General features: G+C 36.3%; 3 protein-coding genes and 1 pseudogene across 3 annotated transcripts; all 4 read left to right on the top strand.

The window, feature by feature from the left end:
* Positions 1-15,386: 15,386 nt before the first annotated feature.
* On the top strand, positions 15,387-16,902 carry LOC142627319 (stemmadenine O-acetyltransferase-like). Its single transcript, XM_075801157.1, has one exon. It carries the CDS (start codon positions 15,482-15,484, stop codon positions 16,775-16,777), a length of 1,296 nt encoding a protein of 431 aa, XP_075657272.1. The 5' UTR covers positions 15,387-15,481; the 3' UTR covers positions 16,778-16,902.
* Positions 16,903-27,184: 10,282 nt separating this feature from the next.
* Positions 27,185-28,617, top strand: LOC142629000 (stemmadenine O-acetyltransferase-like; annotated as a pseudogene).
* A 2,548-nt stretch (positions 28,618-31,165) lies between these two features.
* On the top strand, positions 31,166-35,040 carry LOC142628999 (uncharacterized). The gene is made up of 5 exons (XM_075803005.1): positions 31,166-32,036; positions 32,247-32,664; positions 32,861-32,933; positions 33,184-33,363; positions 34,342-35,040. The coding sequence occupies exons 1-5, from the start codon at positions 31,166-31,168 to the stop codon at positions 35,038-35,040; spliced, it is 2,241 nt and encodes a 746-aa protein (XP_075659120.1).
* Positions 35,041-52,498: 17,458 nt separating this feature from the next.
* On the top strand, positions 52,499-54,144 carry LOC142628998 (uncharacterized). Its single transcript, XM_075803004.1, has 5 exons — positions 52,499-52,823; positions 52,914-53,218; positions 53,333-53,473; positions 53,566-53,961; positions 54,013-54,144. The coding sequence occupies exons 1-5, from the start codon at positions 52,499-52,501 to the stop codon at positions 54,142-54,144; spliced, it is 1,299 nt and encodes a 432-aa protein (XP_075659119.1).
* Positions 54,145-72,089: the final 17,945 nt, after the last annotated feature.

Here is a 72,089-nt window from a genome sequence, read left to right as displayed (position 1 = left end):
AGATGCTTAGAGGTTCCTAAGGATTTTCCTGGTGATCTTGCCGGAAAAATGATGGTAGAGATGGTGGTAGGGAGTGAGGTTTTGGTGGGGAAGCGTGAGGGAGTAAGAGAGGAGTGTTAGTGTGTTTGTGAAAAAATGAAAAATAAGTGGAAAGGACCACTAAGTCAACTGGCCAAGAGAAAGGAAAAGATGTTTGTGTAGTTGAGGGGAGTGGGGTAGGTGGGTTCACACATGTGGCTCTCCAAGAAATCTAATCCTATTTCCTTTTTTTTTTTTTTTGGTATTGGGCTAGGGAGTTACTGTTAGGATTATTGCCCTTAAATCCTATTATATGATGCTATGTATGTTACTATGTATGACTTAATGTTGTGTTTAATAAAGTTGTTTTGTTATTATCTAAAAATAATGGTAACATGAATATTGGAACATTATCATATAGTCCACGAGATGCATAGTATGTGATTTATGTGGAAAGTCACAGAAGATATAAATCACAAGTTCTTTGTAAACTTAGAATTGTAGTTCGTAGTCAGTGATGAAATTGGGCATTTCATTTGCGAAGACTATAACATATTAATTAAGATGATTTGGCTTGATCATGGAAATAGAGATTTCTAGTTGGTATGTTGATATGTTTTAAGAGTTAAAACATATTGAACTAGACTGCTGTGAAATTTATTATTCTTTTAATGACTGTCAAATGAATAATAAACTCATGATTTATATTTACATAAACTTTTAATCCTGAAAGAATAATGGACCTGATCATAAGGTGTAGGTTGCTTTGATATATCAGGCGTGAAGTCTAAAGAAATGATCAAAACCTTAGTATGTTGGGCAATCACATTTAGTGTTGATGGAACATTTATTCTCAAGATGAAATTCATAGTCTCTTAACGGAGATACAAAATATTCCTTTGAGATAAGTTTAATGGGTTTGGTTATTTAGAGAGTTAGGCCTAACCCCGATAGTAAGGAGTTACTAAATTATATATTCATGGAATTGGATTTCATAAATATATGATGAATAACTTAAAGGATTAAACTGGGTAGTCAAGGAACTAAGGTGTAGTAATCTACGAAGTGGCAGTTTACTTTCATGACTTTGTATTACTACGAATATTTTATGAAGGTGTTGCATGTACAATGAAGTCTTGAGATGTAATTTGTAAATAAGGCTTAGAGTGCAACTATATTTATATAGTGGTATTAAATTTAGTTAATGGTAACTTTGCACTTGTCAAGAGTTGACAGAAAAGCCTGAGACCCATTGGAGCTAGTGTCTTATTGGTCCCTTTTGGTCTCACTCCAAGCCACACACTTAAGCCCAATTGCAAAGGCCCAAAAGGCCAGCCCAATTAGGTAATCAGTTAGATACAAAAAGGAGAAACATACAAAATTTTTCTATAGGGAATTGTAAGAACACTATCGTGAAGTGGTATGTAAGAAGTGTTAAACACTTTGACATTCTCCCTTTGAAAACTGATTGAGAGACCACACATCTTGGGTGTTAGTGGAATTGGAGTGAAGATTAAAAGTATTCTCAAGTTCTTCTAATTTTCGGTTTTGAACTGCTCCAAGATACACTCTCTTGTTCTCAAATTTTGAAACTTACATAGTACATGATAACTTTTATGAATGAAGTAGATCCGTAATTTTTCCACTGCGTACATGCATATTTCCATCAGTTAGTTACACCTAGTTAGACCCTCATTTCCCTCATCCCCCTATAAATACCCTCTCATTTTTGTGAAGAAATATAGAAAAAATATTGGAAAAAAAACTTTTGGAGAAAGAAAATAGGGAGTTACTAAAGTATATATTTATGGAATTGGATTTCATAAATATATGATGAATAACTTAAAGGATTAAACTGGGTAGTCAAGGAACTAAGGTGTAGTAATCTACGAAGTGGCAGTTTACTTTCATGACTTTGTATTACTACGAATATTTTATGAAGGTGTTGCATGTACAATGAAGTCTTGAGATATAATTTGTAAATAAGGCCTAGAGTGCAACTATATTTATATAGTGGTATTAAATATAGTTAATGGTAACTTTGCACTTGTCAAGAGTTGACAGAAAAGCCCGAGACCCATTGTAGCTAGTGTCTTATTGGTCCCTTTTGGTCTCATTCCAAGCCACACACTTAAGCCCAATTGGAAAGGCCCAAAAGGCCAGCCCAATTAGGTAATCAATTAGATACAAAGGGAGAAACATACAAAATTTTCTATAGGGAATTGTAAGAACACTATCGTGAAGTGGTATGTAAGAAGTGTTAAACACTTTGACATTCTCCCTTTGAAAACTGATTGAGAGACCACACATCTTGGGTGTTAGTGGAATTGGAGTGAAGATTAAAAGTATTCCCAAGTTCTTCTAATCTTCGGTTTTGAAATTCACTGCTCCAAGATACACTCTCTTGTTCTCAAATTTTGAAACTTACATAGTACATGATAACTTTTATGAATGAAGTAGATCCGTAATTTTTCCACTGCGTACATGCATATTTCCATCAGTTAATTACACCTAGCTAGACCCTCATTTCCCTCATCCCCCTGTAAATACCCTCTCATATTTGTGAAGAAATATAGAAAAAAAATATTGGAAAAAAAACTTTTGGAGAAAGAAAATAGGGAGAAAAATAGAACAAAGTTAGGAAGTTCTAAAATTATGCCTTAGAAATTCTGAAAATTTTCTCTCTCTCTCTCTCTCTCTCTCTCTCTCTCTCTCTCTCTCTCTCTCTCTCTCTCTCTCTCTCTCTCTCTCTCTCTCTCTCTCTCTCTCTCTCTCTAGGAAACCCATTACAAAAAACCTTCTCTACTCTTACTTGTAATTTGTTCTTGGGTAAGCTTCCATGTAGCTACACCCATCTCTCTTAAATGATTCTCAAACCTCAAAGTAGGGCACAATATGGTTATGTCACCTTAAGGATGGTTGATGGTATATTACTCCCATCTCTTTTTTGTGAAGAATCCATAGTGCTTGAAAAGAGATTAAGGTTTATATAAGAAAGACTTAAAAAAAATCATTTTCCAATGAACCTTTACAATAATTTCTGTCATTTAATTTTCTACCCTTTATTTTTCTGTCATTTAATATTCTGCCCTTTAATTTTCTGTCATTTAATTTTTTTCCCTCTAAATTTCTGTCATTTAATTTTCTGCCCTTTCATTTTTATTTTTTTTAAATTTCTGCACTTTATTTTCTTGCCCTTTTATGTTTCTGCACATTAAATTCCAGCTTTTACTTTCCTTGCTATTTATTTTTCTGCACTATATTATTGTTGTTCCTTTGGCTTCCTCATTTATAATGCTGCCATAAAATAAAATTGCTTGGGTAAAACATTTCTTTACACACCTTTCTAAGGAAATGCTTAAAAAAATGTGTCTTCTTATAAAAAGTCCGAAAATCTCATGTCAAAAAATGTTTTTACCACCTTAGAAAATGCTCTAAATGTTTTTTTTGATTCCTTTAACCAAATCTGAAAATTTGTTTTTTCAAATAATAAGAATTGTTTGGTTAAGATAGCTTGACCCTAGTTAACTAATTCAATTACCCAAATTGATTAATTAGGTTCAATTGCATGCAAAATGTGAAGGCACCGACAAATCACCAAAATTGATCTTGTAGTAGCATTCTTTCCTTTGATGTACAAACCACCAATCTATGACTAACTCCTTTACATAGATCCCAGTACGTGACTAACTCCAGCAATTTGAACAGATGTTGTTGGCTGCAAAGATCTTCACTTCATCAACAATGAAGATCAAGAATCACTTGGTTACAAAACCTATGGCATACAAACGCAGTAGCTTCACACAGAAAATAAGTCTCTTGGTCTCTGAATCCGTATGTGATTGCTTTTAAAATAAGCCTTATATATGTCTAGAGTTGTGAGAAAAGAAACCCTTAACAAATACTCAAGACTAGGCCAAAATTCAAATCTGAAAATTTTAAAATCATAATTCTTGATAGATTGAGCTTCGATAGAGCTATCTATCGAGCTTCACATTAAGTCTCGATAGTAAACATCTATTGAGTTATCTGTCGAGACTTAATGAACAATTTTTTTTTCACTTGTTTCTTGGACCAATCTTCATGTCTTTAACACTTGACTTGAACAACATATTTCTTGAAGTACTAAACTCATTTTAGATCTACCCAATTACATGTAAAGTACATTTTTTCAAAGGATTAGCCAATTACAATAAAATATGACCCTAACAATCTCCCCCTTTGGTAATCCGTTACAAAACCACAAAAAGCAATTATGAGAGAAGTCTAACATAACTATCCCATAATTTACAAAAGTACATAAGTCAAACCCTACAATGAACTCTTGAAAACTTTGCAAAAAGAGAGATCACGGCATGATAGACTTGCAATCTATCTTATCTGAAACACTTAAACAAGATTCATCAAAGCATCAAGTGTGAAACATAGACAAGTTATACAATAAGAAACATGTGTATAAAGATAGAAAATAAACAACACATGTGAGATAAAGGTGAAGAAAAAAATCATTATCTCATATATATATATATATATATATATATATATATATATATCAAATAATACAATGTATGTACAAAGAAAGAGGTCACAAGATCATCATACATGTAATGAGAAATGAATACATCAAAACCTCACTACATCCTTTAAAACACTCAAAACACTCTCCCCCTAACTAGTGTATCCTATACTCTCCACCTAACAACAAGACAACTCTCATCTATACAAAACCACTTCCCCTTTTCGTCACGAGTGACAATGGGTGTATCACTGAGAGGTTGTCATCTCATCATCTTACTCAGACCTAGAAGCATCATCATTGTCATGGGTAGAGGACAATCTCTTATTATACTTCCTTTATTTGATGGCACTAACTATGCATACTAGAAAATACGCATGAGAGCTTTCTTGCAGTCCTTGGATAAGAAATTGTGGCAAGCTGTGGAGATTGACTGGACTAAGCCAAAGGAAGTGCCTGTTGATTGGGACTATTCTAAGATCAAAGTGGCAAACTTCAACAGCAGAGCATTGAATGCCTTATTCAGTGCGGTCACCAATGAGGAGTTTAAGAAGATATCCTCTACTAAAACTGCTAAGGAAGCATGGCTTCCAGACAACCTATGAAGGGACTAAGGCCGTCAAGGATTCAAAACTTCAAAGGCTTACTACGAGCTTTGAAGAAATTAAAATGGAGGAGGATAAGTCGTTTGATGAGTTATATGCCAAGCTGAAGGACATGGTATCTTTGCCTTTAATCTTGGGGAAACTATTCCCAAACCCAAGGTTGTAAGAAAGGTGCTTAGATATCTACCTGAGAGATTTGATGCCAAGATCACCGCTATTGAGAAATCAAAGGAACATTGACAAAATTCCTTTAATAGAGTTGGTTGGCAACTTACAAACCTATGAATTGGGTTTGACTAGGATCGGGAAATCGAGCAAGGGAAAGAGCATGGCGCTGAAGGCCAAAAGTAGTGATACAGATGAGTCCTCTAATGATGAAGATTCCATGATGAAGTCCTACATCATAAGGCCATTCAAAAAGTTCATGAAGAATGCCAATGTGAAAGGCTTCGACAAGGATTGTAGGCAATCTAGTTCCTCTTAATTCAAGAGTCAAGATAGAAGAAAGAAGGATGCTAAATATGGCGGTCAGTACACTGTTCCCTCCGGACCAAAGTGCTTCGGATGTCAACGTTTTGGACATATGAAACAAGAATGTCCAACTTATCTCAAGACTATTGGGAAAAGCAAGGCCCTTGCTGCTATCTTAAGTGACACCGAGCTTGATGATGAGTCAAAAGACAATGAGGACGAGGGAATTTTGAATGCCTTCTGTTAAGAACATATGTCATTCTATTATGTAATTGGCTAATCCTTTGACAAACTGCACTCTACTTGTAATTGGGTAGATCTAGGATGTTTTTGATACTTCAAGAAATAAGGTTTCAAGATCAAGTGTTAAATCCATGCAAGACTGTTCAAGAAACAAGCTGAGAAGTGCTCTTCATTAAAGCTCGATAGCTGGCTTGACAGTTGTATCTGTCGAGCTTTAAGAAGCTGTTCTAGCCCCATGGCTTGACAGCACCTCGACACCTCTAGCTGTCGAGATTTAAGAAAAACAGTTTTTCAGTACTGCTTTGATTCTAATCCGTGGACATGTCCTTTGGGCCTTCTTTTCTCATAACCCTAGACATATAAAAGGATTATTTTAAGGGCCGTTAAAGTAAGCACAAGTTGTACAAGCATTGAGCAAAGTCTGTTCAAGCAATTTGTGACCGGAGACAAAATCTGCCCTAGTTCATCTCTTCGTGAAAAAGCTGTTGTGTCTTTGCACCATAAGGTTTTGTAACCAAGAATCTTCTCGTTCTTCATTGTGAGGATGAACTGAAGAACTTTGTAGCCAACATCTTTCTTAAGTTGGTGATTGAAGTCGCGTACTGGGATCCGCTCAATTGGTTAATCACGTACTGGGAGCTGTGCATTAAAAAAGAGAGATTGTCACTATAGAACAAGTCCAATTGGGTATTGGGGTAAGGGTTAAACTGAATATTGGTATAATGTACTGGGATTCCTTTACTTGTAACCGCTTGTTGTGATAATAGTGGATTCTCGAGAGTGGTGACCTTAAAATCACCCGATGGGGTTTTTACATTGGAGGTTTTCCCCATTCATAAACAAATCACCGTGTCAATTTATTTTTTCCGCTACACTTTAGTTTATTGGTGATTTGTTTATGCTACCACGCGTTTGCATGTTAATTTGTTTAATTAATAAACTTAGCTAATTAATCAACTTAATCCCTCACAAGGAGTCAATACGTTTTTGGCCTATCACCTTCATTGTCATAGTCAATCCTACTGAGGGGATTGTTGAAAAAGTGAATGAAGAAGAGGACTTGGTGGAATCTAACTGTGAGAAAATGGATGAACAAGATGACATCCATGCAGCCTATGCTAAGTTGTACAAGGTTACCAAGAAGCAAGAGAAACTATGTAGGCTGGCCACCAAAAAGCTTAGTGATGTGGAACTAGACCGAGAAGAGCTCTCTACAAAGGTTGATGAAGCAAATCAAACCATTAAAGTGTTGCGGTTTGAGAATATTTTCTTGGCTGAAAGGACCAAGAAGCTTGAAGAGGAGTTGTTCCAGGTTAGAGCTCAATTGGAGAGGACTTCCAGTGCAAAGCTCGATGAGATGCTAAGTTCCTAGAAATTTGATTATGATAGAACCGGTTTGGGGTATGATTTCTCTTCTCCTAATATTGCTTCTTCTAGTAGAACTATTTTTGTCTCACTTGCTAATAATGTTAATTCTGAGAACAATGAACTTAAATCTGAAATAGCTAGTGAGAACTTAGACAAAGGCAAATCTATTCTAGGAGCAGCCACTAAGATAGAGAAGAAAGAGACTAGAAACCCTAGGACTAATAAGGTTAACAACAAAAAGTCTCAACTGAAGAAGCAGCATCTCTGTCATCACTGTGGAGCTTTAGGGCATACTCGACCTAATTGCTACAAGTGGTTAGCCACTCAACAAAGCAATAGTATGATCTCATCTGGAAACCAGAATTAATTCCCATCCTCTTTTGCCCCTCTTAGAGATCTTCTAAAGGCCCTCATGTTCCTTTCGAACTTGAATGGTTTCTCCCCCCTCACCTCTGGTTCAAGGGTTTGTACAAAGGAAATGTTCTTCCAAGGTGTGGAATGAAAAAGGCTCAAAGTGATTTAGTAATTTTTTTTCTCTCTCTCCCTCTTTTTGTTTTTATGCATTACTTGTGTGTTTTGCTTTCTTATTTTTGAATCAGTTTAGTTTTATGCTATGCTTTGTTTAACATGTTTTTGTTTGTTCGTTGCGAGTTTTGCTTTATTTTGTTTTTCATAAAATAAAAAAAATACAAAAATAGTGTGTGTTTTGTGTACTTTGGTACTTGTGTACCTTGGATGGCCTTTGAAACAAAGTTTTCTAAACTTTGTATCTTTTGTAGCTTATATAAGCATTTTAATGCACAGCTAAGCAAGGAAGCTTTGTGATTTGTGTTTGTGACGAGTACAATTAAGTAATCTCTTGTACTTAACACTCATATTACTCTTTTTGACGAGAAGGACTAGAGAATCCTAAGAGAAAGGCATAAATAACTATCTCACCACTAAAGCTAGCCAATCATGTAATAACATATGTATGCTTTGGCATAGCAAAATTGTGATGTTTTTAGCTTAACATAATTGGGTATTTCTCTTCTCTCTATATATGCCCATGCATGATATGCACAAAAGAAAAAAAATATATGCAAAGAAAAATCAAACACAAAAAAAAGAAAGAAAAAAGAATCAAAATGCTTTTAAATATGGTTGCAAGCGTGTTTCTAGGAGAAGTGGGAGTTATAGGATGTACCTCGAAAGTGATAGTCCCCATCAAGCAATTATGATTGTGTGTGAGTTAAATATTTTCTCATATCTCAAATTGTCACAACATGAGAAACTTGTGCAATCTTGCGATGTTTTCACACACAACATGCAAATTCTTTGCTACTTTTGACACATGTGTAGGTACAATATGATTTGGCCATCACAAGGGATACATGTGTTGATATATGCTCACTGATGATGCAAAAAATCAACAGTTGAGCTCCTCATCATAGCGGATGGACGATACTGTGAATGGTGTTGTTTCTGTTGGAGAGAAACCTGCAAAATGAACTGAGTGGAAGAGTAACACGCCGGTGTGGTGTTAGCCAAATTGCCCCCAATGCTTAAGTTAGTAAGGGAGTAAGATTTTAGGGAGAAAATGACTAGAGAGTGATTTCGTAAAGTTTTTTTTGTGTGTACCTTTAACTTCTATTACCTTCTCTTTTATAGTTGTGTTCCTCATTAATGGGCAATGATGTGTTCTATTTATGCTCAACGGCTAGTGCGTTACGAAATCTTTTTTTGAAATTCACAGCTCATATTGTGACCGTTGCTCCGTCTATTTCATTTGGTCATCAATGAGCGTAATAAATGTGTAACGTTTTCTCTGGGTCAATGACAATCTCTGCTTAGTGACGACTATAAATTTCTGACTCATCAACTGCCCCTTGTTCGAATTCTCGTCTGTTAGACGAGATAAGAACAAATTCGTTTAACGCTTCGTATTCCCTGTACTGTGCATTTATGAAAATTTGATGTTTGAGCAGTTGAATGCCACATGTACGGCCAGGATGCGTTCAACGTGTGGACATGTCTCGATTTTCCCGCGTATGTTTTGGCCACTTGTTTTGCATTTTTCCCTCCTCTTTCCTTTCTTCTGAATTTTTTCCTTATGCAATTTTTGTTTTAGGGTTTGTTTCTCCTCCGAGAGTCCTTTCTCTGTCCTGCATTTCTTGGTAAGTTCTTCGTGCTTCTTCTTTTCTGGTTCTTCCATGGTAGATTATTCTGCTGTTAGGGTGGATTGTCCTTCAATAGCTTTCTTTTTTGCTCATTTAGGTTGTTTACTCGAGTCTGTAAAGGGGGAGTGTCTTGAGAGGGCCAGTCTCTTCATAGGGGAAAACTGTCCATACACTTTTGTCCTTTCTTCACTATTCCCTCTAGTTTCCCATTCTGTTAAGGAAGCCAAGTTGTTAAAAATGTCTGAGGTAAGGTCTAGTGATCTGGAGACGAGGTTATCTGCGTTTGATGATTGCGTGATCTTGGAGGCTACCTCTATTTCCACCCCTTATAAAGCCTGGTACATCTTGTGTTCCCTTACGGGAAAGAACGAGTAGCAGATCAGTGATAGGTTTCAGTTCCCTGATTCGGTAAAAATTAGGATCCCGAGTGACGAAGAGAGGGCTTGTCACTCGTATGCTGACGTGGTTTGTTTTTACGAGGCCGACTTTACTAGTGGCCTTTGTTTCCCTGTTCATCCCTTTCTTAGGGAACTTTTTTCTTATTTGCATCTTGCTCTGGCACAATTGGTGCCTAACTCTTGGCGGATAATCATCTCTTGCATGGTGGTATGGATGTCTACCAATGATGGTGATGTCATTAGGAGGGACGAATTTCTTCATTTTTATCGTCTAAGGAAATCAAAGAACCCCAACTATTATGAGTTTAAGCCATGGGATAGGGCTTCTAGGTTAATCCTCAATTACCCATTGTCTTTTCGAAATTGGAAGCCAAATTTCTTTTTTATTTCTGTAAGTGGTTGGGAGTTCGTCCCTGGTAAGGACCTGGATGAAGCCCCCAAGTTTTTTCATAGTTGGGGAGTTCCCGTGTCTAGTGCGTCTTTCTCGTCTTTTAGTTGCTTTTCCCTTATTTTATGAGTGACGATGATAAGTAACTTATTTGTGTTTTTGTTTGTAGTTTCCCAACGTCCTCTTTTGAAGAAGAGCTATTAGCCTCGTGTTGAAAGAGTAAAGGAGTACTTGGAGTCCGTCAATGATTTTGACGAGCTCGTTTCTCCTCAATCTTTATTTCTTCACTTTTTGGGTCCAAAACCGTCTACTAAGGTTCAGAAGAATTTAGAAGTTGTAAAAAAAGAGTAAGTGCTTTTTTCTTTTTGTCTCTTTTTGTCTTTTTTTTTTTGATGTTTTCTTCGTCCTTTTAGGAATGACAACTAGGTTGAGTAAGCAGAAACTGGTTGAGGCCCAAGAGAAGAAGGCCAAGGGCGGCATCATCAGTGGCCTCTTGTCGAAGAAAAAGATAGGTAATGCCTCTAAGAAAGATCTTGTGGTGACACCTCCTCTTGCCTACTCGCCTACCAAGTGCCCTGCCTCTCCCACTTTGTCATTGGAGGTTATTGCCTTTGCTGGAGAGGAGGTTAGGAAGAAGAAGAAGGTTGGTGGTAAATCTTTCCTTCCTTCCTTTTGGGACGATGCTAATGCGGTAGCTTTGAAAGCTCATGAGGCGCTTTTTGTGGATGACCTCAGTCCTCTGATGACAAAGTCGTCTAGTGAGGTGATGTCGTCTCATATTAAGCTTGTGCAGGTTTGTGTTGTAGGTTGTCTTTACTTCTTCTTTTTCTTTTGCTTTACTTTTACTAAGGGATTTTTGTAGGCTTTGGGGGAGTCTCTGTTCATTTTTGGGAAGCTTTTGGACTTAGAAAAGAAGGTGGCCTAGTCCGAGCTTGTGGTCAAGTCCCTTTCCGTCGAGAACAAGACACTTAAGAAAAAGGTTGCCATCCTTACCACTGAAGCTGAGAATGATAAAGAACGGGTGGTGGTCTTAGAGAAAAGCCTATAAGTGGAAAAAGACTTCTACAAGCTGAAGGACAAGCAGATTGGTGACTTAGAGCTAAAACTGCAGAATGTTGGGGCCACGTTGGTGAAGGACTTCAAAGACCTTGACGAGTACTCTGATGAATTGTGCAAGTACTACATAGAGGCCTTTGATCTTCTCGTGAAGTGTATGGCAAAGCATCACCCTGGCTTGGACTTCTCTGGCTTAGCTGTGGATGATGTTGAGAAGGAACTTATGTCTGATCGTCCTTCTGAGGCTACAACAAAGAATGTGACGGAGGAAGCCTTCTAAAGTAATGGAGGAGGCTGCAATTACAACTCCTACAGACCCTGCCCCTGATGAGCAGTAATCTTTATTTTTTTCTTTTCAATTATTTATTTATTTATTTGCAAGGCAAGAACAATATTTTTCTTTGGGCCCATTGTTTTGGGTAGTTGAACAATTCCTTTGGGCTTGTTGTTTTGGGAAATTAAAAAATTTCTTTGACGATGATAGATAGGTTTATGGATTTCATACTTTTAGTTGTAGTATCGCTTGACGGTAGGCTCAAATGGGTGGCTTTGTTGCTTCTCCTTCTCATTCTTCAAAGGCTTCTAAGGATGAAGATGTTGATGCCAGTACTGCTGACGATGATGATGATGAGGAAGAGGATGCTAGCTCTTCCAGTGATGATGAGACGACCTCTCAATGATGACTTACCCTTTGTCATTCGTGACAAAAATGAGGAGTAGTTTTGGAATAAGTGTAGTCATGTATTTAGGGGGAGAGTTAGCATAGGACTCTTTTTGTTAGGGGGAGTGTTTTTTTTTTATGAGGGATGTAGTGAGGATTTATATGTACTTTTATTTTCTTTTCTTTATCTAGTTACATTATCCTCTTGTACATTGGTCTTGTGACCTTTCAATTACATACAGAAATAAAAAATTGCATACATAAAGAAATATGTGATGAACTCTCTTCTTGCAAAGTTTTTTAAGAGTTTGTATTAGGATTAGATTTTATTGTATTCAACAAGTGATTATGAGTTTAGTGATTTATGACTTCTCTCATACTTCATTTGTTTGTTGTGGTTTTGTCATGGATTGCCAAAGAGGGAGATTGTTAGGCATATGTGAAATTTGTTAGAAAATATGTTATGTAAATTGGCTAACCCTTTGACAAAACGCATTTTACTTGTAATTGAGTAGATCTAGGTGTGTTTAATACTTCATGGAACAAGAGTTCAAGTCTAGTATTGAAATCTTGCAAATCTGTCCAAGAAACAAGTGAAGAAGTGTTATTCATTAAGGTTTGACAAATAGCTCGAGAGAAAAATCTATCAAGAATTACGAAATTCAGATTTCCAGATTTGTTTTTCATGCATATCCAAGTTATTTGTATAGGATTTCTTTTCTCACAACCTTAGACATATATAAGGATTATTTTAAAGGCCGTCACAATGTTGTTGCACAAGGAATTAGAGCATCCCTTCATGCATTGTGCGACTGGAGACAAAAGTTGACCTAGTTCATTTTTTCATTGAAGAAGCTACTGCGTTTTTGCACCAAGGGTTTTGTAACCAAGGAGCTTCTTGATCTTTATCATTTGGATAAACTGAAGAACTTTGCAGCCAACATCTTTCTTAAGTTGGTGTGCTAGTCACGTACTTGGATCCGTTCAAAGGAGTAAGTCACATACTAGCATCCATGCATCAATTAATTAGTCACATACTTAGAGCCATGCTTTGAAAGGAGAGATTGTCATTATATTACAAGTCCAATTGTGTATTGGGATAAGAGTTCAACTATAAGTTGGTATAAGGTATTGAGATTCCTTTACTTGTAACCACTTGTTTTAATAATAATGGATTCTTGGGGGTGGTGATCTTAAATTCACTTTGTGGAGTTTTGCCTCGATAATTTTTGCTATTTGTAAACAAATCACTTATGTCAAATTTATTTTCTGTTGTATTTAGTTATTTGGTAATTTATTTGTGCTACCATGCTTATTACATGTAATTGAATCTAATTAATTTCATTTGACTAAATTAATTGATTAAATTATCAAATGAGTCGATACTTTCTTGGTCTATCAGTTTATTCTCAAATTTAAAAATTACATTATGTATATAGGTAATTATAAATAAACTTTGGCTTCCGCGTGCGTCATTATTTTGTTTACTGGCTCAACTGTGTCTTGCTGCATATTTTATAGATAATGATTGGAAACTACTCAAAAGGATTTTCAACTTTTGTTTACTGAAAAATCATAGGGCGAAACATTTAGAAAGGTGGTTGAGATGTATTTTTGCTTGATGGAGGGAGAGACAAGATTTTGACATTATTGTTAATATATAATGCAAGTTTGAATAGTGGGCTCACTCAATTTTTAAAGAAAAAGGGTACGCATATTAAGGGAACAATTTTGAATTATAGTTTATTGGGTGTGAGATGTTGTGCTCATACCGTGAACTTAATTATTTACGAGGGGTTGAAGAAATGGACGAGTCAATAGTAGTAGCAAATATAATAACAATGAAGATGACCGAATTTTATAGCAAGATAACGATGGCAGAAAAGTTATCTATGCTGTGTTCATCATCTCCAGAAGACTGAAAGCTTTAAGTTCAAGCTCTTCATTTCTTTAATTATTTCCCTCATAATTTTCCCTCACGTGTGTTCTTGACCCAAGCATCGGATGTAGACAGTGTACCTAAACCAATAAAATCGGTCAATATTAATTGTCGATTAATTGTAGAAGAAGTTAGGAGAATTAGATAAAGATAAATTTTAGAATGAAGGGTGGGGTTGATGTTTAAGAAAGAAAGCTTGAAGTTGCAGGGTCAGTATTACGAAAGTCAAATGATCTTACTACACTTTGGCATTTTGCACGAATAAAGATTCTACGAGTAGAGCAATTCAAACCTTAACTAGTTAGTGAAAGGGCCAATTCATCCTCCCTTCCACAAATGTCAATTTCCTTGCCAGACTTACCAATCCCCCCCCTGCCATAAAGAAGCCCTTTGTGGATATATTTTATCATATAACTAATTAATTTTAATCTCTTTTATATGTCAGATTTCATTAAAAGTAAAAATATATATTTTTTCTTATTTCACGTGGTGGTTTGAGATCTAAGCTGACAATTTTAATTGGGTTTTAATTATATATATATATATATATATATATATATATATAATTTTAGTTTAAAATTTATTATTATTAATTTTTAGATATGTTGTGCTAATATCTCATTTTCAATTAATAATAAGACTAATTTATTTGGATAATATTTAGGTACAGTACTTAAGTGCTGTTTTTTAGATTTTTTAGTTTTTTAAATTTCTGTCATATGACTTTTTTCTTATGTGATGTAAGTGTATTTTTTAGTTAAGTAACCACATGACAAAATTTTAAGAAGAAAATTTAAATATAAACACCTAAAGTAATGTTATGAGTTTTGTCTACTTAAAGTAAAGTGCTAATTCTATCTGGACAGGGTTTAACCTCTAATAACATATTGCATGTCAAGTTATGGTAATTTAAAAACTAAAACTTGACACATATAATAATCATGTTTCATTGGAGTCAAAAATGGAATCATATCATAATTATCCATCCAAGTAAGTTAATGTCAACCAAAACCAAAGAATCTAAAATTAATGAACATAAAAAAAATAAAAAATTTATATTTTTTACCTAATAATATCCTTATCGGACTTTTTAAAGAATTAATATATATATATATATATATATATATATAATATTTAAATTATACTATATGTCTTAATATACATCTTGTAAGCATATTCATACATATGCATGGTAGTTATTCTAATAATGTTTACTTCATGGTGGGATTTATATTATCTCAAGTATTATTTAAAAAGTAATTCAGACGTTGTTTATTTGTTGATAAACATTCAGACATTGTTTAATTTCTACTCATGAGTTGATAAAAATAATTTTAAGGTTGACCTGATAAAAGAATTTGTATAACCCTGATATAACTTATTTCATTCGATTCAGGTTGACTTTCAGGCACTACCTGGCCGTCTCCTTTTCTTGCGGCAGGTAATCCTCACGTATCGTGTACCCTTAATCAATGTTAAACAAAGAAAAACCAATAAACCCAGCTGTGAAATTTCGGACACTTTACCAACATTTTTGCTATATAACCATGAAGGCCATGGTGGCTTTTCATCACTGAATGCCAGCTGCTATTTCTGCCTAGCTAGCTCTAGATAACCATTGTTTTGCTGAACAGCTTCAGATTAATTTCTACTAAAACAATGAAGGTTGAAGTGGAAGTTATCTCCAAGGACACCATCAAACCTGATTTTCCAACCCCTGAACACCTCCGCCATTACAAACTCTCTTGCATTGACCAAATTACACCCGAAGTTTTCATGCCTTTCGTTCTCTTTTACCCGAAAGATGGCACTGCTAATTATAGCAATCTAGAGCGCCATGACGTGATTAAGAAATCATTGTCAGAGACCTTAACACGATTCTATCCTCTAGCAGGACGGGTTAAGGAAAATCTTTACGTTGATTGCAACGATGAGGGCGTTCACTATGTTGAAGCCGAGGCCAATTGCAAACTTTCTGAGTTTCTTGAGGATCCATCACCTGCTGAGGACAACAAATTCCTTCCATTTGAGCTGGATGATGTCAATGATCTTGCTTTAGCTGTTCAAGTCACCACCTTCAACTGTGGTGGCATGGTGCTCGGTCTGCTCTTTGCTCACAAGGTTTCCGATGCTTCCTCGTTCTTCTTGTTCCTCAACAGTTGGGCTGCTATTGCTCGTGGTTGTGGCGATGACATACCGCCTCCACAATTTGATTCTGCCAAGTTCTTTCCACCTGAGACATTACCTAGCTTTGGTGAAAGTAGAGGGACGGGAAAGGACAAGATTGTGATAAAAAGATTTGTCTTTGATGCAACAGCTATAGCGGCTTTTAGAGCCAAATACAACACAGACAACAAGAACATTGAATACCCACGTACCACCCGCGTGGAGGCCTTATCAACTTTCATATGGAGTCGTTTCCTTGCTGCAACTCAGCCAGAGAAAGACCCCAATAAGGTTTACGCAGTATTTCATATCGCGAACCTGCGCACGAGGATGGATCCCCCTCTTTCAGAATATAATTTTGGAAACATGGGCTTGCCTGCAGTCTCCGCAGTCCCCTGGGACAGTGAGGATGGGTTTTACACTGTGATTACTCCAGTAAGAGAAGCCATAAAGAAAGTTGACAAGAACTATGTGAAAAATCTCCTAGAGAATGGTGGGCATATGGATTTTGTGAAGGAGCACGGGCAAAAGTTCATGAGAGGGGAGGTGGTCTCCTTGGCCTTCACAAGTTTGTGCAGGTTTCCAATATATGAAGCTGATTTTGGGTGGGGGAAGCCTGCATGGGTTGGCTCGGCAAAATTGTTGTACAAGAATCTAGTTACTTTCTTCGACACCAAAGTAGGGAATGGAATAGAGGTGTGGATCAACTTAGAAGAGGAAGACATGGCTAAATTTGAAGTTGACAATGAGCTTCTGGCTTATGTTTCATCAGCAAAAGTTTCTGCATGAATGGATTGGGTGATAATCACCATCGTGGCCTAAATGGCTTATTAAGTTATTATCTCGTTGTCTTTAAAAGAAAGATGACTATTGAAATAAAGTGTTAAATATTATTTCCGCAGGTTTACTAATCATTTATATTTAAATGTAGTTATAACTTATATAGTTTCTTAGAAGTAGTGTAACTTAGTTTCAATCCCTATGTAGGACAAATGGTGGGATACATAAGATTCAAAATTTTAAAGAATGGTAACAAGAGGAGAAATACAAAATAAGGACATGTATAATACACATGGAAAAAAACTAAAACCTAGAAAAAACATAGACTAGAATATATATTTTTAATTATTAAAAATGTTCAAAATTATAATATGGGTTTCAAAGTTCATGCTCTCAAAAACTAATTCTTATATACTTTTGAATACGAAAAATGGTACTTCATTTTCTTACATTCATAGTGAGGTTCACTTGTTAAATTTATGATGAGGTCTACTATAAATGTAAGTAGAAGAAACACAATTATTTCGTGTTTGTAAAGTACCTAAGAAATTTCGCTCACAAAAGTAGAATGTGGAATTGATGCTCATCAAAACAGATATTGGTTAGGGATGGAGTATTGGAGTTGATCATTGAAACAGGTGGAGTGATTAATTAACTTTTGAGCAATAATCTCTTCTATGACATATCTTAACGTAATAGACTTAACGGTATGGTAGCTTGCCCCTTGATGATATTGGCAATGTACATTAGGGACTTGGTATAGACCTTGCCCCTAATAGGCTCCATTGAGCCTTAAGCTTATTAAAAGCCTGACTTTGATCAAAATCCAATAGAGATCTGGGATGGATAGTTAAAGAGTGTTGAGGATCAATGGCATTGACTTTGATCATCCCCATTAATGGTGATTCTCTTAGTTGTAAGGTTCTCTCTGTCCTTCAATATAATGATAATTATGATGACTATTATGTCTTTGTTACAACTTACGACTCTAACTTTATAATGACTTCGTCTTTGTGACGATTACGGTTTGTCATGTGACCTTTGATGAAGTTCTCCTATTTTTGAAATGATATTGGATGTTTGTTTATTATTGCTTACGAAAAAATTATGTAGATTTATGATGTTATTTTGAGAAGTTAATTTAGTGCTACATTTTTTCATCAATTCTTTCTATATTATCACAAAGAAAATGATGACTATAGAACTTTAATTATGACAATTGCCAAATTATACATGTTTGCAAAATGTTCATTTGTATGAATCTTGCATTTTTTTTAATCCTATTATTTATATTATTTACAGAGTTTTAACTCCTTTTATTTATTCAATTTTTTCAAATCAATTAGCTCCTCCTTCGACATATAGCTTCATTTATTAGTTGTGATTGGAGTACTACTCGCTCCTTTTACATTATATCATGAAAAGTGTATTTCTCTCACTCTTATTATTTATGCTACTTACTAAGGTATGTATCATATCTTTTTAACTAAAGTTTTTCAAAGTAGGCAACAACCCTCTTTTGAGACGACTTTTGTCGCTCACAGTGGTTAGACAACTATTCTCGGAGGTTGGACTTTTGCAGTTGTAAACCATAAGTGTGTGAGATATAGATTCTGCTGGTAGAGATTGCACATCCTAGAGGACATTGTTTTGTAAGTGACTTTTATCCCTTTTTTAGAAGAAGATGTTGATAGGAACTATTATACAGACCTCCGTGTTTTCTTTTTTATTAGAGCATTAGACTTTAGTTGTAGCCCGTGGTTCCTACAACTATACTCCCAAGAGGACATGTAGAAGAAGCAGATGTTGATAGTAACAATGTTAGGGTTGTAGCCCGTAGTCCCTAATATTGTTCATAGAGCTCTGATTTTTTTTTTTTTTTTTGTGTGTGGAATATTTGAGGGCTTAATCATTAATGTACAATCCTTGTGAATCAAAGTATACAATTGAATTTTTGGAAAATAAAAAAATTACATGGGCTTTTGGTTTTTGGTTACCTTATACACCAAACCTTCTTCCTTGGTCAATTAAATAGTCCCTACGGCCCACACTACATGATATATATTAAGTATCAGTAATTTCTTTGATCACAATCGTTAAAGTATATATACTATACACACATCACAAAACATGTTAAAACGTGTGGCTGAAATATATGGAAAATTTACAACAATAGGTGTTGACCCAAACTTGCATTTTAGTTTGAGCTGGCTTTTCCCTGTTGTTTTGCTAGCTTTGAATTCCATTTCAATATAACTGTACATTTTTAGACCCTTTAAACACAACTAGATTAACCTAGTTAATTAGCCAAGTGATTACTTAGTCAAATTAAACAGATCTAAGTTAACACAAATATATCATATCGTTGTAAAGTGCGGAAAATAAAGAATACAACAATATGATAACCTAGGAAAACCAAACCGGTAAAAAACCTGGGGAGGATTTAACCTAGCTATCCTCAAGGTAAAACGAATCCACTATGAAAGAATTGAAGTTTACACAAAAGTGACTTAGACTACTAACATCTTATTCCTACCTCGAGTAGAAAACTTACTACTATGACCATGTGACAGCTCTGAGTCCATGAACGACTTCTTTCTTGGATTCCCAGCAACCACAAGTACTCCCGCTTGTATATCTTTAAGCTCTTGAATCTGTAACTAAATTGATCACCTAGTTCTTGACACTAATCTAGATCTTGATAACCCTAAATGTATGTAAAGGCAAACACCTCTAGATCTCACAAAAGATTCACACATAGCATAAAGAGCAACCTCAAAATGTGGCTAGGATTTTCCCTTTTATACTTAAGACAAAACATAAAACCTTACATGTCAAATAGGCTTGGGCTGAGTTGAAAAATTCTACAGAAAAACAATCTGTACGAGCTTTGATCGATCGAGTCTAATTTTCGATCGATCGAGCCAAGCAGATTTACATAGTAAATCCTGCAGTACACTCGATTCCAACTTTACACTTAAACATAGTTTGAGCAAGTCTAATATAAGACTAAATATATTGATCATGGTTTGCTAACATTACAAATTGAAGTTCTAATATATTTAAACCAAAAGTTTTAGAACCCAACAATAACCAATATTTTTTAGATTTGCTAGGTGAATGAGATGAACATGTTTTGTCACTCATGCCAAAGGAAGCGGTCCCTTGCTCAAACCTTGATCATATAAAAATAAAATAAAATAAAATAAATCTGACTAAATAAATCACTGGTATTAGAAATACTGAATTGAATAGTATTGTATTTCTCAAGTAAAATAATATACATGAGTGCCTTTATATAAGAGGCATATGAGTGCTGTACAAGTAGTATAGTGTGCAGTACAAGTAAGTGATCTAAATGGGCCAAGCCCACATATGAGTGTACGTTAACAGCCCCCCTCAAACTCAAGGTGGATGTGAGACCAACTTGAGGTTGTCAACCAAATCACGAAGGCGTCCCTTAGGATGGGACTTAGTGAAGATGTCTACAAGTTGATCTTTGGAGGAGACAGAGAAGAGCTTGAGAGCACCATGAACAAGATGATAACGAATAAAATGACAATCAATCTCAATATGTTTAGTCCGTTCATGGAAGACATCATTATGAGCAATGTGAATGGCACTCTGATTATCACAATAAAGAGGTGTAGCAGAGGATGTAGACACACCTAAGTCTGTAAGAAGCCATCGTAACCAAAGAAGCTCAGATGTGGTATCAACAAGAGCACGATATTCTGCTTCAGTACTGGAGCGGGCCACAAAGGTTTGTTTCTTACTTCGCCAAGAAATAAAGGAAGAGCCAAGTAGAAAACAATAGCCAATGGTGGACCTACGATCAGTGGGATCTCCTGCCCAATCAGCATCAGAGAATGCACGAAGTACAAGAGGAGATTGAGCTGAGTAGAAAAGGCCATGGAAGAGAGTGCCCTTCAAGTAACGAAGAATGCGAGAACGAGGCATAGTGAGTCGACCGTGGAGCGACAAATGCGGCCGACCCGATGAACGGCATAAGAAATGTACGGACGAGTAACTGTGAGATAAACTAGGCTGCCAACTAATTGTCTGTAAAGAGAAGGATTAGACAATGGTTTCTCCCCCGAGGGAGTCAGATGCGCATTAAGTTCAACTGGGGTGTCAACAGTTTTGCTGTCAGTGAGTCCAACACGAGACAAAAGATCAGAAGCATACTTGGCTTAAGTAATATAAAGACCATCTGAGGAACGAGTGATTTAAAGCCCCAAGAAATAGCTAAGATGTCCAAGATCTTTCATCTCAAATTGCTGACTAAGAAAATCCTTGAGTTCTTGTATGCCACTAAGGTCATCACCAGTTATGATCATATCATCCACATAGAGGAGAAGTAGAATGGTGCCTTTATCAGTACGACGAAGAAATAAGGCAGCATCATAAGGACTGGCAGTATAACCCAAGCGAAAAATAGTAGAGCTAAATTTTGCAAACCAGGCTCGAGGAGCTTGTTTAAGACCATACAATGCTCAGCGAAGGCGGCAAACCTTGTTGGAGTCAATGGAGAGACCTGGAGAAGGTTGCATGTAAACTTCTTCACTCAAGTCCCCATTAAGGAATGCATTTTTAACATCCATCTGAAAAAGATCCCATTTTCTAGCAGTAGCAACAGCCAGGAGGGCACGAACAGATGAGATGCGGGCAACTGGTGCAAAGGTCACTTCATAATCAATCCCATACTCCTGTGTAAAACCTTTTGCAACAAGGCGAGCCTTATAGCGCTCAATGGACCCATCTGAGCGAGTCTTAATCTTGTAGATCCACTTACAACCAACCACAGATTGTCTAGGAGGGAGAGGAACTAAGTCCCAAGTATGGTTTTTGGTTAATGCATCAATTTCCTCTTTCATTGCAACTTGCCATAAAGGGTCAGTGGAGGCCTCACGATAGGTTTGAGGCTCGTGGAGTGTAGCAAGTGCAGTGTAACAATGGTAATCAAGTAAATGTGTAGGATGGATCTTACCCGGGTTGAGTGACGAGGTGGAATGTCTTGTGGAGGTGGAAGGTCTTGTGGAGGATCTTCAGGCGGAGCAGGAGCGGGGGACCCAGGCTCGAGTTGGGATAGCTCGTCATCAATCTGCTCATCTTCGACCTGGCCAGAAGAGACATTAAAAGGATCGGGTGTTTGTATAGAAAAGTCTAAAGGAGGATCAATTGAAGTTGGAGAAGGAACATGAGACTCCTCTGGAAAAACTTCAAGTACAGATGAGGTAGTGAGGGAAGAACGAAAATGAGAGAGTTCAACAAACAAGTGGTGTTCCCAGAAGACAACATTACGAGAAACACGAAGGCGATGAGAGACAGGATCATAACAGCGATACCCTTTTTGTGTTTCGCCATAACCAAGGAAACAGCAAAGTCTAGATCGAGGCTCAAGTTTGTTGTGCTCATGAGGGCGAAGAAGAACGAAACAAGCGAGATCCAAAAGAAGCGAAGGTGATGATAGTCGGGGGTGACCCAAAGAGGCGCTCATACGGAGTTTGATTATGGATGATAGTGCTTAGAATGCGGTTAATGGTGTGAACGACATGAAGAGCGGCTTCACCCCCGAGAATGGAGGAGGAACCTTGGCGAAAGAAGAAGAGTACAAACAAGTGTCAAGAATATGACGAAGTTTACGTTCAACTCGACCATTTTGCTAAGAGGTACCTGGACAAGTTAGATGATGTACAAGCCATAGGAGTGTAACGAGCTTGAAAAGCATATTGAGTGTATTCAAGAGCATTATCAGAACGAAATATTTTGATTCTTTTGGAGAATTGGGTTTCAACCATTTTTGCAAAGTTACTGTATATTGGCAAAATTTCAGAACGAGATTTCATAGGAAATATCCAACTGTAACGAGAATAATCATCGATGAAAACAACAAAATATCGAGATCCACCAATACTAGCAACAGGAGAAGGTCCCCAAACATCAAAATGAATTAACTCAAAAATACTATTAGAAATAGAATCACTATTATTAAAAGGTAAAGTCGGTACATTTCCTAACTGGCATGAAGTACAATCAAAATTGTCTTTGGACACAGAACCTAACAGACCCTTAGAAGCTAACTGTTGTACCCGAGAAGAGGGTGCATGACCAAGACGAGAGTGCCAAAGTGAGAGAGAAGGTAGGGAAGACACCGCAGCAGCAGTAGTAGCAACAGACATCGGAGCAACAGGTGGAAGATGAAGATTGTCCACTGGAAACATACGCCCAACTCTAGGGCTGGTCCCAAGCTCTTGCCCCGTCCTCGGATCCTGTACAATACACCCAGAATAGTAAAAAATAAGGCGATAACCTAGTTCAGCTAATTGTCCCACAGAACACAAATTATAGGATAGGTCAGGAACATGGTAGACCCTAGGAACATAGAGGTTGGAGGTTGAAACAAAACCAAGACTATTCCCATGCATGGTGGAACCATCAACTATGTGAATATTGAGGGGATATGGAGTAGGGTCAAGTTTGGAGAATAAGGACGAGTGAGGTGTCATGTGATTGCAACAGGCAGAATCAAAAAGCCAAGTTTGAGACTTACCGGGTAAAACTGAGAGAACAGTGGAAAGAGATGCATTACTAGCCATATGAACAGCTTGAGCTATGATCTCCTGTAGGTCAGTGGGTGAGAGGTTGATGGTGGATCCAAAAGACTGGGACTCAGCTGAAATGGGAGGCATTGGCGGAGTAGACTCAGTGTTAGCAACTACAGCAGTAGATTTGTTGCAACGGTAACAAGTCTCAATAGTGTGGCCAGGGCGCTTGCAATAGTTGCAGAACTTTTTATTGGTCTGTCTGCGACGATTGCTGGAGCCAGAAGAATCACCTGAGTGCTGAGGTTGCTCTATGGAAGGAGTAAGGGCCAGAACATTAAACTTATCCTGGGCTTGAAGAGTTGCAAGGCGAGCTTCTTCTCTGACTAACTTATTCACAGCAGTATCAAGAGAGGGAGGAGGACAACGATTCAGAAGCTAACCTCGAATGGGCTTATAGTCCTTGTGGAGTGACATCAGGAACTCATAGAGACGAAATTCATCTCTATAGCAGCATATTGTTGGGCATCTTTTGAGCATGCCCAAGTTGGATCAGAAATGTCAATTTGGTCCCAAATGAAGCGAAGCTGATCATAGTAGTCATTGATGGACTGCCCCGGTTCTTGCCTGAGTTGATGCAATTCAACCACTAATTGATATTTCATGGATCCGTGAGTGGTAGAGTATCTTTTGGCCAACATATCCCATGCTGATTTCGCATCATCCAAGCTGCCCAGCAAATTGGAGATAGAGGGAATGGAAGTATTTCGAATCCATGTGAGGATCATGTGATTGTGACTATCCCATTCAATCATACGATTGAGAAAAGCAGCATCTTCTTCACTTGCCCCCTTCACAGGAATAGTGATTGCACCAGTGCAATAATGCCAGAGCATGCGACCCTTAAGGAAACTACGCATAGCTTGAGACCAAGATAAGTAATTCCTAGTCCCCTCCAATACAGTATTGATGGGGCGAGGAAGAAAAACATCCTTTTTATCCATTTAGAGACACAATATGCAAAAACAGACTGCAAAAATGAAATCTATGCGAAAAACTGAGTAAGGAGAACCTGGCCTGAAAAAGTCAACGGTCAAAGTCAACGGTCAACGGTCAACAGTCAGAGGTGACGTTAGCAGCGCGCTGGAAGGTGACGTCAGCGATGACGTGGCAGATGACGTGGCTAGAGCTGACGTCAGCAGGATGAATTTGGCACGTGGCGGCTCGGTTCGGCGCGTGGAGGCGCGTGGGCGCGTGACCTGCAGTGCAGAACCTTTGGGCGGCGCGTGAGGGTGCGTGGAGACTTCGATAACTGTAAGGTTTTCACGAACAGGCAGATCGGAGCAAGACGATCTTCGTGGTACCTTCAGAAAAATTTTTGGAGCAATATTCACGGCGGTGCCGGAAAAGGCAGTGGTCTTTGCAGTGTTCGAACTCCCCAACGGCGACTGCTACAGGTCCAGAACCTGAGGATGATGTCTGGAAGACTCGAAGGTTCAACAGTGAAAGACTGTGGCAGTTGTTGTGACAGCAGAAGCAATATGAAGAATGAAGTTACACCAATAAAGACAAGACTGCGAAGAAAAGGTCAGAGCAGTGGCTCTGATACCATATTAGCAATATTGAATTGAATAGTGTTGTATTTCTCAAGTAAAATAATATACATGAGTGCCTTTATATAGGAGGCATATGAGTGCTATACAAGTAAATATGAGTGCAGTACAAGTAGTATAGTGTGCAGTACAAGTAAGTGATCTAAATGGGCCAAGCCCACATATGAGTGTACGTTAACAACTGGAAATTGATTATAAAAACAAAAAAAAATGCGAACACAAAAGTTCTAGGAAAGATAAAGACTGCAAATTTGTTATTATATACTGTTATGTTCATCACCCTCAGAAGACTAAGATCGAGCTTTAAGTGCAAGCCCTCCCTTTCTTGATTACTTCTCTCATAAGTTTTTCCTTGGTACTTTTCTTGCACCTAGATGTTGACTGCGTAGCAACCCTTTATATTGCAGAATATTAATAGTTTCTAGAAGCAGCAAGAGAAATATTTAAAGATGTTTTGCGCTAAAGGCTGGGATCGATGATAAGAAAGAGTAAGTGTGACATGGCAGTCTAAGTTTTGCTAAATTCATCACTGACTTTGTTGCTAAAAAATCGAGATTAATTCAAATAAGAATAATTACTAGTGTACACATGAGTCACAATTTACCCTAGAGTGTATACTATGTATGCATTTGGATTGGGCGTTTTGCCCAAATCCGTACTGCTTTTTTTTGGGTCCATGGATAGTGTTTATGGACCCACAAAAGTCAGCAAAACACAGTTTTCTCTCTCTCTTTGGGTCTCACAGCACTATTTACATATTTAAAAATTATTTTACTACAATATTTTCAGTAAATAAGCAGCATCTAAACACACCCTATGTGTGCACTAGAGTGTGTGTCAAGGGATAGAGGTGTCTAAAGAAATTTTTTAAAGAGTTGTCATTAAAAAACTTTAAATGATCAAAACTTAATAAAATAGAACTCCATATATTGACATTAAATTGTAAATAAAAAAAAATAAAAATAAAAACACAAAAATATATAAAGTTTTAAAATTTTCTTCTATGAATTTTCTTGTAAAGTTCTAGCTCAATAAATTTTTTATGAGCATTTTCTTATTGTTAAAAGGGACTAATATCTTGTTAAGGGGACCAAAATTTAATTTTTTAGGCTAAAAAAATTTAGAGGATCACCATATTTTTAGAAAAGCAAATTTTAAAATTTAGATGCTCGCTCTCAGGGTCATCATGGTCTTGAGACCACCCTAACTTCAATATGGAGTAACTCTTAGTGTGTGTAATAGACACCACTCTTCAAACAGTAAGTCAGAACAAAAATTTAATTCCATTGTTTATGTGTATGTGTGTATATATTTCATACTTTTGATATTTGATGTCTTCATTTGTGTTGATTCTACATGTTTGTATCAATGGGTTGCATGAAGATTCAAATTAATCTCATGCAATTTGGCGACCATCTCATACCATAATTGCCATGGATTAGGCAATCGGATTTATAAATGATGGGGGCTACAATTAAATTTTCACTTGCATTCCCAAACATTGCAATTCTCCAATCTCAGGGTAAATCCAATTCCTCATAGCACTGTTGGACCAGTTTGCTATCATTCATTTGGCAATACCCACGTACAGGGACGGAGCCAGGACTTGGAGTTAGGGGGGGCGACTTTGCTGCTAGCTGTGTGCGGTGGCTCCGACCCTTGAGTCTATTTTTTTACTACTAAGGATTTTTGTTAAAATTTTTTTAAATGGCCAAGTAGTTTGTTCTGGGTAAAATATATTGATTGGACTTAATTTTTTTAGTTTTATTATATTGGTAATTTTTGTTGTTGAGCTAATTTTTTTGAGTTTTTATATTTTGTTTTAGATTTAATCTATTAATTTTTTATGTCCTTTAAAAGGTGAAAAATGCTAAAACTACAAAATTTTTACAAATTGCTAATGTGATAAGTGGTTATTGATATATAAAAAGTTATGCAAGTGTACGAACTAATAAGAATTTGCTACCTTAATAGTTTGTATAAACATTGTAAAAACGTTTTTGGCTATAAGATTACTCTCAAAAGAATTAATGGCATTATTAAGGGGACAAAGTGTAATTTTATTGAACAAAATTGTTAAACTTAGTACCTATTAATATAATAATATTTTTATAAAAAAAATTAGGGGGGGCAATGGCCCCCCCTAGTCCAATAACAGCTCCGCCCATGCCCACGTATCGTTTACCCTAATATAATCATTGTAGAGACATCAGAAACATCAGCAACTTTTAAAATTATGCAGCAGGATGGATGTGAAATTAATATATTATAAGCTATGAATTCGTTGGCTCTTTCTCTGCAGGATCGGCATGTTGGATTTCCATCATCCAATGCCAATAGCCTCACTTAATTACTAGATAAACCTCGTTTAGTTAACAAGCTTGAAATTAATTTCCTATAAAAACAATGAAGGTTGATACTGAAATTATCTCACAGCAAACTATCAAACCAGCTTCTCCAACCCCTGACCACCTCCGTCATTACACAGTCTTTAATTGATCAGATTACACCTCAAATATTCATGCCATTTTGTGTCTTTTATCCACAAGATCGCCGTGCAAATATCAGCAACTTAGAATGCTGTGACCGGATTAAGAAATCCTTATCGGACGTTTTAATACTATTCTACCCGCTAGCAGGACGGGTTAAGGAAAATCTTTACATTGATTGCAATGATGAGGGCGTTCTCTATGCGGAATCCAAGGCCAATTGCCAACTTTCCGAATTCCTTGAGAATCCTATCCTAGCTGAGCTCGACAAATTCCTTCCATATGAACTGGTTGATGTGAATGAACTAGCTTTAGCCATTCAGGTAACCGTCTTCAACTGTGGGGGGATGGTGATTGGTTTGATCTTCAATCACAAGGTTTCGGATGCTTTCATTCTTCTTCTTTCTCAAAAGTTGGGCTGCAATTGCTCGCGGTATTATTGATATACAGATACCACGATTCGAGATTGCCACGTTATTCCCACCTGAAACTTCACCTATATTTGTTCCAACAAGGGGAAAGCACAAAATTGTGATAAAGAGATTTGTCTTTGATGCATCTTCCATAGTGGTTCTTCGAGCCAAATACAGCACAGATAACAACAGCATTGCTAACCCACGTCCTACTCGTGTGGAGGCGTTATCAGCTTTCATGTGGAGTCGCTACCTTTCTACAATACAATCAGAACAAGACCCCAATAAGATTTACGCAGTATTTCATGCAGCGAACCCACGTAAAAGGTTGGATCCTCCACTATCAGAGCAATATTTTGGCAACATGAGCCTGTCTACAGCCTCTGTAGTCTCATGGGACAGTGAGATAGGGTTTGACGGTATTATCATTCCAGCAAGAGATGCCTCATTGAAAGTTGACAAGAACTATGTGAAAGAATTCCAAAAGAATGGTGGGCAGATGAAGTTTTTGAAAGAGAACATGGAGAAATTGAAAAAAGGAGAGGGTATCACCTTGGCCTTCACTAGTCTGTGTAGGTTTCCTGTATATGAAGCGGATTTTAGGTGGGGAAAGCCTGTATGGTTAGGCTCAGCTAAATTGTTTAACAAGAAACGTAGTTACTTTCTTGGATACCAAATCAGGAAATGGAATAGAGGCATGGATTAACTTGGAGGAGGAAGAGATGGCTAAATTTGAAGTAAGACAAGGAGCTCTTATTGTTTGTTTCATCTGCAAAAGTTGATGTGTGACAGGCTTGGATGGATAATCGCAATCACAGCCAAAATGGGCTTATTTCCTCAAATTTTTCTTTCATTCATATCATGAAATTGTAGTAACTTGGTCTTTTGAAGTATTATATTTACAGTTTCTTATCCTTGTACTTTGATTGAAATTAATCTTGAATTTTAATATACTATATATACATGCTCTACACGAAATATACATGAGATTTGTTGTTATAAAAACCAAAACTCATCACTTTTTGTTTATATTGTTGATACATAAGCTTTCAAAAACCAATATATGAGCTAGTTATTATTGATACAGGAGCATAATTTTAGCTTATGTGTCAGCAATGTTGGTGATATTTGTCATTTATTTAATGTGTCCAAGTGTCTTTTATTTGTCAGTTTTATTTGAAATAATTATTTATATAGTCTTATTGGTAATTGTTAAACTCTATCATATGCAAATTGATAGATATAATGAATAAATTTTTACTTTTATTATTTTTTTATATAATAAAGAAATTTTATTCTAACTTAATCTAAGTGTATATGTGTGTGAAACTCCCTCCTAAAGACTTGAACCCCAACCCTTACCTCACATACTCTATAAGTACTTATACTTATAGAGTGACCATCGTACTAAAAGTGTGCGGTGGAATATAAAGAATACTTAATACATTATCTTTTGTCTTATTTTCATTCATTTATTGTAAGAATCAAATTCTTTTGCATTGTGTTCATTGTAAATATTAATGAGGAATGAAAAAAAGATAATAGATTGTATTTTGATACCAAAAATTGTTTTTAAGTATATCTTTCTTTTGAATTGAGTAATTAATCGTATTAAACAATCGTGTTACTTGGTTGTGTTGAGTGGTATCTGCTACCTTTGTTGAATGGCATTCTTAACTTTTAATTTGGTTGATCTTTTCACTTAACCAGCCTAGGTGGTGTATGGACCATGAAAGCTCAGATTTGTGCTAAAACCCAAGAGCTTGTTTAGACCCCAATTTTAAAATTACGGCTAAATTTCTTCAACTCTAACTTACCTAAATTCGGAACAAGAGTAAATGAAGTGCAATCATTAGATCTACTCTAGTACATACACATGAACAATAAAACAATAAAAGTAAAGCACAAGAGTAAGGGAAGAGAGATGCAAACAGAAGATAACACCAAGACGTATTATCAAAGAGGAAACCGAAGAACTCGGTGAAAAACCTCTCTACGACTCTTAAAGTCGAAATTGATCCACTAAAGAATAAAATTAGAGTACACGAATAACAAAAGACCCTCCAAACCTAGTCTATCCAATGTACTTTAGCCCTCCAAGCTCTTGCTACCAACGAACTTCTCAGAATCATGTCTTCTCTAGTTTTCCTGATTCCACAATACGCCCGATTGCATTCGCCAAGTCTCAGCGACTTCTTTTGGCAAATTCCCAAAGCTTCCCAAGCTCCAAAACACTCCCTATACTCTGAATAGGTGTGGGTTATGTTTGGGTACAAATCTCCTCTCATGGTATGATAATGGGAGAGGGAAGGAGAAGAGGCTACAATGATTTCTCACTAAGGATGGGTAGCTTTCTCTAAAAGATGTGAATGTTGTGTTGTAGAAAACCTATCTAGAGTTTTTCTCTCTGAATGACCTCTCATACTTGTTAGGATCCTAATTGTATGGTGCTTAGTTGTAATGTGTTGTGATTAGCTGGAATATAACCTTGGTGTTGTATCTCAAGTTAGCTGTAAAGACTGTTGGGTAGTTAAGTCTGTTAGTTAGTTAGATGGTATTAATGACGTGGAGTTAGTTAAGGGAGGAGGTAGTTAGTTACTAACAGCTGATGAGAATTGATTGTAATTGTATATATCTGAGTTGATGAATAAGAAAGGGTAAGAAAGAACATTTCAGCTAACTTCTCCTTATTTTCCCTAACCCTTGTGTTTTGGAGGTAGTTCCCTCGATGCAAAACTCTCTCTTTTCTCTAGTCTCCATATCCATGATCTTCTTCCTTCCTTCTATTTTATGATTTAGCTAAGCTCTTAACAATTGGTATCAGAGCTCTCTTTCTTGCGACCATGACTGAAACACGATCCACTTCATACATCAATGAATCCATTGCTTCCTTAAGAACTACCATTGACCACTATGCCCATTCTCTTCAAGAAATCACCCAACAATTGAATGTCAATACCTAGCAATTGAATGCCATTAGCCTCGCCTTGCAGAAGCTAACTGAAGCTGAAGAAAAGAGATAACAACCACCATCTCCAAAGTCATTCCCAATGTCTCACACTATTACTCTGCCATTACCAAGTTTGTCAAAGAGTGTGAGGCTTAAATTTCCTAAGTTTAGAGGAGATGACCCTGCAGCCTGGATGTACAAAGCTAATCAGTACTTCAATTTCTATCAAACTCCACTTAATGAGAGGCTTGTGATGGCTTCTTTCCATATGGATGGTAATGCTTTAATTTGGTTTCAAGACTGTGAATCAACAAGTGTGTTCATGGCTTGGGAGAGCTTTGTTCAAGCATTATTGATAAGGTTTGGTTATCTACTTATGAGGATCCAATGGAGGCTCTGACCAGGTTGCGACAAAAAAGTAATGCGGTTCATTACAAGGGGCGATTTGAAGCTCTCTCTAACGGAATTAGGGATTTGTCAGAGAACCATAAACTGAGTTGTTTCCTCAATGGTCTTAAAGATGAAGTCAAGTTGCTTGTGAAAATGCTTAATCCAAAGAATCTCAATGAGGCTTTTGGTTTGGCAAAAATTCAAGAAGAGTATTTGATGAGTAGAAAGAAGTCCCAAAGACCTTCTTCATTGGAATTGTCTAAACCTTCAATTCTTGGACCAAAACCTGATGTCAAGCTAGGCTCAAAGTTTAAGTTGCCCTTACAGAGGTTGTCACCAGCACAAATGGAGGAGAGAAGAAAGAAGGGACTTTGTTTTAATTGTGATGAGAACTTCCAGCCTGGGCATCCCTATAAGTCTGCTAAACTTTTCTTGCTTGAAGGTCTTTATCCATTCCAAGGTCCCAATTCTAATGTGCAACTGATAGAACTTAATGATAATGAGATGCCCTTGTGTCTTGAATCTGATATGCTTCCTTTCGAATCTATTGAGTCTGAATCTAAAATGGCTAAAGTAGAAATTACTCTTTACGCTCTCTTAGGAAGCCCTTCACTTGGTACCATAAGAATTAAAGGTAAAATTAATGGGCATTGGGTTTTGATCTTAATTGACACTGGCAGCACTCATAATTTCTTGGATGCTGCCATACTTTCCAAGTTACAGCTATGTTTAGATCTCACTGTTTCATTTGAGGTTAAAGTAGCTAATAGAGCAATAATTAAGACCAAGAGTGTTTGTTTGGATGTTAAAGTTGCTATGCAAGGTCACATGTTTTCAGTGGATTTGAATGTTTTGCCCTTAGGGGACTGTGAGCTAGTCTTAGGCACTTAATGGCTTAGGACTTTGGGTTTGGTTCAATTGGATTTTCAGAATATGTCAATGTAATTTCTGCATTTTGGTACCAATATTACATTGAGTGGCATGCATACTACTGATTCCACTCTTCAAGAATGTGAGCATTTCTTTAGACAATCTATCAAGAAGGGTTTTTTGCTGCAAGTAGTGTAATTGGGCTCAGGGATTTCTTCATCCCAGCACCAATGTGACCCTTTGATTGAGAAGTTGTTGATTAAATTTGCTTCTGTCTTTGATACACCCTTTGGTCTGCCTCTTTGTAGAGGCCATGAACATCGAATTGTCTTGAAGAAAGGGACTGTTCCAATCTGTCAAAGGCCTTATAAATACACTCACTTCCAAAAAACTAAAATTGAGAAAATCATTACTGATTTATTGGAAGTTGGTTCAATCAGGCCTAGTCAAAGCCCATTTTCTTCTCCAATATTGTTGGTAAGGAAGGCAGATGGCTCTTGGAGAATGTGCATTGACTATAGAGCTCTGAATCAGGCTACAATTAAGGACAAATTTCCCATACCAGTGGTGGATGAGTTGCTATATGAGCTTGCTGGTTCCACCATCTTTTCCAAGTTGGATTTAAGGTCTGGATACCTTTAGATTCGTATGAGAGAGAAGGATATTCCTAAGACAGCCTTTAGAACACATGATGGACACTATGAGTTCTTGGTTATGCCATTTGGCTTGACCAATGCTCCATCTACCTTCCAATCCTAATGAATGATGTTTTTAGGCATTATTTGAGGAGGTTTGTTCTAGTGTTCTTTGATGATATCTTAGGTTTCAGTTCTACCTTGGATCTTCACCTTCAGCGTCTCAGAATTGTCCTAGAGTTGCTACAGCAACACTAGTTGTATGCCAAGAGAAGTAAATGTGTCTTTGGCTATCCAGAAGTGGAGTATCTTGGCCACATTATCTTTGGCCAAGGTGTTAGTGCTAATCCAAGGAAGATTGCAGCCATGGTGACTTGGCCAACTCCTACTTCTGTCATGGCCTTGAAGGGTTTTTTGGGTTTAACTAGGTATAACAGGAAATTCATCAAGAATTATGACCAAATAGCTGCTCCATTGACTGCATTGCTAAGAAATAATGCTTTTGTTTAGTTTGCTGCAGCTGAACTAGCCTTCCATCAACTAAAAGCTGCTGTTAGCCAACCCCCTATACTAGCTTTGCCCGATTTCAACCAGCCCTTCATTATTGGGTGTGATGCATCAGGAAGTCGTTTAGGGGCTGTCTTGATGCAAAATCATGACCCATTGCCTTTCATAGTCAAACTCTCAAGGGTAAAGCTCTGAAATTGTCTACTTATGAAAAGGAATTGTTGGCATTAGTCACTACAATGCACAAGTGGAGACCTTATCTGTTTGGAAGGCCATTCATTATCAAGACTGATCAACAAAGCTTGAAGTACATTTTGGAGCAAAAAATTGCCAATCCTACCCAGCAAAAGCGGTTGGCTAAGTTGTTGGGTTACTTATTTGTGATGGAGTATAAAAAAGGTTGTGAAAACAAGGTGGCAAATGCCTTGTCGAGGAGGTCAGATTCTACTTTTGAAGGTTCAGTCAACCCAACTCCTTCTGATTCTTCTCCATCCTTGTTTTTAATTTCCTTTCCATGCCCTTCTTGGATTGAGGAATTGAAGGATAGCTATTACTATACCCCTAAGTTGGAGTAGCTATTACAGTAGCTTGAATTTGGTTCAGATTGTCCAAGGTTCTTTTCATTGCATAATGGCCTGATCTTGTATAAGGGTAGGGTCTTTTTGGGTCCACAATGCAACCTCCAATCTAAGATTCTTCATCTAGTTCATGATAGCCCACTAGGGGGCCATTCTGGGTTCCTCAAGTCCTTTCATAGATTGAAGCAAGATTTCTTTTGGGTGGGAATGAGATCAGACTTGAAAAAACATATTAGGGAATGTGGAGTTTGTCAACAAATGAAGCATGAGACTTGCAAACCTGCTAGACTGCTACAACCCATGCCAATCCCTAATAGGCCTTGGTTTGCTGTTAGTATAGATTTTATCAGTGGGTTGCCTATGTCTTAAAGGTTGGATACTGTGATGGTTGTGGTAGATAGGCTCACTAAATATGTCTATTTCATAGGGCTGTCTCATCCTTATTCTACTTCTAAGGTGGCTGCCTTGTTTGCTAAAAGTTTATTGAAATTGCATGGGATGCCTACCTCTATTGTGTCTGACAGAGACCCAGTCTTCACTGCCAAGTTTTGGGCTAAACTATTCAAATTTACATGGGGTGTAGCTGGCTATGTCTTCAGCATATCATCCCCAAACTGATGGCCAGACTGAGGTTATGAATAAATGTTTAGAGCAGTGTTTGAGGTCCTTTTCTACTGACAGGCCTACTGAGTGGTCAAATTGGTTGTACCTAGCTGAATTTTGGTTCAACACCAATCATCATTCAGCTACGAAGTTCACTCCATATGAGGCTGTGTATGGCTCTCCCTCTCCTTGTTTGTTGGATTACATACCTAGTACAACCCAAGTAGAAGTTGTGGATTCTCTTTTGCAATCAAGACAGCTTATTCTTTCCTTACTGAGGCAGAATTTGGTGACTGCCCAAGCCAAGATGAAGCAACAATGTGATCTCCATAGGTCTGAGAGGGAATTTAGTGTGGGTGATTGGGTGTTTCTTAGGTTACAACCCTACAAGCAACAGTCAGTGGCCTATAGGGCTTCTCATAAGCTCTCTCCCAAGTTTTTTGGGCCTTTGTTGATCCTTGAAAGAATTGGTGAAGTAGCATACAAGTTGGATCTGCCTGCTGGTTTTGCAATCCATTTAGTGTTTCATGTGTCTTGTTTGAAGACTAAGCTGGGCAAGCAGAATGTGTCTATGTCTTTGCTTCCATCTGTGAACTTTCAAGGCTTCCTTACACCTAAACCAATAGTTGTTCTTCAGATCACCAGGTCTCACAAGCTTCGAAATAGGACTATTACTTAACATCTCATTCAATAGCAAGGTGGGACCGTTGATGATGCTACTTGGGAGGACTTGTTTCATTTGCAGCAACAATTTCCCCATTTTGTGGGCTAGCTATTCTAAAGGGGGAAGGTGTTGTTAGGATCCTGATTGTATGGTGCTTAGTGTGTGCTTAGTTGTAATGTGTTGTGATTAGTTGTAATATAACCTTGGTGTTGTATTGGTGTTGTATCTCAAGTTAGCTGTAAAGACTATTGGGTAGTTAAGTCTATTAGTTAGTTAAATGGTACTAATGACGTGGAGTTAGTTAAGGGAGGAGTTAGTTAGTTACTGATAGCTCATGAGAATTGATTGTAATTGTATATATCTGAGTTGATGAATGACAAAGGGTAAGAAAATACATTTCAGCTAACTTCTCCTTCTTTTCCCTAACCCCTATTTAGTTCTGGAGGTAGTTCCCTCAAAGCAACACTCTCTCTTTTCTCTAGTCTCCATATCCATGATCTTCTTCCTTCCTTCTATTTTCTAATTTAGCTAAGCTCTTAACAATACATTTTTGGCTAATGAGGGTATATATAGTATGGGTGAAGGGTAAGAAAGTCACACTTAAAATCCTCCAAACAGAGAGTTTCACGGGTATCTCGTGGGCTGACCCTTCTTGCGAGACACTCACAAAACTGACAACCTAGCATGACTCTTCAGCTTCTAGCATGTACTTCTCACGTAGCTCTTTCGCGGTAGGCTTCTCACGAGACACTCATGAAATCCACTTGCTAATCCAATACATGCTCGATTCTTCACCAGCTTAATACTAAATTCAATACAATAAAATCCTACAAAATACAAGGAACAAAAATAAAGCAGTTCCAACACTTTTTGTCATGGAATAAAATCAACATAAAACATAGTTGTAAATCACAACTTTACAGACCAAAACTAACCTAAGTCCTTTATGGTGTGGGCATATTGTTCATTTTACTGAGAGTCCAGTCAGAGTTCATTTTAACCATTCACGCGTGCAGGAAGATCATTAAATCGCAACTGTACATTTGCTTAAAAAATATTATGAGTATTCTGTGATTTACATAACACAGTTAACAGAGAGTTAGAGAGCATAACAGACACTCACTCCCATAGCTGACCATGCATGTTATGTTTTTCTTGCTTCTTGTCATTTTTCTTCAACTAATATAATGGCCTGAAGCAGAGTTCTCTGTACATCAAAAACATGGTTTTTCACCTCTTCTGCTCAGACAAATGGGTTTTCCACATAAATATTGTGTATTCTTTGTGTTATTTCTTTCTACTAGTATTTAAGTACGCCAGCAACAACTAATAAACCGATCAGTGATACATCAGTGGCAACCAAATGTATTGTTAATCCATTAGCTTAAAACCGGTGCCTTTTAAACCATCCTTAAAAGTTAAAACCTATAACTACTCTCTACAGTAGGCCTCAACTTACATGTTGTAATTGTCCTCCTCTTAATTGAGGCATTATTGAACAAACTCTAGTGTAAGTTGTCTTATTAACAAAGTCCTCTTAAAGTTGTCAAGTTATTGTGTCATACTACTAATGAATAAGATAGCAGATGAATGTTTCACAAAAACCCAAGTGTCATGCTACTAGTTATTAGATTATATACTACCATATCCTACTCAAGTGTTGCATTACTAGTCATATGTCAAATGCTAGGCTATAGGCCACCGCGTAAAACAATGTTTTTTTTTTTTTTTAATTATCCAAAAAAATAAAATCAACATCCAAGACATTATGTATTGACCAGAATTATTTAAAGGAACACTATCTCTGCACAGCACCCCTATATAATTGATATAACTATTCCGGCCATGGTGGCTTGGCTTTCAATCAGTGTTGCTGACAGCCACTTTAGCCTCAATTGTATTATCTCAATCAATCTCCAAGCAGTCTTGTATTATCTCAATCCTGGTTCATTGTGCTAAGATTTTCCTTCTAATTTTTTTTTTAATTTTTTTTAATTTTTAAGTTTGATATATAAAAATGATATATGAACAAAAACTACATAAGAATGTAGAGAAAAAAGAAAAAAATAAAAGAAAAAACACACGAAAGTATGAAGGGGTTCTCCCTTGACAGAACCGATTCTTTAATTTAACCAATACGTCCCATCACTGTTTTAAAAACTGGCCGGTCCGACCGGTTCAACTGGGAAAATTGGTGCAATCCGGTCCGGTTAAATACCTCAAAACCGGTCAAAAACCGGAAATTTTGAAAAAAATGGTTTGATTTTCGGTTCGATTTTTAAAATCATGCGTCCCATAATTGATTAATACTTTGCTTTAATTTTTTTTAATTAATATTTATTTGTATGTCAGAGTTTGGAAAGTTGATATCAACTTCTGCCACTTGTATCTAATTAAAGATCATTTGACCCAAAGTTCATGGATTCTGATCTTCATCGTTTCTTTTAATGTCATTCTCGCTCCATAAATTATATATATACATTAATCATTATAGCAAAAAACTAAAAAACAAAATTGTCAACGTGGAAACCGTATAGCATCAGCATCCCCAAGTATCACTATGAATACCAAAAACGAATGAGACCTACAAATATAGTTTTGAAAACCGGACCGTTAATAGAACCGGACAAATGAGAGGTTCAAGATTTTTAAGGTTGAACCGAGGCCGGATTGTAATGACATCATAAATCATTTAATAATCAAATAATCAAATAATCAAATAATATAATAATGAGCAATCTTGATTTAAAAAATATATTGAAATTAAATAATTTTCAAGTATATTATCACAAATTTAAATAATAATAAATAATAAAGCATAAAACTATACATTAAAATTACAATTAATCATTCAAGTAATTAGTTATAATGATTATTTTATTGGTATGTTTAATGTTTTATATAATACTTTAAAGTAAACAAAGAGATGTTATTTTTTAAGAATAAAAAAAGGAAAAATTAAAACAAAAGCTGAATTAGCAAAAATAAAAATAAAAATTGTCAACTCCTTAAAATCAATTCATTGTCATGTCACCTAGGGCCCTAGGCCAAGTCTCAGCATTGGCCTTTTAAGTTTAAACTAAAGAAGATTTAAATAAACAATGAAAAGAACTAACTCATTTCCCACTAAAATTACGGTTTCCAAGCATCTGATACAGTTTTCCAAGCAATTTGATAAATATTTTTTCAATCCCTTACATTGTCCTCCCAACCCATTCTCAATTTTCGTCTCTTCCATCCTCTCCCCCACTTCTCTGTCTCTATGTCTTCTGCAGTTCCTCAAAAAATCTGTAACAACAAAGTCTCTCTTTTACAGGTTTGATCTTCATTCACTCTACCTCCTTCTTTCTCTGCCTCACTCTTTCTTCGTTAAAGAATAGATCCGACAACAAGAAGCTATTTTATATGAAGACCGAAACTATCCATCACGGCTTTTGCTGTGAAATTTTTCGAAGAAGTAACAAGCAAACCCGTGTCCAGTTTTGAAAACTGCACGGTTTGACCACAGTTCAAGGGCTTCACGGCAAAAATAGAATTTTTGGTTTTGTAAGTTTAAAAAATCGGAGTGTTCACCAGTTTTCAGTTAATTCGGTCCGACTGTATAGTTCGGTCCGGATTTAAAAACCATGCCTACAAGTTGTGTCACGCTCCGAACCTAAATGAGTTCAAAGCATGAGAAAAAGAATTACCGTTAGAAACTGTAGGGGATTTTTTTTCCTCTTTCCTCATAATAAATATAAATAGACATACTGAACTCTCCACAATATAAGTCAGAGCTCTATAACATATTTACAACAATATCAACTACAAATTATGTCTCCAAATATATATAAAATTCCAAAACTCCGAATAAATCAACACAAAATCGCAATCCTTCCTAGGATACGCAACCTCAAACATAAAATCTATATCTACCACACTCAAGGCTAACAAATTTCAACAGCCCAACCTCTAGTAGAATTAGCTATGGCCTCAATAAATTTAGTAAATAGAGTCACCAACCATTTATAGCACAAATCACCCAATTTAGCATAGTACTTTAATAACCACCAATAAACTAGGCTCCATGCCCGACATATTGCTAATTGATCTGTAAAACTATTAGAAAGTGAGATGAGCTAAAACCCAGTAAGTAGCATAATTAATAGGGGTAGGGGAAATGAAAATTTCATGATAATGAGCATTTTACAAAACATGCTATAATTTGGGAATTTCCATTTACTTTATGCAAAATAAATTTAATTAACAACATGACAAGAATGATAGAAATAATGTAGTACCAAGCTTCCCAAAACAACTATGAAACGACATATTATTCACTGAGAGCTAGAAATATATCCAATACTATTTCAAACCCAAACCTCGCCCAAGGCCATATAAGAAGGTGCCACAAAGACGGAAATGTCACCAAGACATATTGCCACAGATAGGTTAGAACCCAAACATAATCGCATGATATGTACATCTTTTGGCATGTGGTCTATTGGCCCTATGGGTAGTAGCATCACCCACGCCCTTAAGAATTTCTCTCCCCCCTACAGGCAGCAAGGGATAACGCGCCATATATTACCTCTTTTGCATGTGATCTATTGGCCCTGCCTAGCCTCACCCACACACTCAAGAATTTCCCTTTTTGCCCTATGGGCAACAGGGAATGATGCGTCACATAGTACCCATGTTGCATGTGGTTGTTTGGCCCTATGGGCAGCAGCCTCACCCTCACCCTCAAGGATTTGCCCATGTCATGCAAAGTGGGAAACTCCAAACTGGCTTGTCGTTACAAAGACAAGACAATCACACATCACAAAGATGGGGTAATCACATGTCACACAGACGTCATCACAAAGACGGAGTAATCACCAATATCATAGCACCAAGGCAAACCCACATCAAAAGCTCACAAGTTAAATGTATTCAAAATACATAGTTTACTTCCAAGTAGTTTCATAAAATATTTCAATAACCAAATATTCACAATATTCTCACAATCCTCGAAACTATTTCTTGTCAAAAATATTTTGCATCAATTTCCCAAATAATACAAGTTAAGATAAAGTGTCTTTAGTATTTTCAAATAATATCATAAATCCATGAAATCCATAATCAAAGGAATTCAAAGATACTTTTCTTTTCCATGCCAAATATTCATTCATTTCTTCATATTCAAATATTAAACATGATGTGCCTTTCATATATAATCGTATATAGTAGGGTCACAACACGACATTTTTAAACTTTACGAAAGATATAATTTCTACAATTAATTTTCAAAAATGTATTTAACTCAAAAACAACACTTCATGTCATATGATTATTTTTCTAAAAATCCCATTAAAAAGCCACTTTCCTCGAAAATCCAATCCAAATTTACCTCGACCAGGTAGTACATTCACCAATCAAGTTATTGGGTCCACCAAGTATCTTGGAATCTAGAAACACCAGTATCAAGCCTATTAATAATAAGGTCTACTACAAATTACACTATCATATTTGTCTCCATAAATTGGAAAGGATCTGATAGGCCAAGAATGTATTGTCCCCTTGTGATGGTTTTGTTGATTAATTAGCTAAGTTTAATCAATCAATCAATTTAACATGCAATGTACGTGGCAGCACAAACAATTTACCAACTAAATAAATATGGAATGAAAAATAAATTGACACGGTGATTTGTTTGCGAATAGGGAAAATCTCTGAGGCAAAAACCCTACTGGGTGATTTTAAGGTTACCACTCCCTAGAATTCACTATTATCAAAACAAGCAGTTACAAGTAAAGGAATCTTAGTACTTTATACCAACCTACAGTTGAACCCTTACCCTAATACCCAATTGGACTTGTTCAGTAGTGACAATCTCTCCTTGTATTGCACGGCTCCAGTACATAACTAACCAATAGATGCGCGGATCCCAGTACGTGACTTGATCACCAACTTGAGAAGGATGTTGGCTGCAAAGTTCTTCTGCTCATCCCACGATGAAGATCATGAAGTTGCTTGGTCACAAAACCCTACTATGTATAAACACAACAGCTTCTTTAAGATGAACTAGGGCAAACTAATTTTCCAGTCACACTTTTCTTTACACTTGTGGAATTGGGCTCTTGTGCAACTGTGCAACTTGTGACGGCCCTTAAAATAATCCTTATATATGTTTAGAGTTGTGAGAAAAGAGATCCCAATCATACATTCATGGATTGGATGTAAATCAGCTCTGAAAAACTGAATTTCATAAATCTCGATAGATACCCTATATATCGAGCAACTATCGAGCCTTGGGCTGAAACAGCTCTTTTAAACCTCGATAGATACTAGCTGTTGAGCTAGCTGTCAAGTTTTAATGAACAACACATCTTCACTTGATTCTTGGATAGATTTGCATGGCTTTAACACTTGAACTTGAAACTTTGTTTCTTGAAGCATTAAGCACACTAGATCTACCTAAATACAAGTAAAGTACATTTTGTTAAAGGATTAGCCAATACATAAAATGTTGACATATGTTCCTAACATGAATCACATATGTCCTAACAATCTCCCCTTTTAGCAATCCATGACAAAAACACAACAAACAAATGAACATATGAGAGAAGTCATAAATCACTTAACTCATACTCACTTGTTAAGTACAGTAAAATCTATCCTAACACAAACTCTTGAAAAACTTTGCAAGAAGAGAGTTCATGGCAAGGAAGACTTTGACAACCTGTATTTCTAAAATACTTAAACAAAACTCATCAAGGCATCTTAGTGTGAGACAGAAGTAAAAGATTGCATACAATATATAAGAAGCATGTGCATAAAGAGAGAGAAGAAACAACATATGTAAAGATGGGTGAAAGAACTGTAACAAACAACCTCAAATGTATATATATTAACAAGTACAAGGTTTGCTATCACAACGTGATCACAAGATCTAAGGTACATGAACAATGTATCTAAAATATAGAGAAAAGAAAAAGATACATAAAAATCCTCACTACATCCCTTAAGATATGAACACTCCCTGAACAAAAATCTCCTATACTAACCCTCCTCCTATGAGTATGACTACTCTCATATCCAAAACTACTCCCCAATTTTCTCACGAGTGATAAGGGTAAGTACATCAAGTAGACATCTCATAAGCACTGGGAAAGCTAGCATCATCATCCTCATCAGCATCAACATCACCATCATCGTCCTCATCCTCAGAAGCCTCTGGAGTAAGAAGCAACGAAGCCACCCATGATAGCTCACTACAGCAAAATGTATTTTTAGTGACAAAAATTAGTGAGGAAATATTTTTCATCGCTAAAAATACAGCTTTAGCGACGAAATATGAATTTCGTCACTAATAATGAAAAAAATTATAACATTTAGAGATGAAAAAATATTTTGTCGCTATTGTGATCTGAAAAATGGGCGCCAGCAGAGGGAAACTTTGGCACGAGCAAAATTAATCTATAGTGACGAAATATTTCGCCGCTGAAAGTTGAAATTTTTAGTGACAAAGTATTTCGTCACTATAGGTATTGCTATGGATGGTATTAGTGACGAAAATAATTTCATCGCTAAAAGGAAGAATTAGCAACAGAAAATAGTCGTCACTAAAAATAATAATAGTTTTGCACTTCCATATTTTTAGCAATGAAATCACAATTCGTCACTAAAAGTATGCTATAGCGACAAAATATGATTTTCGTCTCTAAAAATCTTTACTAAAGCTGGGTTCTTTAGTGACGAAATTGACTTCCGTCGCTAAAAACATAAAAGCCTACTACTTTTTGCGATGAAGAGGAAGCAATAGCGACGAACTAATTCGTCACTAAAGACCACTATAAATAGCCATGACCTATTATATTTTCTTCCTATTTTTTCCTAAGCCTTTAGTGTCTAAAGTTCCCAGCCAAAAGAACCCAGCCCACCCCGATCCCAAAACCCAGCCTTCACCTTCACCTTCACCTTCACTGTCGCCGATAAGAAGCTAGTCCGTCGCCGATAGGAACCCAAACCGTCATCGATTACCATTCATGACGGTTCCGAACCCAAACCCAAACCCAAACCCAATTGTTACCCAAACCCAATCGCCAAAAAGAACCCAGTTCGTCACTGATAACCGTTGCCGATAAGGACCCAAACCGTCGCCGATAACCATTCGCAACGGTTTCGAACCCAAACCCAAACCCAATCATTACTAACATCTTCACCTTCGTTCTGATAACCGTCACCGATTAGAACCCAGTCCATCGCCGATAACCGTTGGCGACAGTTCCAAACCCAAACCCAAACCCAATCGTTACTAACCCAAACCTAAACCCAATTGCCGCTAACCATTTGCAACGGCTCCGGCAACCGACGCCGATAACCATTCGCGATTTGGACATCTTGACGATTTGGACATCTTGACGATTTGGACATCTTGACGATTCGGACCACCCATTCGGACTCTTGCAACTCCTTCACTGATCGAATCGGGTAAGCCTCTTGACTTCTCTGTACAATGCATTTTATTTTATTTTATTTTATTTTTTTTAAAACAATAAATTCTAGGAACTATGAAAAAGAAAGTTGCTTCAAAAAAGCTTTGCGAATGATTAAAAGCAAATGGAAACAAGTTGCTAGATCATTTTTTCAATTTTTTTGTTCCTTTGTTTTAAAGCTTGTGAAGTTGCTAGGTCTTATATATGAAATTAGTAATATGGGTAAGTTTTATTTATTTATTTTTAATGCTTTGGATTATTCCCTGTAATCTTATAGGGGTTAGTTCATTTTGTACGTGAAAGAGTTTTATATAAGAAGATGTTAAAATGCCATAATGCAGAAATTGAGAAATGCCATAATGCCAACGTTAAAATTTGCCATGTTTTTTGAAACTACAAGGGTTTAAGGCTTTTGTGAATAAAGTCTGGTTTTTTTATATGTTTAGAGCACATTGGGATTTTTTGGTTTAGACTTAAACATTGTTGTGCCCATGCTTTTTATGCTATACTCATATTGATATTCATTTTGTATGTTGTAGTTGGAGTATTTGGTGGCTTTGGTAGCAAGGAGTGGGTGGCTATTAGAATAACAAAAACATTTGGGTATGTCTCATTCATGGGTTCGAGCCATTTCAATCCAGAAGAGGCAATGTGGTCTTGTTGGTTTACTTCATAGAAGCACTTCTCTACACAACTGTGTGATTGACCCAATCCCATATATATATAATTTTAGAATAATGCACCGTTTAATAGATACAAAATTATGTTTTTTTAATTATTAGTTTGAGTATTATTAGAAATTTAATGGATTTTGGTTGAATGTGATGACAAGGTTAGTGATTGTTTGGGTTGCTGTGGGGGAATAGAAAGAGGCTTAGATTTGTGAAAGTCAAAGACTAAAGCTTAGCCAACAAATCAGACTTGTATGCATGGCTTGATCATAATAAGTAAACTCTATTTAAATACCTATAAAACTCTATACTTGTAATGTTTGTGATTGGTTTTGTGGTGGGATGTTGTGTTGGAGCAAGCGGGTGGCTTGCATGGTGTTATAAGGTGGTTTAAATTCATATTGGGAGTGTTTTTAGTTTCTTGCAAATGTGAATGGACCTTGTTGATTAGATGTGATGAATAGTCCTTTAATTTATTTCAATACTTGTAAAAACCCTATACTTGTAATGTTTTGTGATTGGTTTTGTGGTGGGTTGTTGTGTTGGAGCAAGCGGGTGGCTTGCATGGTGTTATAAGGTGGTTTAAATTCATATTGGGAGTGTCTTTAATTTCTTGCAAATGTGAATAGACCTTGTTGATTAGATGTGATGAATAGTACTTTAATTTATTTCAATACTTGTAAAAACTCTATACTTGTAATGTTTGTGATTGGTTTTGTGGTGGGTTGTTGTGTTGGAGCAAGCAGGTGGCTTGCATGGTATTATAAGGTGGTTTAAATTCATATTTGGAGTGTTTTTAGTTTCTTGAAAATATGAATGGACCTTGTTGATTAGATGTGATGAATAGTACTTTATTTAATTTCAAAACTTGTAAAAACTCTATACTTGTAATGTTTGTGATTGGTTTTGTGGTGGGTTGTTTTGTTGGAGCAAGCGGGTGGCTTACATGATGTTATAAGGTGGTTTAAATTCATATTAGGAGTGTCTTTAGTTTCTTGCAAATGTGAATAGACCTTGTTGATTAGATGTGATGAATAGTACTTTAATTTATTTCAATACTTGTAAAAACTCTATACTTGTAATGTTTGTGATTGGTTTTATGGTGGGTTGTTGTGCTGGAGCAAGTGGGTGGCTTGCATGGTGTTATAAGGTGGTTTAAATTCATATTGGGAGTGTCTTTAGTTTCTTGCAAATGTGAATAGACTTGTGCATTCATGAATGAAATAGAATTTTATCTAAGTAGCTTATAGACTTAGATGTTAGAATAAATTATGCATGAGTTGTCTTTATTTTAACAATTGACCCACACTACATAGTGTGACTACTTTCTTTGATGCATTATTTGAAACTAATTGTATTATACTGCACTTGAAAATCTATATTTGCTTTCTACAACTTATACATTAGGAGTTGTGATTTTAACTCATTGTTATGGCTACTCTTAATGCATTGTTAGAAATGTTTCTTATAACATAGTTAATATTTTTACTTTACGATTTTAATGTAATATTGTTTTTATATTTGTGCAGATTTCTTATTGGTGGCTTTTAGGGGATTTAGTTTTGGCATTACTTGAAGACATATGAGAACATCTTCCGTTAGTTATAATTATATTATGCTGCAATTTTTGTATTGTTATAAAACATCTTGAGTTATTGTATGTGTTACAAACAATTTTTGTATGGAAGTAGTTTGAATTGGATACTTGTTTTATTTTTTACTTGTGGAATGTATGAATCTTTTTTTTTTGTAAATGTGTCATTGAAATAAATGTGTTATTCAAATGTGAGATTCTAATAATGTAATGACAGGTTACAGGTTAATATCAAAGCCATGAAAAAAATAAAAACAGAAAATAAGTTTTAGTGACGAATTTTTTCATCACAAATATAGCAACAAAAAATTGTTTTAGTGACAAAATATTTCGTTGCTAAATGTAGCAAAATTTTGTAAGAAATGGTTTTAGTGACGAAAATTTTGGTCGCTATATGTGTCTTGATTTTCTTAAAAATAGTTTTAGTGACGAACTTTTTCATCACTATATGTACCCGAACATAGTTTTAGTAACGAAATTATTCGTCACTAAAACTAATTTATTAAACTAAGGTGTTTTTAGTGACGAAATATTTTCATCACTGAATAGTATTTTTAGCGAGGTAAACATTTAGCGACTAAATGTTTTCGTCACTAAAAGTTTATTTTTTAAAAAACAAATCCGACTTTTAGTGACGAAATTTTTCATCACCAAGACTTTTACTGACGGGGTTTCAGGGACGAAATGAGTTTTGTCACTAAAAGTCAAATTTTATCACTAAAGGTTCTTAGTGACGAAAAGCTATACTTTTAGCGACAAATTTTTTCATCACTAAAATACATTTTGTTGTAGTGGCTTGTCATGGTGCAATACGACCAACACGGGTGTTCACCTGACATAACTCATCACTAAGAGTGTCAAGGCGAGCATCCATGCGCACAAGCTATGCCATGATGTCCTCGAGAGTCACACTGCCCGTAAAAGAAGAGGAAGTGAATGTGGATGGAGCTGTAGAAGTTGGAGGATTCACCATCTTGAACAACCTCGAACGTAGCTGCGCCTCGCTTCGTTTAATGGTAGTGGCATCTATGGCACACATAACATGGAAGTGGTCGAAAATGGGGACAGAAAAATGGCGTAAAATCCTCGTGATAGCCAAAGGGAATATGAGTTTATCACGGGTCACCATATCCCTATACACATCTATGAAGGAAAGAATGAAATGAAAGGGAAAATCTATGGTAAGATGCTCTAAAAGGGAAAGCAAAAATCGAGCACGAGGCTCTGTAATGAAGTTATAATGAGATAAAGGATGCAAAAAAAAAGTCATAACCATGTTAATAAACCTAGAACCTTTAGCAAAGGCCAAACAAGGAGTGAACTGACGATCACCCCAATCAGAGGGACGCTTACAAAAAGAGAACATAATCTCGTCTTTAGACACGATCTTAAGATGATCACAACCAAGGTAGTTAGGATGCTCTACCATAAGGACATGGAGCACGTCGAATACAATATCCAGAGTGACCACGATGCACGTACCTCGAATGCTAGTGACAAAAAAAGGTACTGAATAATCAAATCCATGCATGTTGGAGTAGAACTCCTGCATAAGCACGGATGGACAAGTGAGACGTTACACAATAAATCCCAACCCCTACTGTGAATGACAGTGGGTAGGTTAGTGTCGGAGAAGTCCAACAAAAGGACTTGGCGTTCCGAATCAATGCCTCGTCTAGAAAAGTTCTTCGAAAATTCCTTGCGGGCTTTATCATCATGGAACCGAACATGAGAGGGAGTAGGATCAGAAGAAGAGGATGCCCTAGAATGAAGAAGGCTTCGAGACGGAGTAGATTTTCCTTTAGGTGTCATAGAACAACTAACTGAAACAAGAAGAGAGGGAGAGAGAGAGAGACACGAAGAAAAGCACCAATCACAATCAATATATAAGAATATAGAGAATGTAAGGTACGTATGCATGAGCATGTGATATGCAATAATAAATACATCATGGGCTCAGCCCAATCCAAACCTATTGGCATACAATCATTGCAACAAGGTAAACACACATCTAAGATGCATGAAACATTGTTATAATGCAAATGTGATGCATTGTATGATGATTTAAAACCATTTAAGTAATACCCATCCCAAAAATATCACAAAGCTTCATCAATTTTGAAAAACCCCAAAATTTCTCAAAAATCCCAAAAGTTAGGTTAGAAAGTATGAAATGCATGATAATGAGAGAAACAAGATCTTACCAGAAGAAAAAAGATCAATCTAGGCTAAAAAAAACCTTTGGGAATGAAGTTTGGAGTGAGAGAAAGAAGTTTTGGGAGGTGAGGAGTCAACTAGAGTTGAGAGAGATTGAGAGAAGTGAACCTAAAAACGCGAGGACCCTATATATAGAACCTTTTAATTCTCGACATATCGAGAGATGTCGAGCTTTACAGGCTTGAAGATATCCAACTATCAAGCAGCTGTCTAGAGGTGTCCATAGCAAAAAGGGGCTCGATGGATCAAGGAGCTATCGAGCATCTATCGAGGAGACATAAACTTTCTCAATGGATTAAGGAGCTATTGAGAAGCTATCGAGATTGCAATAACAAGAAGCTGAAGAGCTCGATAAATAGCCTAGCTGTTGAGAGGTGTCGAAGAGCTGTCAAGATTGCTTAAAACAGTTTTTCAAGAAGAGAAAAACACAGACAGGAATGCAATCAAACATGCAACTCAACCAAGGATCCAAACAACATTTTAATCTTTCAAAAACATCTCTCAATCGAGAAAAATGTAAGCACATAGATCCAAAAACACACATACACACACACACACACACACACACACTAAACAAGTTTAACCAATTTTATATTTTAAAAATAGGTTAAGACAGTTTAGTGAGAATACATTAACACATGTAAACCTTGTGATGGCCAAATCACATTGTACCTCCACATGTATCAAGAGTAGCAAAGAATATTGCGTGTTGTGTGTGAAAACATCGCAAGATTGTATAAATGTCTCTATGTTATGACGATTTGAGATATGAATAAATCAATTTAACTCACACATGATCATAGCTGCTTGATGGGGACTATCACCTTTGAGGTACATCCTATAACTCTCACATCTCCTAGAATATACGCTTGCAATCATGTTTTAAAGCATTTTGTTTCTTTTGCTTTAATTTTTCTTTGCATATTTTTCTTTTATTAAGCATATCAAGCATGAGCATACAAGAGAGAGAAAAGAAATACCCAATTATGTTAAGCTTTTTGACATTAACTTTTGTTATGCCGAAGCATACAGATGTCATTTCATGATTAGCGGGCAACAGTGGTGAAATGGTTATTTATGCCTTTCTCCTAGGATTTTTTAGTCTTCCCCATCAAAAAGAGTGATACAAGTGTTAAGTAAAAGAGAAAACTTAATCTTACTCATCACAAACATGAGTCACAAAGCTCACTTGCTTAGTTGTGCATAGAAATGCTCATCTAAGCTACAAGAAATACAAAATTTAGAAAATTTTGTTTCATTGACCATTCAAGGTAGACAAGTACCAATGTACACAAACACACATTGTTTTTGTATTTTTTTTGAGTTTTCAATTTTTTATTTTATTTTTATGAATGAAAAAAAAATAAAACAAAATTGAAAAACAACCAAACAAAAACATGTCAAATAAAGTAATGCATAAAAACTAGACTGTCTCAAAATAAGAAAGCAAAACACACAAGTAATGCAAACACAACAAAAAGAGGGAGAGAGAAAAATGACTGAAACACTTAGAGCCTTTTTCCTTCCACACCTTGTAAGAGCCTTTCTTTTTGGCAAACTCTTGAACCGGCAAAGAAGGGGAAGAATTGCAAGCGTTAAAGTTCGTAAGGAACATAAGGGCTTTGAGGAGCTGTCCAAGAGGAGCAGGAGAGGATGGAAACTGACTTAGGTTTCTACTGAGACCATGCTGTTGCTCTATTGAGTGGCTTGCCACTTGTAGAATTTGGTCGAGTGTGTCCAGCTACTCCATAGTGATGACAGAGATGCTGCTTCTTCTCTTTAGACTTTTGAGCATTACTCTTTTTAGCCCTAGGGTTTTTGGCTTCTTTCTTAACAAGCTTAGGGGATGCTTCTAAGATAGATTTACCATTGTCTATGTTCTCACTAGCTATCACAGTTTTAGCATCATTATTCTCAGAATCAATATTGTTAGTAGTACTAGAAGAAGCAATATTAGGAGAAGAAAAATCATACCCTAAACTAGTTCGACTGGAGGCAGATTTCTACATGCTAAGCATCTCATCAAGCTTTTCACTTGAGGTCCTCTCCAACTGAGCTCTTACTTGGAACAGTTCCGCCTCAAGCTTCTTGACCTTTTCAGCCAAGAAATTGTTTTCAAACCTCAATCCTCCAATGGTTAAATTTGCTTCATCAAATTTTGTGGAGAGTTATTCTCGTTCAAACTCAACATCACTGAGCTGCTTGGTGGCCAACCTATACAACTTCTCATGCTTTTCAAAGACCTTATATAACTTTTCATAGGCAACGTGGATGTCATCTTGTTCATCCATCTTCTCAAATTTTGACTTCACCAAGTCTTCTTCTTCATTCACATCTTCTACAATCCCCTCAGTAGGATTGACGATGGTGGTGAAGGCATTTAGGATTCCATCATCTTCATTTTTGGAATCATCCCTAGGTTTGGTGTTACTCAAGGTAGCAGCAAATGCCTTTCTTTTCCCAATGGACTTGAGATAAGTAGGGCACTCTTGTTTCATGTGACCAATTCCTTGACACCCAAAACACTTGGGTCCTGAGTTAATAATGTATTAACTGCCATCTCTAGCATCCTTCTTCCCTTTGTCTTGGCTCTTAGACTAAGAAGAACTTGATTGCCTACGGTCCTCGTCGAAGCCCTTTGCATTGGCATTCTTCATAAACTTCTTGAATTTTCTGGTGATGTAGGACTTCATTTTAGAATTTTCATCGTCAGAAGACTCATCCATGTCACTGTTCTTGGCCTTCAATGCCATGCTCTTACCCTTACCCGACTTGCCAATCCTTGTTGAACCTAACTCATAAGTCTTATAAGTCTCCAGATTACCAACGAGCTCTGTCAAAAGAATTTTATCAATATCCTTTGATTCCTCTATAGGAGTGATCTTGTCATGAAATTTCTTAGGCATAAATCTAAGCACCTTTCTCACAATCTTGGGTTCGAGAATGGTTTCCCCAAGATTGAAAGCTGAGTTCACTATGTCCTTGAACCTGGCATAGAACTCATCAAATGACTCATCCTCCTCCATCTTAATTTCTTCGAAGCTAGTAGTGAGCCTCTGAAGCTTCGAATCCTTGATAGCCTTGGTTCCTTCATAGGTTGTTTGGAGAATGGTCCAAGCTTCCTTTGTAGTTTAAGTGGAGGATATCTTCTTGAATTCCTTATTTGTGACACTAAATAAAGCATTCAATACTCTGTTGTTGAAATTATCCATCTTGATCTTTGCATCATCCCAGTCGGCCGGTGCTTTCTTCTGCTTGGTCCAGCCTATCTCCACAGCTTGCCACACTTTCTCATCTAATTATTGCAAGAAAGCTCTTATGCGTACAATGAGTGACTGTCCTCTATCCATGACAAATAGGGGTCAATGGATCACACAGCAAAGATTAAACCCTAATCAGAGTGTGCCTGCTTTGATACCACTTGATAGGCCAAGAATGTATTGACCCCTTGTGATGGTTTAGTTGATTAATTAGCCAAGTTTAATTAATTAATCAATTTAACATGCAATGTACGTGGCAGCATAAACAAATCACCAACTAAATAAATATGTAGTGAAAAATAAATTGACCCGGTGATTTGTTTACGAATAGGAAAAACCTCCGAGTCAAAAACCCCACCGAGTGATTTTAAGGTCACCACTCTCGAGAAGCCACTATTACCAAAGCAAGCGGTTACAAGTAAAGGAATTCCAGTACCTAATACCAACTTACAGTTGAACATTTACCCCAATACACAATTGGACTTATTTTGTAGTGACAATGAGAGATTGTCACTACAAAACAAGTCCAATTGAGTATTGGGGTAAGGGTTCAACTGTAGGTTGGTATAAGGTACTGAGATTCCTTTACTTGTAACCACTTGTTTTGATAATAGTGGATTCTCGGGAGTGGTGACCTTAAAATCATCTAGTGAGGTTTTTGCTGTGTAGGTTTTCCCTATTCATAAACAAATCATCGTGTCATTTAATTTCCATTGCATTTTTAGTTATTTGGTGATTTGTTTATGCTACCACGCTCATTGAATATAATTGAACCTAATTAATTCACTTGGCTAATTAATTGGCTAATTCATCACAAGGGGTTAATACATTTTCGGCCTATCAAGTGGTATCAGAGCAGGCACACTCAATTAGGGTTTAATCTTTGCTGTGTGATCCATTGACCCCTGTTGTCATGGCTGCCATTGGAGAGAAAAGATCTCTTATTTCAAATACATCTTTTTTTTCTAATCTCTATTTAATTGAGTGTTTCAGAAAATGCAAGTTTAAAAGTTATTTGAAAGCCATTATGATGATGATTGGAAAAGATCTTAACATGACAAAGAAGAAACTAGACTGCCTCAGAATGAGAATGTGTAGAGGAGTTCATTTGAGAAGGGAGAAGGTTAAAGGTCTTGGTTGTAAATGGTAGATGAAAGAGAACACCATTCCTATAGATCTATCATCAAAGCATGAGTGTGTTTTATAATGAAGTCTACGTTCAAGGTAATGGATACATGCTTGTGGTACCTTCATAGTGGATGCTCATGACACATGACTAGAGATCGCTCTCTCTTTATGGTCTTTGAGTCAAAGAAAGGTGGTAATGTCACTTTCGGTGATGGGAGCAAATTACAGATTAAAGGAAAGGGAATCATCTCTTTACCTAGATTGTTAGATATTGCAAATGTGTTATATGTAGAAGGTCTGAAAGTGAACCTGTTGAGCATAAGTCAGATATGTGATAAAGACTTTATGGTGCTATTCTCCAAAGGAAAATGCCTTGTGTTGGATGAATCTGGAAAGAAACTCATAAGTGGTGTTCACACTTATGACAATTGTTATGGTTTGGTACCTGATGCTGATATTGTGTGCAATAGTATTCGTTTGCCAAATGAAGATCTATGGAACCAAAGGATGGGACATGCTAGTTACAAACAACTCTCAATTGTATCTAAGCATGAATCAGTGTTGGGAATGCCAAAGCTCAATAGAGTGGACAATGTTGTGTGTAGACCGTGCCAGCTTGGGAAACAGACAAAATCTAAACATCCAGGCACTCAGACATCTTCTACATCTAGACCATTAGAGCTACTACATGTGGATCTCATGGGTCTAACTCAAACCAAGTCTCTTAGGGGAAAGAGATATATCATGGTTGTGGTAGATGACTTAATTAGGTACTCTTGGGTTATTCTTCTAAGATCCAAGTCAGATGCTCCTGAGCACATCGAAGCCCTATGCACAAGATTGCAACATGAGAAGAGTTTAAAGGTTGATCGAATTAGAAGTGATCATGGCAAAGAATTTGATAACTCATACATGAAGTCCTTTTGCACTAGATTGGGTATATCTCAAGAATTCCCTGCTCCTATTACTCCTCAGCAGAATGGTGTAGTAGAAAGGAAGAATAGGTTATTCAGGAGATGGCTAAGGCCATGTTGCACAACATGGGTGTGGCTAGAAACTTGTGGGGAGAAGCTGTCAACACTGCGTGTCATACGGTTAACAGGGCATATTTTAGACCTGGTACAAAAAAGACTCCCTATAAGCTGTGGAAGGGAAGGAAGCCGAATGTCAAGTATTTTAGAGTCTTTGGAAGTACTTGCTTCATTCTCAAGGATAGAGAGAATGTAGGAAAATTTGACTCTCGAAGCGATGAAGGAATATTTTTGGGATACTCCTCCACAAGCAAGGTGTATTGGGTATACAATATGAGAACCAAGAAAGTGATGGAAATTGTAAATGTTGTTATCGATGAAGCTTTGGAGTTCTGTTCCGAGAATTTTAGTAAGGAAATCCCCAAAGAAATTCTTCCTCTCGAGCCTAAAGACATTCAAGAACATGTTGATCAAGAACCTGCGTCCCCAAGTACTCCAAGTGTTGCAGAAGGTTCAGCAGCCTCACCTGATTCTAAATCTCATAAAGAGAAAGGACCTTCCTTTAGAATTCAGTTGAATCATCCTTCTGAAAATATTGTGGGAAATATGAATGAACTTACACTGAAGAAACGCACAGTTGATAAATGTGTTGCTAACTTTGTGTCCTATTCTTGCTACTTGTCATAGGTTGAACCTACCAAGGTTGAGGAAGCACTTCAGGATGAAAGCTGGGTGGAGGCTATGCATGATGAACTACTTCAATTTCAAAGGAATGATGTCTGGACACTAGTGCCTAGACTAGAAGATGAGCACATCTAGGGGTGTCCACAGGTCGGTCCGGGTCGGGTTTGTGCCCAACTCGAGACCGACCCGATAGAATCGGGTTGAACAAATACTGACCCGCCGCCGACCGGCGAAGGAGTCGGATCGGTGCGGTCGGTTTTGCACCGAAAGCACGGTTGGTTCGGTCGGAACCTTCCATGGTGAAAAATCCTGCCATAATCGTTGATTTCAGGAGAAAAAACGTTAAATCCGGCGGAGATCTCGCTAGATCCGGTGAGATCTCACTAGATTTGGACAAAATATCACTTGATCTACTTGATAAGTCACCGAAATATGAAAATCTGTTGCCAAAATCTGAAAATTTGAAGTCGGAATCTAGAAATTTGAGGCCGGAATTTGGAAAATATCGCCGGATTCTGGAGAAAGTCACCGGAATCTGGAATTTTTTTTCTGGAAATACTTAGTACATCGGTTGGATTGGGTTTTTTCGGGTTCTGGAGAGGAAAACTGAGACCGATCCGCCGCCGTCGGTTTTTGGAACAAAAGACCCGTCGCCGACCGGTGACTTGATTGGGTCGGATGGTTTTCGGGTCGGATCCGGTCGGATCCTTCGGGTGGGTCGGATCTCTGGATTGGATGGACAGCCCTAAGCACATCATTGGCACAAAGTGGATTTTCCGCAATAAGACTGATGAGAAGGGTAATGTGATCCGCAATAAGGCTCGTCTTGTGGCTCAAGGATACTCAAAAATGGAAGGAGTGGACTATGATGAGACATTTGCTCTAATAGCCCGCATGGAGTCCATCAGGATTATTGTAGGCCTTGCATGCCATTTAAGATTCAAGCTTTACCAAATGGATGTCAAGACTGCCTTCTTAAATGGGTTCCTTAAAGAAGATGTCTATGTGGCTCAACTAAAAGGATTCATTGATCCCCATTTTTCGAATCATGTGTTGTACCTTAAAAAGGCATTCTATGGTTTAAAGCAAGCCCCTAGAGCTTGGTATGATCGACTCACACAATACTTGGTGTCACATAGATTCACAAGAGGAAAGGCTGATCAAACCCTCTTCATCAAAAGGGAAGACGGCGAGTTGATAGTTGCTTAAGTTTATGTTGATGATATCATCTTTGGGTTAACAAATGATGAACTTGCTCATGGTTTCTCTAAACTCATGTAGGCTGAGTTTGAGATGAACATGATTGGAGAGTTAAATCACTTCCTTGGATTGCAGATTTGTCAGCAAGAGACAGGTATATTCATATCTCAATCTAAATATGCTAGAAATCTTGTGAAAAAGTTTGGTTTGGAATTTGCTAGTTTTATTAGAACCCCTATGATTCCTAATGTAAAACTCACTATTGATGTCTTGGGAAAGAGTGTTGATCTGTCTCTCTATAGAAGCATGATAGGTAGTCTTCTGTACCTTACTGCTAGTAGACTTGACATTAGTTACAGTGTAGGAGTGTGTGCTAGATATCAGGCTAATCCCAAAGAGTCTCATATGATTGCTTTGAAGAGAATCATAAAGTATGTCAAAACCACTGCGGACTTTGGTGTGTGGTACATCAAAGACACAAATATTGTCTCCTAGATGAGCAAAAAGCAAAATTCCGTCTCTTTATCCACTGCAGAGGTTAAATCCATTGCGGCCAGTAGCTGTTGCACCCAACTTCTATGGATGCAAAAACTCCTCTATGACTATGGTATTTGTCAAGAACACTTCACTACCTATTTTGACAATACTAGTGTCATCAATATCTCTAAAAATCCGATTCAACATTCTCGAACCAAACACATAGAGATTCGACATCACTTCATTCGTGAGCTTGTTGAAGATGGTACCCTTACTCTTGAGTTTATTCACACTGATAATCAGAAGGTTGATCTGTTCACCAAATCTCTTGATATCAAACGGTTTGAATTCCATCATCAAAACATCGGTGTTATCTCCATGGAATGTTCCTCTCTTCTCCTCCTTTTTCTTCATGCATTTGCATCTAGTTTTTATGCATTGCTTTATTTGACGTGTTTTGTTTTCTTGTTTTTCAGTTGTGTTTTTATTTTATAAAAATAAAAAAAATTGAAAAATCAAAAAAATAAAAAAAAATAAAAAAACAGTATGTGTTTGTGTACATTGGTACTTGTGTACCTTGAATGGCCAATGAAACAAAGTTTTCTAAACTTTGTATCTTTTGTAGCTTAGATGAGCATCTATATGCACAACTAATCAAGTGAGCTTTTTGGCTCGTGTTTGTGATGAGTAAGATTAAGTGATATCTTATACTTAACACTTGTATCACTCTTTTTTACGAGAAGGACAAGAAAATTCTAAGAGAAATGCATAAATAAACATCTCACCACTGTTGCCTGCCAATCATGAAATGACATCTGTATGCTTCAGCATAGCAAAAGTACAATGTCAAAAAGCTTAACATAATTGGGTATTTTTTTTTTTCTCTCTTTTTATGCCTATGCATGATATGCTTAATAAGAAAAATATGCAAAGAAAAATAAAAGCAAAAGGAACAAAATGCTTTAAAATATGATTGCAAGCATGTATTCTAGAAGATGTGGGAGTTATAGGATGTACCTCAAAGGTGATAGTCCCCATCAAGCAGTTAAATTGATTTACACATATTTCAAATCATCATAACATAGAAACACTTATGCAATCTTACGATATTTTTCACACACAACACGCAATATTCTTTGCTACTTTTGATACATGTGCAGGTACAATGTGATTTGGCCATCACAAGGTTTACATGTCTTAATGTATGCTCACTAAACTGTCTTAACTTATTTTTGAAATATAAAATTGGTTAGACTTGTTTAGTGTGTGTGTGTGTGTGTGTGTTTTGGACCTCAATGCATGACATTTTTCTTGATTGAGAGATGTTTTTAAGAGATTAAAATGTTGGTTGGATCCTTGGTTGAGTTGCATAGTTGATTGCATTCATGTCGAAGTTTTTCTCTTCTTGAAAAACTATTTTTAAAGCAATCTCGACAGCTCTCCAACACCTCTCTATAGCTAGGCTATCTATTGAGCTCTTTAGCTTTTCTTTATCACAATCTCGATAGCTCCTCGATCCATCAAGATCTATCTCCTCGATAGATGCTCGACAGTTCCTCGATCCATCAAGCTCATTCTTGCTGTGGACACCTCTAGACAACTGCTCAATAGCTGTATCTCTCCAAGCTTTTAAAGCTCGACACCACTTGATCTGTCAAGATTTAAGAGGTTCTATAAATAGCTCCTTTACGATACCAGACTCACTTCTCTCGATCTTTCTCGATTGTTTTCTATCTTTTCACCTCACAATCACCTCTCTCTCACTCTAAACTTCAATCCCAAGAGATTTTCGGCCTAGATTGATCTTTCTTCCTCTGGTAAGATCTTGTTTCTCTCAACATATCATGCATTTCATGTTTTCTAACCTAACTTTTGGGATTTTTCAAAATTAATGAAGTTTTTGTGAGATTTTTGGGATGGCTTTTGTTGAAATGATTTTGAATCATCATGCATTGCATCACATTTGCATTATAACAATGTTTCATGCATTTTAGATGTGTGTTTACCTTATTGTAATGATTATGTGCTGATAGGTTTGGATTGGGCTGAGCCCATGATGTATTTACTATTGCATATCATATGCTCATGCATTTTTATGCATATATACCTTCAAGTTTTTATATTTTTTATATTGTATCTTGTTGGTGCTTTTCTGATTGTCTCTCTCTCCCTCTCTCTCAATATAACTCCATTATAAAGCCCCACGCTCAGTTTTTGTTATCCCTTATTGAGCATCTTACTATAGACTTCCCCTCTCATTTCATTCTTTCACTCATAAATGTGTATAGAGATACGGCGACTCGTGATAAACTCATCTTCCCTTCTGTTATCACAAGGATTCTACACCATTTTTCTGTTCCCTTTCCCGTTTCCGACCACTTCCATGTTATATGTGCCATAGACGCCGCTACTGTTAAATGGAGTGAGGCGCAGCTACATTTGAGGTGGTTCAGATTGACGGTTCCTCCAGCTTCTACAGCTCCATCCACATCCGCTCCCTCTTCTTCTACGAGCGGTGTAACACTCGAGGACATCATGGCACAGCTTGTGCGCATGGATGCTCTCCTTGACACTCTCAGTGATGAGTTGTGTCAAGTGAACACCCGTGTTGGTTGTATTGCACGATAACAGGTTGTCATGGGTGGCTTCGTTGCTTCTCCTCCTCCTACTCCAGAGGCTTCTGAGGATGAGAACGATGATGGTGATGCTAATACTTCTGATGTTGAGGATAATGGTGCTAGCTCTTCTAGTGCTGATGAGATGTCTACTTGATACACTAACCCTTTGTCACTCGTGACAAAAAAGGGGAGTAGTTTTGGATATAAGAGTAGTCATACTCATAAGGGGAGGGTTAGTATAGGAGATTCTTGTTAGGGGGAGTGTTCATTTTTTTGAGGGATGTAGTGAAGATTTTCTTTTTCTTTTTCTTTTTCTTTTCTTTCTTTGTTAGATACATTATCTCTTGTACATGGGTCTTGTGACCATTTGACATACATTGTACTTATATTTGGTTTATATATATTTCGACGTATGTTCTTTCACCTATCTTTACATGTGTTATTTCTTTTTTCTCTTTATACACATGTTTCTTATTTATTGTATGCAATCTTTTTCTTTTTCTTTTTTTTTCTATTTCACACAAAGATGCCTTGATGAGTTTTGTTTATGTGTTTCAGAAATACAAGTTGTCAAAGTCTTCTTGCCATGGACTCTCTTCTTGCAAAGTTTTTCTAGAGTTTGTGTTAGTATAGATTTTATTGTATTCAACAAGTAAGTATGAGTTGAGTGATTTATGACTTCTCTCATATATTCATTTGTTTGTTGTGGTTTTGTCACGGAATGCCAAAGGGGGAGATTGTTAGGACATATGTGATTTGATGTTAAGAGCATATGTCAACATTTTATGTGTTGGCTAATCCTTTGACAAAACACACTTTACTTGTAATTGGGTAGATCTAGGATGTGTTTAATACTTCAAGAGACAAGGTTTCAAGTTCAAGTTTTAAAGCCATGCAAGTCTGTCCAAGAATCAAGTGAAGAAATGTTGTTCATTAAAGCGACAGCTAGTATCAATCGAGTTTTAAAAGAGCTGTTCAGCCCAAGGCTTGACTGCTGCTCGATAGCTAGGGTATCTATCGAGGTTTATGAAACTTAGTTTTACAGAGCTATTTTTTATCCAATTCGTGAGTATGTGTTTGGGCTTTCTTTTCTCACAACTCTAAACATATATAAGGATTATTTTAAAGGTCATCACAGGTTGCAATACAAGGAGAGATTGTCACTACACAACTAGTCTAATTGGGTATCAGGGTAAGAGTTCAGTTGTAGATTGGTATAAGGTACTGAGATTCCTTTACTTGTAACCACTTGTTTTGATAATAGTGAATTCTTAGGAGTGGTGACCTTAAAATCACCCGGTGGGGTTTTTGCCGTGTAGGTTTTCCCCATTCATAAACAAATCACCGTGTCATTTAATTTCCGTTGCATTTTTAGTTATTTGGTGATTTGTTTATGCTACCACGCTCATTGCATGTAATTAAACCTAATTAATTCACTTGGCTAATAAATTGGTTAATTCATCACAAGGTGTCAATATATTTTTGGCCTATCATCACAAGGTGTCAATAAAATGGTACAATTGGAATTTAGGACATGAATCCTAACATAATGTTAGAGAAATTTGCAATTCCTTCATTTGGTATCACAATTATTTTTTTTTTCATGCCAAGAAGTCCAAATTGTCCTTTCTATTTCAACATTAATAAATTGATAATGGATCTTATTCCTTTTTGGAAATTACACCACTTGCCCCTAGTTAGAAATTATTATCCCTAAGAAAGGTACAACTTCTTGTACTCATTTTAGTTTTCATTATTTTTTAATGCGTAGTGTTTGCTAATTTTTGGGAGATTGTCTTCATTGCCTTCAACCAGAGCTTGTTTTCGGGTTGCAGGGCATGTGCATTGACATGTTCCATTTACACAAAGGGCGAGACACTTGCATTTGATTTTGAGTTCACAATCAATATCGCGGGAACATTTAGTCACAGCATTTGACATTCTTGGTAATGATAAACCTAGCCACCATCACATAAAAAATCAAATATTGAGAGAGAGAGAGAGAGAGAGAGAGAGAGTTACAAGTTGCAAAAGCAAGTAGGATGACCAAGAAAGCCATTTTGGAAGAAGTTGCCTCCATTATTTTCTTCTTGTTCTAGTCGTGGAGTTTGTTATGACTATGCAAATCGATTTGCTTGATGATGGTAATATTTACAGTGTCTAATAGTAATCCTTATAGTGTTTGATACTATACTCATGTTTTAATGTGATAAATGCATTTATTATCTTGGTATAGAAATACATTTTTTATTTAGTATTCACTTTTCCATACTTAGTAAATTTAATTTAATATATAATTAAAAATGATTCAATAATAATAAAAATATATAAAGATCAATATAAAATCTAAAATCTAAAATCTAGTTCCCAAAAAATTAAGACAATAAGAAAAGTTAAGGATATAAAATTAGGACACACATTTTATACTTAAACTAAAAGTTAAATTCAATTAGATTCTAAATTGAATTTTAATTGGAGTTTAATTTTGCGCATGTGTTCCATCTAATTTTTTAATTTTTGTGGCAAGTAGATTATTGAATGCAAAAACAGAAGAGTCTAAATCTATTTAGATTCTAAATTATATATATATATATATATATATATATATGTAATTGTAATTATTTTTAAATGTATTCGTGCATATGCACGGGGTTACAAACTAGTTTTAATAACATATGCAATAAATAATATAAAAATAATTGTGCTCTTGATTAGTAAAAGAATAATTTAATGCTTATTATTTCACTGTTGTCATATTTTCATATATATCTACCAAACAGTGTAATAGTATGAATTTATTTTATGTATATCCAAGGAGTATTAATGGGTAAATGCATTTATTTTCATGTATTAATGATTTATAAATAGTGCACTAATTATTTATATAAATAGTGCACTAATTATTTCTAAAATTTATATTAAGAACAACTGATTTAAAATATGATATTTTTATTCAAATTTAGTAATACATAATAAAAATTATTATTTTTCTAATCACTCATCCAACAGTTTCACATATTTAATTATTTTAATTTTAACAAATTTTCCCTATATATATATATATATTCTTTTTAAGAAAGAAAGTTTCATCTTTAGAATTCTCTTTACTAAGCCTTCTACCTTACTAAGCCTTCTACCTCACCAAACTTTGTGTTTGTGTTAGAGTATTGCTCATTGATTGTCATGTTTAAAGGAAAAATTCATTAAAACCATGCATTAATTATATATATATATATATATATATATATATATATATATATGTGTGTGTGTGTGTGTGTGTATATGTATATAGAATAGATTGATTTAGTGTCTACTTTTTCATACTTCCAAAATTTATTTTATTATATATTTGAAAATGTTTAATATATAATAAGAAAAGTTATGGATATAATGGTAAATTAAAATTATTTGAATTTAAAATCCAATTCCATAAAACTAGGATAGTGAGACAAGTTAAAGATATAAAGTTACTATTAAATTTTTTTAAATTCAAGTTGAAATTTCATAAATTAGAAATTACTTAAGGACATGACTTGCAAGTGTTAAATTTTAATTAAGACTTTGAATACGAGTGTAGCACATGTGATTTATATAAGAATTTATTATCTTAAAAAATATTGGATTTGGGATTTTTCGTTCTTTCTCATATTTAATTGTTTTGGTAACAATTGAAACCAAAACCATGAATTGAGAAAAGAAAATTTATCAAGACATAACCTAAAAAATGTAGAAAATAATTATGCATTTGGATTAGTCAAAAATAATTACTTGAAAAAAATAATTAAATAGTTAGTAACTCACCATAGTTATATGTTCGTGACCTCAATTTATGCAGTTGTAGACACTCGATTTTGCACCTATGATTTAATCAAGGAAGATGACTGGAGTGATCATCCACATACCCCAAAACTCATGATTGCATTACATGCATTAATTTGTTTATTGCATAATCATAAAAATGATCTTGAGATTCTAATGATCGCAACAGTATGCCCAGTTTCCAAATCGGACCGTCAGATCGAAAAATATCGCATGATCAAGTTTGCATGGTCAGCATGCATTGTGTCTAGGTAGAGTCGACCATGCATGATTAGTTTAAATTAATTCTGATTGGTTAAATAATTAAAATTAATTAAATAATTTTGTGATTGGTTGTTAATTAGTGTCAAAAATAGGATTACTTGCATGGGAATAAAACGAGATAATTGGATTAACAATAAAATTGTAGATAATCCAGAATTTATCAAGATTTTTAGAGTATTTATCTAAAAGATAATTGTTGTTGAAAAGACCTGAATTATCTAGAAAAGAGATAATAATCTTAGAATACGGATTGAAAACACATCTAAGTGCAAGGCCTTGCTCAACAAAACGTAACAAAAGAGTCCAAAATGCACCCAAACATGAAAGCATGATTGGAATCCAAGAGTTCCATTCAGCACTTTTGGAGTGCCGATCGGCACTTTCAAAGTGCCGAATCGCACCAATAAGGGCTTTGACCCGATGCTCTTCGAGTGACGATAAAACCATCATTTTTGACTTTTTCACAGAAATACGCATCCTGATTTGCATTCTAAACGTCTTTGCTTATTTTTTAAGCATCTCAGACTCTATCAATAAAGGATGGATTTCAGAATTCAACTCACATTTTTTTCTAAGGGGAGAGAGACACGTTTTTACACTCTCAAATTTCTCATAATTCTGACTCCCTTTTTCTGATATTCTCTCTCTTAAAGCTAGGGTTTTTAGGTTTCAAAGATAATTGTATAAATTTCTTTGAACCCTAAAATATCCTCTCAAGAAGAAGAGTGTTCCATGCAAGAGGTTGTTTCTTATTAACCCTTCTTTTTTCTTAAGTTTCTCTTCTTGTGATATGCATGTTTATATATTTCTTTCAGTTTAGTTGTTTCAAAGATTCATATCATGAATTGTTGATTTATTTTGTTGAATGTGTTCTTGATTCTTTTTATTATTGTTGTGATCTCTTTCTTAGTTTCAAAAATCTAGATGTTATCACTTCTTTTTCTCAAAATAAAAACAGATCTACATTCATTAGATGTAGATCTGAATTTTTTTTTTTCAAATAAAAAACTGATATGCGTCTTCCTTAGATGCAGATCTGAATTTTTCTCAAACAAAAAACTGATTTACATCTTCATTAGATGCAAATCTAAATTTTCCTTAATCTAAAAACTGATTTGAATCTTCATTAGATGCAGATCAGAATTTTTTTAACAAAAAAAGTTATTTTTATTTTCCTTAGATACAAATCTGAATTTTTCTTATTTAAAAAAAAAAATTTGATCTACGTTTTCTTTAGATGTAGATCTGATTTTTTTTTTAAACATAACAGATTTTGAAATTATAAGAGGATCATGAATGGTTTTGTTTGGTTGTGTTTATAGCATAGATCTATTTCATGAATGAAGTCCTCTTCTCAAAAAATATTTTTCTTATTTTTTGTACATACAAAAATAGATCTGATTTCTTTTAATATACAAATCTGATTTTTTTTTTTTTTTATCACAAAACATATCTAATTTTTCTTACAAATCAAAAACCATTATTTTAGTTCTAAAAAATTAGATTTGCTTTTTTTAAAACCCAATTTAATTTCTTATCTCAAAAAATAGATCTTTTTCTTTTTAACAAAGAAGAGGGCATATTCATAAAATAGATTCATGTGATTCAATTTTATTCAACATGTCATTCATGTCATGCATAAAAATGGTACAATGGTCACAAGAGTCTAATACCTTCCCATTCCATAACCTAACCTCCGAATTTAGTGTCTTTAGATAGGTAGACCTAGGCTTTATCTATATTTTTATTTTGGGTAGTTTGTAACTAGGACCCAAAGCCATATAATCTCCAATTTATCAAACTTGTATTTGATTTTATCTAATCAATAAAATTGAGACATTTCAATCATGTAAATTTGTATTGTATTTTTTTCTTTTTTCTTTTTTTGTATAAAAAAATAAGTGGCGACTCCACACCACTTACCCAAAAAGAGAGGTGCCCTTAAAAGCACTCGAAAATTCTCATTTTTGAGAGCACCAAATTTCCTGGTCTCTCACAGTGGCAACTCCACTGGGTATGGTCTTGCATGATATTGTTGTTTGTTTGTTTATTATATGTGTTCAATATTTGTTGAGATGCTGTATGATATTTTGTTGTTTGTTTTGTTTGTTAAAAGTTTTCCCTAACTCTCATAGTGTGTGCCATCCAAATAACAAATATGTATGCACCCCTTTCAACAACATGTGGTGGTAGTAACCATGGATTACCGGTCTTCATTAGATTCAGGTACCTAGTGGCGAACTCTCCAACTCATAGCCTAAAGTCACTGGATCATTTCTTGTTAACTGTAAAGAACAGACCATGCCATTTGGACCAACGCAATGTTGATTACATTACAAGTTGGGAGGTGTAACGTCCTAACTATGGGAAACAATAAAACAACAAACCCACCCAACAATGTAATGATTTAGAACCTACCCTTAGGCCAATCCATGTTAAAATTGCATTGCATGTTGTGTGTGTTTGTTTTGCTTGGTTGGTTGATGCAGATGGTGACCTAGCTTTAATTAACCCAAGAAACCCTATTCTAGAGATAGAGAGAGAGAGAGAGAGAGAGAGAGAGAGAGAGAGAGGGGGGGGGAAGAATTCGTTCAAGATCCGAAGGAAGGCTACAAAGAGGACCTAAGATCAAATATCAAGCTAGTAGCTCTAATTCCAAGCTCATCACTCCCATCATGATACTAAAGCCCGTGAGCATAGAGAACACTCTGCTACTGCAACATCATAATCCCATATCCGACCTACAAGATACTTCAAACCCCAACCAAATCACCTAACATCCATAGACGGGGGGAGACACTTTGAACCCCAGTCAAGTAACCCAACATCAACAAATGGGGGGAGACACTTTAAACCCCAATGTTAGGACATACGTAAATGATGCTAGAAATATATGTCATTTAAAATTGGCTAATCCTTTGACAAAACAGACTTTACTTATAATTGGATATTATAGGATGTGTTTAATACTTCAAGGAACAAGATTCTAGTCCAAGTATTGAAGCCATGCAAATCTATCCAAGAAACAAGTGAAGAAGTGCATGATTTTAAAGCTCGACAGCTAACTTGATAGATAGCATCTATTGAGGTTTAAAAGGCTGCTTTAGTCCGATGCTTGAAACCTACTCAATAGATACCCTATCTATTGAGATTTATGAAAATCAATTTTTCAGATTTGATTTCACTCCAATCCGTGTGTACATGTTTAGCTTTTATTTTCTCATAACCCTAAACATATATAAGGATTATTTTAAGGGCCGTCAAAGGTTGTGCAAGTGTAGAGCAAAGTTTTATTCATGCAATATGTGACCAGAGAAAGAATTTGCCCTAGTTCATCTTTCTCTTGAAGAAGCTACTGTGTTTGTATGCCATTGGGTTTTGTGACCAAGGATCTTTGTGATCTTTATCATGTTGATGAATTAAAGAACTTTGCAGCCAACATTTTTCTCAAGCTGGTGATTAAGTCTCGTATTGGGATCTGCGCATCGATTGGTTAGTCTCGTACTGGGAGTCGTACATCAAAAAGGAGAGATTGTCACTACAGAACAACTCCAATTGTGTATTGGGTTAAGGTTCAACTATAGGTTCGTATAAGGTATTTGGATTCCTTTACTTGTAACTATTTGTTGTGATAATAGTGGATTCTCATGAGTGGTGACTTAGAACCCCCCCCCCCCCAAACAATGTAATGACTTAGAACCTACCCTTTGGCCAGTTTAAGTGCAAAGCTTGATGAGATGCTTAGCGCCCAGAAATATGCTTCTGATCGAACCAGTTTAGGGTATGATTTCTCTTCTCCTAACATTGCTTCCTCTAGTAATACTATTTTTGTTTCACCTGTTAATAGTGTTGAATCTAAGAACAATGATGTCAAAACTATGTTGGCTAGTGAGAACATAGACAAGGGTAAATCTATCTTAAGAGCACCCCCTAAGCTTGCTAATAAAGAAACTAAAAACCCTAGGGCTAAGAAGGGTAATACCCAAAAATCTAGACAGAAGAAGCAGCATCTCTACCATCACTGTGGAGTAACCGGACATACTCGACCTAATTGCTATAAGTGATTAGCCACTTAACAGAGCAATAGTATGATCTCATCGGGAAACCAGAATCAGTTTCCATCGTCTCTTGCTCCTCTTGGAGATCTACTCAAAGCCCTCATGTTCCTTTCGAGCTTGAATGGTTGCAATTCTTCCCCCTCACCACTGGTTCAAGGGTTAACTAGAAGGAAAGGATCTTCCAAGGTGTGGAAGGAAAAATGCTCTAAGTGATTTAGTCACTTTTTACTTTACTCTTTGATTGCATTACTTTTGTGTTTTGCTTTCTTGTTTTGAGTCAGTCTAGTTTTATGCTATGCTTTTGTTTAACATGTTTTGTTCATTTGATTTTAGTTTTGCTTTATTTTGTTTTTCATAAAAAAAAATTGAAAAATCAGAAAAATACAAAACAGTGTGTGTTTGTGTACATTGGTACTTGTGTACCTTGGATGGCCATTGAAACAAAGTTTTCTAAACTTTGTATCTTTTGTAGTTTAGACGAGCATCTCTATACACAACTAAGCAAGTGAGCTCTGTGGCTCATCTTTGTGATGAGTAAGATTAAGTAATCTTTTGTACTTAACACTCGGATCACACTTTTTGACGGGAAGGACTAGAAATTCCTAAGAGAAAGGCATAAATGACCATCTCACATCTGTTGCCCACCAATCATGAAATGATATCTGTATACTTCGGCATAGCAAAAGTGCAATGTCAAAAGCTAAACATAATTTGGTATATCTTTTCTCTCTCTTATATGCCCATGCATGATAGCTTAAAAGAAAATATGCAAAGAAAAATAAAAGCAAAAAGAATCAATATGCTTTATGTATGATTGCAAGCGTGTCTTCAAGGAGATGCGAGAATTATATGATGTACCTCAAAGGTGATAGTCCCCATCAAGCAGTTATGATCGTGTGTAGTTAATTTGATTTGTTCATATCTCAAATTGTCATAACATGTAGACACTTATGCAATCTTGCAATATTTTTCAGACACAACACGCAATATTCTTTGCTACCTTTGATACATATGCAAGTACAATGTAATTTGGCCATCACAAGGAACACATGTGTTAATGTATGCCCACTAAATTGTCTTGACTTTTTTTTGAAAAATAAAATTGATTAGACTTATTTAGTTTGTGTGTGTGTTTTGGATCTATATGCTTGAAATTTTTCTTGTTGAGAGATGTTTTTGAGAGTTTCAAATGTTGTTTAGATCCTTGGTTAAGTAGTTCTTTTGATTGCATTCATGTTTGTGTTTTTCTCTCCTTGAAAAACTATTTTTGAGCAATCTCAACAGCTTCTCAATATCTCTCGATAGCTAGGCTATCTATCGAGTTCTTGATCCTCTTTTCTCGATAGCTACTATCGCAATTTCGATCCATTGAAGTTTTTGAGAATTTGTCTCGATAGCTTCTTGAAAGCTTTTCGATCCATCGAGAAAGTTTCTGTCTCCTCGATAGCTCCTCAATCCATCGAGGTTCTTTTGCTGTGGACACCTCTTGATAGCTCCTCAATAGCTCTATCCATCAAGTTTTAATTCTTAACACCTCTTGATATCTCTTGATCTATCGAGAATTGTGGACTTCTATATATAGGCTCAGTGTGAATTCTCATTCATTTTACTCAATCTCTTTCGCCTCTTTTTGACTCCTCACCTTCCCAAACGCTCTCCTTTCACTCTAAACCTCATTCCCACTCAATCTTTGGCCTCAAGATCACTTTCTTCCTCTGGTATGATTCTCTTTCTCTCATTTGATCATGCATTTCATCTTTTTGACCTAACTTTTGGGGGTTTTGAAAATTTTTTGGATTTTCCAAAATTAATGAGGTTTTTGCAAAATTTTTGGGATGGGTTTTGTTCAAATGATCTTAAAATGATCATGCATTATATCACATTTTCATTTTAACAATGTTTCATGCATTTTAGATGTGTGTTTACTTTGTTGCAATAATGTGTGCTAGTAGGTTTGGATTGGGCTAAGCCCGTGATGCTTTTATTGTTGCATGTCACATGTTCATGCATTTTTCATGCATATGTACTTTCCTTTTTCTATCTTTTGATATTAATTGTGTTGGTTCTTTTCTACTTCTCTCTCTCTCTCTCTCTCTCTCTCTCTCTCTCTCTCTCTGCATCATGGCACCTAAACGTAAATCCACTCCATCCCAGAATCCTCTTCATTCTAGGGCATCTTCTTCTGATTCTACCCCTTCTCACATTCAGTTTTGTGATGAGAAAGCTCGCAAGGACTTCTCGGAGAACTTCTCTTAACGAGGCATTCAATCGGAATACCAAGTCATCCTATCGGATTTTTCTGATATTGACTTTCCCACTGTCATCCACAGTAGGGGTTGGGAGTCATTGTGTGATGTCCCGGTCACTTGTCCCTCCATGATCATACAGGAGTTCTACTCCAATATGCACTGATTCGATTATTTTGTACCTTTTTTTGTAACTCGTGTTCGAGGTATGCACATTGTAGTCACTCCAGATCTTGTATCCAATGTGCTACACGCACCGAGGGTAGCGCATCCTAACTACCCCGACTGTGATCGTCTTAAGACTGTATCCAAAGACAAACTCATGTCTCAGTTTTGTGAGAATCTTTCTTCTTGGTGTGGTTGTCAGAACACCCGTTGCTCGATCTTTGCTAAAAGTCCAAGGTTCCTTAACTTGGTGATGACATTCATTCTCCATCCTTTGTCTCACTATAACACTATCACAGAGCCTCATGCTCAATTTTTGTTATCCCTCTTAAAGGACCTTTCTGTAGACTTCCATTCTCACTTCATTCTCTCCCTTATCGATGGATATAGGGATACGACAACCCGTGATAGGTTTATCTTTCATTCTGCTATCACGGGGATCCTTCACCACTTTTACGTCTCCTTTCTCGTGTCGGATCCTTTCTTTGTCATGTGTGCCATTGATGAGGCGACTGTTAGGTGGAGTGAGGCCTAGCTTCGTCTGAAGCAGCTATGGATTGAGACGGCGACACCTCTAACTTCTTCAACTCCATCCACATCTGCTTCTTCTTCTTCTGTGGATGGTGTGACCTTCGAAGCGATCATGGCGCAGCTTTAGCGCATGGATGCTTGCCTTGACACTCTCAGCGACAAGTTGTGTCAGGTGAACACCCATGTCGGTCGTATTGCATGATGACAGGCTTGCCTTGGTGGCTTCGTAGAGTCTCCCTCTCTTTCTCCAGAGACTTCTGAGGACAAGGATGGTGGTGGTGACTCCGATGGTGATGAGGATGATAATACTAGCTCTTCCAATGACGAGGAGATGACTGCTTCTCAGTGACTTACCCTTTTTCATTCGTGACAAAAAGGGGTAGTAGTTTTGGGTATGAGAGTAGTCATGTTCTTAGGGGGAGAGTTAGTATAGGTGATATTTTTGTTAGGGGAAGTGTCAATACATTTTGAGGGATATAGTGAGGACTTATGTATCTTTTCTTTTCTTTATCTTTTAGATACTTTGTTCTTGTACCTTTGGTCTTATGACCACTTTGTGATAGCAAACCTTGTACTCATTCTTAATATATATACATACATATATATATATATATCTATATATATATATATTTGAGGTTGTTATTACATTTTCACTTATCTCTTCATGTGTTGTTTCTTTTCTCTCTTTATGCACATGCTTCTTATAATTGTATGCAATATTTTATTTCTTTTTCATACTAAGATACTGTGATGAGTTTTGTTTAAAGTATTTCAGAAATACAGGTTGTCAAAGTCTTATTGCCATGAACTCTCTTCTTGCAAAGTTTTTCAAGAGTTTGTGCTAGGATAGATTTTATTATATTCAACAAAGGAGTATGAGTTGAGTGATTTAGGACTTCTCTCATATGTTCATTTTTTTTTGTGGTTTTGTCACGGATTTCTAAAGGGGGAGATTGTTAGGACATATGTAAATGATGTTAGGAACATATGTCATTTAGAATTGGCTAATCCTTTGACAAAACGCACTTTACTTGTAATTGGGTAGATATATGATGTGTTTAATACTTCAAGGAACAAGATTCAAGTCCAAGTATTGAAGCCATGCAAATCTATCCAAGAAACAAGTGAAAAATTGCTGGATTTTAAAGGTCGACAGATAGAATCTATCGAAGTTTAAAAGGCTGTTTTAGCTCGATGCTTGACAGCTGCTTAATAGATACCCTATCTATTGGGATTTATGAATATCGGTTTTTCAGATTTGATTTCACTCCAATCCGTGTGTACATGTTTAGGTTTTCTTTTTTCATAACCCTAAACATATATAAGAATTATTTTAAGGGTTGTCAAAGGTTGTGCAAGTGTAAAGCAAAGTTTTGTTCATGCAAATTGTGACAAGAGACAAAATTTGTCCTAGTTCATCTTTCTCTTGAAGAAGCTACTGTGTTTATGCGCCGTTGAATTTTGTGACCAATGAGTTTCGTGATCTTCATTGTGTTGATGAACTGAAGAACTTTGCAGCCAACATCTTTCTCAAGTTGTTGATTAAGTCACGTACTGGAATTCGCACATCGATTGGTTAGTCATGTATTGGGAGTTGTGCATTAAAAAGGAGAGATTGTCACTACAGAATAAGTCCAATTGTGTATTGGGGTAAGGTTTCAACTGTAGGTTGGTATAAGGTACTGAGATTCCTTTACTTGTAACCGTTTGTTGTGATAATAACGGATCCTTGGGAGTGGTGACCTTAAAATCACCTGGTGGGGTTTCTGTGTTAGATTTTACTCCATTTGTAAACAAATCACCGTGTCAATCTTATTTTTCGCTGCATATTAATTTAGTTGGTGATTTGTTTGTGCTACCACGCATTTTGCATGTTAATTGGATTAATTAATTAACTTGGCTAATTAATCAGTTAATTTATCACAAGGGGTCAATACATTCTTGGCCTATCACCCAAGATACTGATCCTAATGATCCAACAAAAAGTTCCCACATTACAATGGGAGGAAGACATTTCAAATCCCCACATTTGGAGACAGACAACTTAAAGCCAAAGTCCACCCAGATTTCAACCCTTTGGATCATAAGTTCATCAAAAATCAATCCCATCATGCCCAAGGACGGTTCAACCCTAATGAGTCAAGAAAGGATTGAAGATATTCTCAACTCCATCTGGGAAGGTCAAGAGAAGACAAATGAAGAGCTAGCTCAAATCTCCCAGATAGCCAACTTTGCATTACAAGTCAACCTAGCCAATCAAGCTATGCTCTCTACCTTTTGCAAGGATAATTCACCAGAACCCAAAGAGACCCCGCACTTCCAATTTCTAAAGAAACGAGCTAGGGATTTCCACTAGTTGTCTTTCCAACTATCATCTCCAATCAATAAGAACATGTCAATGGACTCAATCCACAAGGAGGTAGTGCCTTGCCACATTAGTAACAGTGTAGTCAAATCATCAACTATCAATTCTAGGCTTCAAAGAAAGTTCAATGAACTCCACATGCCTATGAGCCAATTGTTTGAAAAGCTTAAACTTGAAGCGCATCTTGGCCCACTTGAACCTCGACCTAGTCTAAGCCCACTGCCTAAAGCTTACAAGTCACATGAGTTCTGCAAATATCATCAAGAACCAGGCTATCAGACTGACAAATGTATCAATCTGCGACATGCCATTCACAATCTGATTGATCAACAAGTCA

This window comes from Castanea sativa, chromosome 3 (genome assembly GCF_040712315.1).
Source record: "Castanea sativa cultivar Marrone di Chiusa Pesio chromosome 3, ASM4071231v1".
NCBI lineage: Eukaryota > Viridiplantae > Streptophyta > Magnoliopsida > Fagales > Fagaceae > Castanea > Castanea sativa.
This window is presented reverse-complemented; position numbering and strand designations above follow the sequence as displayed.

Coding starts and splice junctions, on each gene's coding strand:
- LOC142627319 (XM_075801157.1), top strand. CDS start 15,482: ATGAAGGTTGAAGTGGAAGTTATCTCCAAGGACACCATCAAACCTGAT.
- LOC142628999 (XM_075803005.1), top strand. CDS start 31,166: ATGGAGGCTCTGACCAGGTTGCGACAAAAAAGTAATGCGGTTCATTAC. Junction 32,037..32,246: donor TGTTTTGCCCTTAGGGGACT/GTGAGCTAGTCT, acceptor AATTGGGCTCAG/GGATTTCTTCATCCCAGCAC. Junction 32,665..32,860: donor TTTTCCAAGTTGGATTTAAG/GTCTGGATACCT, acceptor ATGATATCTTAG/GTTTCAGTTCTACCTTGGAT.
- LOC142628998 (XM_075803004.1), top strand. CDS start 52,499: ATGACTAGAGATCGCTCTCTCTTTATGGTCTTTGAGTCAAAGAAAGGT. Junction 52,824..52,913: donor TGCTGATATTGTGTGCAATA/GTATTCGTTTGC, acceptor AGCATGAATCAG/TGTTGGGAATGCCAAAGCTC. Junction 53,219..53,332: donor AACATGAGAAGAGTTTAAAG/GTTGATCGAATT, acceptor ACTCCTCAGCAG/AATGGTGTAGTAGAAAGGAA.